This window comes from Vicia villosa, linkage group LG3 (assembly GCF_029867415.1).
Source record: "Vicia villosa cultivar HV-30 ecotype Madison, WI linkage group LG3, Vvil1.0, whole genome shotgun sequence".
Classification (NCBI taxonomy): Eukaryota; Viridiplantae; Streptophyta; class Magnoliopsida; order Fabales; family Fabaceae; genus Vicia; species Vicia villosa.
Genome location: NC_081182.1, coordinates 205,318,877 through 205,390,965, shown reverse-complemented (window position 1 = coordinate 205,390,965; position 72,089 = coordinate 205,318,877). Strand labels below are relative to the sequence as shown.

The following is a 72,089-nucleotide window of genomic DNA, read 5'->3' as shown; positions in this document are numbered from 1 at the left end:
TTTTAATATAATACAAACAAATGCAAAAATATATTTCTGCATCAACTGAAAGTTTAATCGTTGAAACCTATTATATCCATTATCATTTAAAAAAATCCAGTTAACTATATTATCTTAAAGTGTATAATAATTAAAAGTTTAAAATATTTAAAAGTGTAAAAGTAAGGCTAAAGGTTTAACTATATTATCCCAATTGAGGTGTGTTTGGCTGTTGACTATTTCACATACTTAGTTTCTTTACAACCATGTTGTTTGTTTGGATGTAAAGGCTTTATAACATTGTGTATCATAAGTTCCATGCTTCATGGCTACAGTAGAACCAATATTGTGCAGTGTACCGGGCAACATCCAATTTTGACAAAAGCATGATTATTATATTAAATAATACTATGTTTACACCATAATGAACATAGGAAAAGTACCTATACCGTGTAATAGGGCCTAACATATTCCTGCATTTAGAAGATATACCTAGTACAACATGACAAGAGATTACAAAAAGCACTTTTGCATTTAAGGATGATTTGACATTGAGTATGAGCAATTTTCTCCAATGCTGCGATTTCTCATGAAATAGATATCAGTTGGTGCATAAAAATACAAAGTTTACCTCAATATCCAGTTCCCAATGTTATAAAGTGACAGCATTGGTATTGGTAATTTAAAAACGTACTATGCAGAAAGAGGGAAGGAACTGTCTGCAAAAAATATCAAAATTCGGTTCCCAATGTTACAAAGTGACATTATAATTAAAACTTAAATATCTGGTTTCAACCCTTGAACATAGAAGATATATCAAGAAAAAATGCCCATTCTCAAAGTTTTCAACTCAATTATCTTGCATGAGTTAGCTAAAACAATTTGAGTTTCTTCATATATTATTAAGCACTAAAATACTTCAGCAGTAATAGGAAGAAACAATCCGGATATTGTCAACTGTAGCAGTAAAATTTGAGTTTCTTAATATATTATTAAGCACTAAAATACTGCAGCAGTAATACTAAAGTTATTAAAGTTTTTGTCAATAGCAGTCAATTGTTTTCAATAGCACTTAATTGTTTTCAAAAGCACAGTAGGAGTGAGATTTTAAAGCTGGTTGGATTAGCAAAAGCACTACTTTAGATTGTCTTTCATAATGCATGGACATACATAATGCTGTCACAAAATATAGTCATAAAAAAAAAAAGAAATGATTATACATAATGTTGTCAGTCTGTCACAGAATTAGTAAAGTTTTGAATTCAAACAGAAATGAGACTTTCATTACAACAAACATAGATGATAGACAAATTCAAGTTTGGAATTCAAATAATGCATAAAAAGGGTGCATAGACAATTGCAAGTTTAGTAGCCAAGTTTGGATCATAGTTCATAAAAGATGCATAGTTACACCCATAAAACAGTTAGCATTCAAAAAAGAATGGAATCAATCAGTACAAAAAGGATGTGAAGACAATTATTCATCAAAATAAATCTAATATCACTCCTTGATATGCTTGATCTTTCTTCCATCCCACAAAGCAACCTCAATGGCATTTCCTTCAATGTCACGTATCGTGATATTGGTACACGACTTCTTACCGCCACCTCCCATTTGTGTCTTTAATGACATCTTGTAAAACACCAATAACATCTATTTCAAAGAAAGATGGTATGAAGTCAAGATTTAAAAAAATAGGACATTAATGGTTGGATTAGCAATAACAAAGCGCCAGAATACAAAATGATTCATGGCATGGAATAACTAACCATACAACATATCAGGTTTGAAACGTCCATTGGAAAAGTTTTCAATGGCATGAAAGTTGAATTTATGAGGTGGAATTTCTGGTATGTCCACATTGGTGAGGTAGTCCCTCCATTAAAGAGAAGCTTGAGTTGGTTGGAACATACTTTGAAAGGGCCATCATTAACCACAGGCTCCCCATTATAAAGATAATAAGTTTCATGTTCCTTTACTTGGTCTATCCAATCTTTAAAGTCTCGACTCCTAGTGGTGACATGAATTTGATCACCCTGCGATTTAAAGGAAAAAAACAATTAGCAGCATACATTATTGAACAAATGCATTACTGTTAGTATCAAAACAAATCAAAAGGCATGAAAATGAGGTAAAGAACCTTACCATACAACACAGTTTGTAACCATAGATAATATTACAGTGAAATACTTCCAAAAGTGATATAATTTTGTAAAGAGGCAAAGTATCTTACCATACAACATACCTAGTTAAAAAGTATGAAAACTCAAAAAAGTTAAAAGTTAAAAATCGGTAAACCACAAAAAGTGTGAATTTTTATGAAGATAAAAGTCAAAAAAAGTATGAAGAGACATAGGGGTGCTCGCGGTGCGGTTTGGGCGGTTTTGACGAAAAAAATCATCCGAACCGCAAGAGAAAAAATAGTGCGGTTTGGTTTGGTTCGGTTGGCTTTTAAAAAAAATCCGAACCAAACCAAACCAAACTAATGCGGTTTGGTTCGGTTCGGTTGGTTCGGTTTTTTACAAATATTTTATTGAACCATACATACACATATAGATAATAACATAATTTTGTATTTAAACATTCATACACTATCAAATAACAACAAAACTCGTCATATTTTGACAACAATTTTCCATTTAATATGTAAAAATTAAATTAGACAAAAGTGGAATATTAAACATAAAATAATAGCATAAAACAATATAAAAATTATTATAACGAAACAAAAAAATAGAAGAGACGAAAGATTAGTGAAAGTGAAAAAGAAAAAAAGTGTTGAGAGATTAGAGAAGAAGATATGCGATAAAAATGAAACTGAAATACGGAACATTTACATAAAAGTGAGAAGGTGAAAAAGAAAGAATATAAGAGAGTAGAGATTATAGAAGAAGAGGGAAAATGTATGTGGCAAAGAAGGTGCGATAAAGTTATTAGAGATTTTAGAAGATCGGGACTGAAATTATATGTGTAAGGATGAGAAAATTGTTCGTAATCATAATGCTAATGTTTAATAAGTTTAAGTTTGGGTTGGATGTGAGTTAGTAAAATTTAGGTTGTAACATAGTGCGGTTTGATTCGGTTTGGTTCGGTTTACAAAATACAAACCGCAAACCGAACCGAACCGTGCGGTTTTGTAAAAACTGACCCAAACTAATCCGAACCAAATGCGGTTTTTTGCAGGTTTGGTTTGGTTTGGTTTGCGGTTTTCTATTGGGTTGGTTTGGTTTTGATCACCCCTAAAGAGACATAATTTTTCTTCTCACTATGCAACGACATAATATTACAGCTAATATGAAAACTCTATGAAGTAAAAAAGTATGACTTTTTATGAAGATAAAAGTATGAAAAGACATAAAAACATCCATGAACAGTTTTATGATCCTAAAGCCTAAAAATCCATGAACAATCGTTCTGAAAGGCATGAGAACTCTGCAAATAAGCTAAATATCAGACTTTTTTAAAAGAATCAGTTATATGAAGAAAGCCTAAAAACAGGAACATAAAAAAGTATGCATTTTTATAAACAAAAACTAAATATGAGGATGAAACTTAGATGAAACAGTTTTATGTAGAAAGCATAAAAAGCCATGAACAATCGTTCTGAAAGGCAAGAGAACTCTGCAAAGAAGCTAAATAGTAGACTTTTTTAAATGAATCAGTTATATGAAGAAAGCCTAAAAACAGGAACATAAAAAAGTTTGCATTTTTATGAACAAATACTAAATATGAGAATGAAACTTAGATGAAACAATGAGGATGAGTCTTACCCGGGTTTTCGATGAAGATGAACACCTTCTGCAGAGAAAACGTATGGACAGTGACGAGGATGAGTAGTTTCATATGAGTTATGAGAGAGAAGGGTTATGAGAGAGAAGTGATCATAATGTTAAGCATTAAGAGAACAAAAAAGGGACAAAGCAACAACATTACAGTTCATGGAAGCTACATATTTTGTTTGGAATGTTTATCGTAGGAAAATGTAAAACACAGAAAAACCATTTATAATGTACATGAACAATGTAATACAGAGAAAAAGTATTTTGGAAGATGGAAATCGGAGTAAATGGGAATCTGAAAATGTAAAGAAAAGAAGAAAAAAAGGATGGAAGATGATGACCTTTGGCGTTGAGATGGTTTTGACGTTTACCCGGCGGTTGAATGTTGGTGTCTTGCAAGCTCAGTGTCTGGTATCAAGAGAGAAATGGGTGAGTGTATGTCTTTGCAAACAAAATGAAGCTGGTTGGATGGAAAACAAAGGAGTAGTGGAAAGTGTGCCAACGAAAATCAGTAGGATAAGTACAAAAGTAAGGTTTCTATCCAATGAGAACTCACCAATTGGCAGTTTGTATTATTGAATTTGTTAATTACTTTGTAGTCCTTTTGATAGACTAAAGAAATTTGTTAAAAGAAAATCAACATGGACATGTCACGTAAGTAAAATTGAAGATTTCATGCCATTTGATCAACTGAGAGGCTAAACACCTAAAATCTTAACATTACAAGGAATAATTCATTTTTTTAAAGGGCGTAAACCGAATCTCGCTAATATTACATGAATTTTGTATATTTAACTCATAAAATAATAAAAAATATTTATATAATTATAAAATTTAAATAATTTAATTGAGAAAGTGGGTTCACTTTTTTTTTTTTTTGCTTTTAACTAACTTATATGCCATTATAATTAATTAAAGTGGCACTAAAAAAACTAAGACGATTATGAAATATCTTAACATTTTTGTTGTGCAAATGTTTGTAATATAATAATTATAAGATAAGCTATTGAAATTAACATGTTGAACTTCGACACAAGGAAGTCAGTTACACTATGTGAGTCTATTCAATGTTTTCAATCAAGGATAGATGGAATCCACATAATAGGAACTCGTTGTGTTGTTAAGGATGAGTTGATACATTAAATGATAAAAATTATCAAGACAGGTTTACACATTCATATTCTCCAATTTTAGAGTGTTGAGACTAAGAACAACATTAATTATAGAGACAGTGGATATTGTTGCATTATAATTTCGGGTCTTTTCCCACACATCATAGCAAGTGATGGATGATTGTTATTGCATTTGGAAATTAGTTGTGATGGAAAATATGGAGTTGTGCAACGATCGAGGGTGATATCCTTGGATTGTTTGGTCATGTGGTCTTGTTGTTATTGACCTTGAAACTAGAACTTGATAGCAGCAATTATGTTGTAGTTGGTTTTTCACACAAAGTGAGTATAACTTTTGTAAACTTGAGGAATTAAAAGTCAGAATTACGTCCCGTATCAGATGTAGCAGCATGTGAAAATGTGAAAATCCATGGAATGTGAAAATGTGGTTATAGCTGTATAGGTGTCGTGATATTGATTACAGTCGTTGCGGTGTGAATTAACTACAATTTATTCGTTAACATAAAAATAGTGAATAAAGACATCGGTATCAGCAACTGCCGATACAGTTATGTCGCGGCCGTAAACCATGGAGGCTTATACACTATTATATTCCACGTGCAAAATCTCTCATCACTTGGAGGCTTATACACAATGTCATTGACAAATGTGATAATCTAAGGAAGAGAAGAGTGACCTTGGTTTCTAGATTATCTCTCAGCATTCAAGACTTTGAAACGCCTCACTACCTCTTCTTGCAATGCAACCATACAATGAACTATTCAATGTTTGCAATCATGGATGGAATCCACGTAAGAAGAACTCATTGTGTTGTTAGATAATGGATATTCTGCCTTTGAATATGCAAGATCAACTTTCCAACTTCCTTCGGTACAAATTATACCGTTTCAATGCTTTTGATTATCATACCATCCAGCAATATTTTTCAAAGTGAATTATATTTCATGATTCCAATGAATTTTATTGAAACAATTTTATTTGAAAGATGCCGTTATAAATTCTATTACTCCGTAGGATTTTAGAATGTGTGATGAAATTTCCAAATCATTATTTTTTTGTTGCTTTAAAAAATTACGCCAACTTTTAGTAATTTTTTTTTGTTGCTAATTAACTGTTTAAAGAATGTTATTAAGGTGGAAAGGGTTCACCATTGAAGAAGAAGAGAAACAGTTAGGATTCAGTTAGAGGTAAGAGCAAGAAGAGTAAAGTAAGCACTGTTTCATTGATTAAACAATAAATGAGTTACAAAATGGTTATATACAAAAGTGGCTATGTATGATAAGCTAATATGAGCCTACATGTATAGGATAGTATGCTATCTCTAATATCTCCCCTCAAGCTGGACTTTGGATACTACAAAGACCAAGCTTGGATAAAAGAGACTGAAACAATGGGGAGTGCATAGGCTTTGTAAAAACATCCGCCAACTGTTCCTTAGTAGAAATAGGCAGCAAGTGAAGAAGTTTGGACACAATTTTCTCTCTAATAACATGGCAATCCAACTCTATATGTTTACTTCTCTCATGAAAAGTTGGATTGTGAGCAAGATAGATAGCTGACTTGCTATCACAGAAAACTGAGGCAGGATGAGGAAAATCGATGAGAAAGTCATGAAAGAGGTATTGCAGCCATTGAAGTTCACATGATAAAGAAGCCAAAGCCCTATACTCAGCCTCAGTAGAGGATCGAGAGACAGTGTTTTGCTTCTTTGATTTCCAGCAAATGAGTGAAGAACCAAGGATCACACAAAACCCTGTTATAGATTTTCGGGATTCTGAACATCTTGCCCAATCTGAATCTGCGAAACCATAGAGTTTAAGGGAACTTGAAGCTGAGAATAAGATGCCTTTGGCTGGAGCAGACTTGAGATACCTTAGGATCTTAGTGGCTGCTTGATAATGAGGGACTAAAGGCTTTGAAACATATTGACTTAAATGCTGGACAGCATAAGAGATGTCAGGTCTACTATTGGTAAGATAAATCAATCTACCTATGAGTCTTCTAAAAGAAGAAGGATCATCAAGAGGCTGACCATCCAAAGTAGACAGTTTGAGAGTGGGATCTATAGGAACAAAAGCAGGTTTGGCTGCCAAGAAACCAGTGTCCTCGAGTAACTGCAAAGTATACTTCCTTTGATTCATAAAAATGCCTGCAGAAGATCTAGCAATCTCAAAACCCAAAAAATACCTCAACTGGCCCAAGTCCTTAATGCTGAACTGCTTGTCCAAAAGGTGTTTTACATGCTGAATTTCAGTCAAGGAATTACCAGCTAGAACTATGTCATCTACATACACAAGTAATGATGTGAAGCTAGTAGAGGCAGATTTGACATATAAAGAACAATCAGCTTGAGACTGAGTATATCCAAGAGAAATCAAAAAAGTGGAGAGTTTAGCATACCACTGTCTACTTGCCTGCTTCAAGCCATACAAGGACTTATGAAGTTTGCAAACTTGGGAAGAATGTGGAGTAGCAAGACCAGGGGGTAGTGTCATATACACTTCTTCATTGAGATCTCCATGCAAAAAAGCATTATTTACATCCAATTGTTCTAAGTGCCATCCTTTAATTGAAGCAAGAGACAGAAGAACTCTAACTGTGGTAATCTTAGCCACAGGAGAGAAAGTGTCAAAATAGTCTACCCCTTCCATTTGTGTATAGCCTTTAGCCACAAGCCTGACTTTATACCTCTCTATGGATCCATCTGCTCTGTATTTCACCTTATAAACCCATCTGCACCCAATAGGCACCTTACCAGGGGGAAGATCCACTAATGACCAAGTATGATTATCAGCAAGAGCCTGCAATTCAATAGTCATAGCATGCTTCCAACAATCAAGTTTGTTAGCCTGTTGGAAACTAGAGGGTTCAGGATTAGAAGAGATAGAGTTGCAAAAATGCTGAAATGAGGGAGAGCAATTCTTGTAGGACAGAACTGAGGAGAGGGGATATAAGGCTTTGGAGGGCATAGAATTGGTAGAGGTAGTGAAGCAATGGTAGTCAACAAGATAAGAAGGAGGGTGGGAGACTCGAGAAGATTGCCTTAAAGGAGGCTGAATAGTCTGAGGAGATACAGCATCAGCCATGGGAGTATTAAGGCTGGTGGGTGAAGATAAGGATGAGCTAGACTCAGGAAGTACAGGAGAAGTGTTGGGGGAGCTGAAATTATTATCATTAAGATTGAGATTGGCATTAGTAGGAATAACATAAGCAGGAGACAAGCCATTATCTGGAGGATAAAGGGGATGTACATGAGGTAAAGGGTCATCATATACCATAGGTTCAGAATTTGTACTATCAACATGTGAATGATCAGTACTTTGAGCAGTTTTCAAAGGGAAAGTGGTTTCATAGAAAATCACATGTCTAGAAACAAAGACATTGTGATGAGTCAAGTCATATAGGATATAGCCTTTTGTGCCCTCTTTAAAACCTATAAAAATAGACTTGCGGGCCCTAGGGTCAAACTTTGTTCGATGAGACATGAGAGAGGTAGCATATGCCAGACAACCAAACACCTTAAGATGAATGAGAGCTGGAGGTTCTTTATACAAGACTTCATAAGGACACTTTAGTTTTAGTAAACGTGTAGGTAGCCTATTAATGAGGTGTATAGCATGCTGAACACAAAAATTCCACATGGTTAAAGGTGTGTTAGACTGGAAATGGAGGGCTCTAGCTACATTAAGAATGTGTTGATGTTTCCTCTCAACAATGGCATTTTGTTGAGGGGTTTCAACACAAGATGTTTGATGAATTATGCCTTTAGAAGCAAGAAAATTTTGCAATGTCAAGAATTTTGTACCATTATCAGATCTCAAGCACTTTACATGTTTATTAAACTGCTTTTCAACATATGCTACAAAGTTAATGAGACTAGATTTAGTTTGATCTTTGGTTTTTAAGAAAATCACCCATGTGAACCTAGAATGATCATCAACTATGGTGAGAAAGTATTTGTGTCCTAAAAGAGAAATTGTAGAAAAAGGGCCCCATAAATCTGCATGAATAAGCTGAAAAATATCAGTGGTACATGTAATACTATCAGAGAATGGCAATTTCCTCTGTTTTGCATAGTGACAAGAGTCACAAGCAGGAATAGGATCTTTACAAGAAATAAAAGGAAAAAACTTAGCAATAGTGTGTAAACCTTTGTGAGAGGGATGACCTAACCTCATATGCCATATCTCACTAGCAGATACAGAATTATTAGAAACAGAATTACAAGAATTTGAAATAGCATTGGAATGAAGAACATATAAGCCATTTTGCAATTCAGCTATACCAATCGTTGCCATGGAAGGGTTCTGCATAATGAAGCATGAGTTAGCAGTGAATTGAACAAAACAATTATTGTTTTGAGACAATTTTGCTATAGAGATGAGATTGACATTGAAGGAAGGAATATAAAGGACATTATGTAAGGTTAAAGATTGAGAAATTTTAACAGATCCAGACATAGAGGCAGACAATTGAGAACCATTAGGTAGAGTTACTGAGATGGGAACAATATTATGACAAGAGGTAAAAGCTGAGATATTAAAAGAAATATGATATGTGGCTCCTGTATCAAGGATCCACAAAGAAGATGACTTACCATTGACATTGGAGGACAAGGAATTCATGGCAAGAGGAGATGTAGACACTGAATTTGTGGAGGAAACAGGTTTTGATTGTTGAAGCAATGCTAGAAGGTTGTTGTATTGCTCTTGAGTCAAACCATAAGAGGCATTAGTAGATCCTGATCCTGATGCAGGTGTCTCTGAGGCATTGTTCACTGTTGCAGATTGCTGAGAACCACCTCCATTACCTGTGGTCCTTTGCTTGAAACCTGGTGGATAGCCATGTTTGAGGAAGCAAGTATCTATGGTGTGATTGGTTCTGCCACAGTGAGTACAAACTCGATTTGAACCTCTTGGACCAGAATTTCCTTGGTACTTCCCTCCTTGATACTTCCCTTTGGTTGGAATAGACTTGGCAGACTGAGCATCATGAGAAACATTGAGAGCAACACTCTCTTCAGTATTGCCAGCAATAGGAACAACAGCACTAATGGTGTGATTCAGTTCTCTCTCTTGCTGAATCACTAGGGAAAAAGCCTTGTCAATGTCAGGAAGAGGATTCATCATCATTATTTGACTCTTGGAATGAGTAAATTTGTCATTCAATCCCTTGAGGAATCGAATTACATAGTCTTGATCTTTGTATCGACGAATTGAAGCAGAAGCACCACAAGAACATTGAATCGCGCAAGAACAAGCTGGAATAGGACGATACGTTTCCAATTCATCCCATAATACTTTCAGATTCGTAAAATAATTGGAAACATCTAGAGATCCTTGGCGAAATTTATAGAGATCTTCTTGAATATCGGATATGCGGAAAATATCACTATGAGAAAACCTAACCTGCAAGTTCTTCCATACGCCAGCCGCAGTGTCAATCCAAAGAACCGATCGAGCAATCGAAACTGAAATGGAACGTTGAATCCAAGCCAGCACCATTGTGTTACAACGAATCCATGGCGCATAAAGAACATCTGATACGGAAGGCTTGGGAAGAGAACCGTCGATGAATTTGTCTTTGTTCTTGGAGATTAAGGCAATCTGCATAGAACGAGACCACGTGTGATAATTCTTGTCATCGAGCGGTGAAGGAACGAGAACGAGCGACGGATTCTCGTTAGGATGCAGGTAATACGAATTAGCATAGTTCGTAGCGAAATCGAGAAAGCTTTGCGCAGCCATTGACGAAAGAAAGGAGAAGATCTGGATAGTGAAACAGGATCCAGATGCAGAATCGAACGAAAAGAAACGAACGAGAAAGGAAGAGCAATGGCTACCAGAGCTTGATTTGCTCTGATACCATATTAAGGTGGAAAGGGTTCACCATTGAAGAAGAAGAGAAACAGTTAGGATTCAGTTAGAGGTAAGAGCAAGAAGAGTAAAGTAAGCACTGTTTCATTGATCAAACAATAAATGAGTTACAAAATGGTTATATACAAAAGTGGCTATGTATGATAAGCTAATATGAGCCTACATGTATAGGATAGTATGCTATCTCTAATAAATGTTCACATAAGCAAGCTTTGAAACTAATTCACCTATCAACAATGAGTCAATGACAAGTATGAATATCCATGAAACTTATTGTTGATTGCTTCTGAATTTCCATCACACAACTCTTGGGATGGGAGTTCTCATCATCGATAATATACCAGAATTGCTTGAATCACAGATTTAGAGAGAGAAACACGTCCAGCAAAGCTTAAATTTTATAGCATGACGAAAAAGCTCAACTAAAGCATAATAGGCAGCTATTTTGCTTTGCTTACATGCTGACTTATGGCATATCCACGAGAACATTTATTAAATTAGAGAAACAACATACATCAAGAGGAGATAATGAGAAATGACATACACAGAAGAGTCTGCAATGGACTTGCATGAGCATATTGAGAACTTATTTTTCAGCAAGACTGTGTTTAAATACCAAGTTGGTGAAAGACTTTCTTTAAACTGTAAACTGAAGCAAACCTTGTTGAATCAATGGAATGTGAAAATGTGGTTACAGAAGCATGTTGTTATAGTTTAAACTTGCTAAACACAAAGTGTTTCTGTAAAATCAAATATGATATTGTTACTATTTTCTATTGCCTATTACCTTTGCCCATAAATCTCTCAAAAACATTATTATTTTGACCTATGAACAATGACAAATGTTATCGCATGAAGATAACTTACCTCATTCACATGGTAATAGATAATCACTTATTTTAGTAAAGCACTAGGATATTTCATAACTCTAAAATCCTCAAAAACATCTTTGCCTTCTGAAGACAACTTTGTTCAGAAATATTTCTATAAATTCAGCTGCATTTTTTTTATAGTAAACTATATTTCATGAGTCAAATGAGCTAAATAGGTTTTCCATTACTAGAGATGATGATCAATAGCTAAATAAGAAAATTACTGTATCCATTCTCAATGTTTTGTAGATAGACACAATACTTTTGTAGAAAAGGGAAACTAGACAGTTAACATAGGGAAATACAATTTTTTATTAACCACACAATAATAGAAAACTGTTGAAATCCATATTTTTATTGATTAACACATACTTTTGAATTGATGAAAAGATTAGGAAAGTGTTTGTGCTTCATGTTGATGGAAATGGTAATTCTAGGTCGACAATATCTTTGAGGATCACATCACTGTTCAACATCAAATACTGTCAAACAAATGCTGGAGCTTACTGTCAATAAACTCATGAAGGATATGACAACACAAATCTAAAGAGGGACATTCTACAAAGTTCTTAAAATCCAACTTCAACACTTCTAGAATGGGATTGTTAATTAAATGTTCCATGGAGAACTCAAAGTACTGAATTTCACAAAGGACAGACCTTTTCAAGCTGGATGACAACTCATTTATCAAGATTCGATCACATTTCCAAATATCTAACTCTATGATATTGTCACAATTGGGAATTGATATGTCAACATTTTGCAGCCACTAATCACCAATTTCTGTAATGAAGGAAGGTGTTGAGGCAGTGCCCTTTTCAATTTGGAACTTCAAGGAACTCAAACGGTACATTTGTTGAGTTATTGCTGTCGATGCTCTCTATTCCTTTACAGTTCTGCAGTTTAAGAGATACTAAGTTAGGTAAATGAAAACCAGGCAAATTATAACACCCTTTCAATATCAGTGTCTCTAACTTGTAAAGTTTACAAATAGAATCAGGCAAACTTTTAATACTTGTCCAAGATACGTCTAGATAGCGCAAAAGCTTTAAGTTGCCTATCTCATTTGCTAGCTCAAGCTCTCTGGGTGGTTGATAAATATAACGAAAACAACCATAACCATTAAGTGACAACATCCGCAAATATTTTAGTTTTGAAAACATGTCACATTGCATATGGTTGCTTATGCCGAAGTATTTGCCACTGTCTTGTGCTGGCTCTACCAACAAGCTGTGTAATCCCTCCGTTTTATGAATGTGTTTTAATACTCTATCATCAGCTTTCAAATCAAGAAATCAAGTTTCATGTGATAGTCCTAGCATTGAGCACTGAGTAATGAGCTAAGAGTACAAAACTTTTATTATCACATAGCTCTACAAGAGTAGAAATGGGAAACTTGAGTTCACCAAGTAAGGGTTGCAGCCAAAGAGTTTCCGTAGTAACTTGACCCAAACAGCGGTACACGGCTTCAGCATTGGAGCGGGCAACAGTCAGCAACAGATTTGTTAAGCATGACAAATAAGAAAACAATGTGCAATTCTTGTAAATAATAATCATGGCATGTCCATAAGAATTACATGTTTTCTGTAACATCGACACCTCTGTTGAAAAATGTGCGAGTGTTCATATCAGTGTTGGACACCATCACGACACTGAAATTTATGATTACATTGAATTATTCATTTTTTAAAATTATTATCAGTGTCAACGTGTCAGTGTCGGTGTCTGTGCTTTTTAGATTACATGTACTAACTTATACTAAATTAGAGAACTAACAATAATTAAAATAACTAAATGTTAATTAAAATAGGTTGGAATTCTGTTTTAATATATATATATATATATATATATATATATATATATATATATATATATATATATATATATATATATATATATATATATATATATATATATATATATATATATATATATATATATATATATATATATATATATATATATATATATATATATATATATATATATATATATATAATATAATACATTTAGAGAACTAATGATAATTAAATTAACAAAATGGTCCACTAACTAAAAATAGCTTGAGCTAGAAGGTAACCAATCATACAGTAGAGTAATCTTCATGGAGTTTCTAAATAGACAACCAAACAACTCATCATATAGCTTGAGCAAATTTAATTGAATCAATGGAATATGAAAATGTGGTTATAGCAGCATGCTGTGAAGTTCCTATTCTATTTAAACACACATATCAGATGTAGCAGCATGTTGGTGGTGTTTAACCTTGCTCTTTTGTTTTGCACTTGTAGAAATCTCATCCAATAGTTTTTCTACTTCATATACTCATCCATCATGACTTGCTCCATAAAATCATCCAATACTCACCTTTTCTTCCTGGTACTGATTTGTCTCTGCATCATCCAATACTTTATTGACAGAATTCAATTTGATTTCAAGTTTTTTCACCAACCGATTATTCAAGAGGTCTTTGAAATCTTTTGAGGCAAAAATTTCAACAATAACTTGAATGACAGGTGTAAGAAATGCTCTTGCAACCATAAGCTCTGCCATGGCTACCTGTAAAATGCTCTTGCTAACCAAAATGGGACAGAGATTATATTTTACATATTGTTGAAATATCAATGTCAAGCAGTTATAACATATATACTAAAAAAATAATGGATTTTTTGATTAATGAAACATCTATCTATGAAGATTATATTCATTGCAAACAACAAAATCATTTGTGACTTTTATATTTCTTCATAACTATTCTTTTTTTTTTTTTTAATAGGCAATGATATTAGAAATCGCACTAGGGGTGCAACCCTTACATCGAAACAACTCTAAGAAGAGTTGAACTAGTTCAAAGGTAATTTATACCAATCATAAAAAATGGGCCTAGGATCGGAAACACTATTACACATCCATCTCCAAGAGTAAAACATTATGTTGGATATTACCGCTTCGAAGCTAAAAGTGGCATTATCAAAGATAATAGCATTCCTCATTAACCATATGCTCCAAATTAAAGCCAACCAAATTAAATTAAGTTTAGCTCTAGTCTTGGCTTCTTTCACCTTGTCTTGAATGCAACCGAAGTTCTTGAATTCTTCAAAAGAAATCTCCACTTCGTTTCCCAACCAAAGGAAGATTCTTTCCCAAACCCCTTTCGATACTAAACATTGGAAGAAGAGATGTTCCAAAGTTTCCGAATGATTAGTACAAAATAAGCAATCAAGAGAAGTAGTAATAGGCAAGCCTCTATTGGCCAAAAGGTCTTTTAGAGGAAGTCTATTGATAAAAAATCTCCAACCGAAAATCTTAATCTTTTTCGGTATGTTAAGCTTCCAAATGACTTCCAACAATTTGATAGAAGAAGTTGGCCAATTTAAATCCTTTGCATATGACACCAAATTGGATACACTAGCTACCGAAAAACAACCATTAGTAGTTAGTTTCCAATGGAAGTCGTCACTAGCCGAAGTGTCCGGAACAATGTCGCTCAAAGTCTCCTTTAACCTCCTCATATGAAATTCGAAAACCGAACCCCTCCCGTGAATGGTCAAGTCGCTTCCGAAGAGAACTTCAAAATTCCAAAAATGGGCGCCATTGTTCCAAGAGAGCACGTCACTAATCGCGCAAAGTTTATTGGTTGAGAGATCGAACAAATACGGAAAAGAGGCGCAAAGAGTTTGATCACCCAACCAACTACTATGCCAAAAAAGAATACTATTACCTTTCTTAAAGTCACAAACGACCCAATCGGAGAAACCTTCAACGGAGTTTTCCTCTTTAAAGTCGTTAAGAATAATGTCCCTCCACCAACTAGAATCCTCCCGATTTAAAACTTCTTTACAAGAGGCAAGCACCTTAATTTTTGGGTTTTGATATCTCAAAAGTAAAAAGTTACTCCAAATTGCTTTATCCTCCTTCAAGATCCTCCACTTCCATTTAAGAAGAAGAGATTTATTCATTTCGCCTACATCTCTTATGCCTAACCCACCTTTCTCTTTAGGCTTGCAAACATTTATCCACTTCACCCAATGAATGCATCTTTTGTTAACATTTCCACTCCATAAAAAATTACTAAGAAGACCTCTAATCTCTTTGATGATTTTGCTCGGAGCTTTAAAAAAGGAGAAAGTGAAAATGGGGATAGCATTAAGCACCGAACCAATTAGAGTCACTCTTCCACCTATTGAAATATTTCTTCCCTTCCAAGTTGATAATCTTGATTTGATATTGTCCACGACGTCCTTCCACACTCTCTTCTTTCTAGCGCCTTCTCCAATCCAAATGCCGAGGAATTTAAAAGGAAAGTTTCCTTTCTTACAAGAGAGAAAAGAGGTAGCCGAGTTTAATAACCACTCGCCAATGTGGACTCCAAAAATGTTGCTTTTGTGAAAGTTGATTTTTAAACCGGATACAAGCTCAAAGCCTCGCAAAAACACTTTCATGTTCCAAAGATTATCACAAGTGGGCTCTCCAATAATAACAGTGTTGTTATACCCCAAAATTTGCCCACATATTTTTCAAGAAAACTCCAATCTGAAAATTAAGAGTCTCATATAATTATGGATTATTTCAACAAATATCCTGACATATGAAATACTTAGTTTTTAGAATTTTTCTTATACAGTAATTTGGCTTGCAGTTGAATTTATTCTTACGCAAACGCCAAATACTGTTTATTACTTCACACATGCTATTTATTTATTTACAGATAAATAGTACTGACACAATTGGTACAGAGTTAAATCTTTTTGCAGGCGCAGAATCAGGAAACTCAGACTGTACTGGTAACAAGTAGATTATTATTATCTTTTGTTTCCCACTAATTTTTGTACTATATTCCATTATTTTCAAAAATCTTTTCAAATCTCTTTTTCAAAAATCAAATCCTAACTTTATTCTCTACATCTCTCTTTTTCCCAACACTATCTCCACTTTCTTTCAAATCTTACTTCCACTCAAATTTTCCTTTTGTACGGAATCACATCATTCCCCAACGTCTCTATCCTTCTTTCCATTCTATAAATACCTCTCATTTTCTTCCATAAAATCTCACATCAAATTCTAACTCATCTTTCAAATTCCTACCTCATATCTATTTCCTCTTCTTCCCTGACAAGAATGGCAAAGTGGATAGAGACACTGTTTCTTACAGTCATCACCATTGCTACGGTGATCATGACTTTCTTCTGCCTGCATAGTCCTGAGGAGTGTGGACCTGCAATGGTTGCACTCCCAATCATCTACATGTTATTGTTCATAGCATGGGTCATTAATCGTCATTCTTAAAATTTGCAGTATTTCTTATTTCTTAAATGTACCATTTATTCGTCGTACTGTTCAATATAGTATGTGATATTTGTACTGTCAGTATTAAATATTGTACTACTTGTCATAATATTGCTTAATTACTAAGATAATATTTTGTGTGTTTTCTGCCAGTCAAATATTCCTATTTCTGTGCATTAAATGATTTTCAGGGTTATTATCGGTAATTTTGCCCGCATACCATAAATATTAGTTATTTATTATGTCTATGTTTTTTTAACAAGTCATGTAAATAAACTTTCATTTTTCACATAAAACAAAAACAAAAACAACAAAAAAGAAAATTAACTTAGACTGTTGATTTTTCACTCTAACTGCTACGTCAATACCTGGACAGTCAGTTGACAGCCAAACTGCTGGCAGTACAATTCTCAGTGTTTTGTACCATCAATCAAATCAATCTTTCACAATTCAAAATTCCAAGATTTTTGTTCTAGAAGTCTTCTGAATATCACGCGATTAGCAGAGACTCAACACTGCACAAAAATCAGGTACGCTTAACTGTCTCCTACACAAACAGTCCCTAATCAGGGTTTTTCTTGTTTTTACAGGAGCAACAAGTTTTTGAGAGCTCAAATGGATTTCATACACATCCATATATCTCAAAGTACCATCATACAAATGTTCAAACTTCAATTCATTCAGACGCACCGTCAGCAGCTCAAACAGTCAACAGACGACCCGTTTGACCAAAAAAGTCAACAGACAGTCAAAAATGAAATTTTTTGTCAAAGTCCATATTTTGTCAAAGGATTCATCATTTGATCATTGGATGATCATAATTCATCAAGGAAAGATCAAAAATCAACAAAACTCTAAGATTCAAAATTAGGGTTTTTGCCTGGAAAGTCAACTCAACTTTGACTGATCATAACTCTCTCATCCTTCATCCAAAAAATTCAAACCAAAGCTTGTTTTGAAGGAAATTCAATTATCTTTCAAATGCCATTGATCCCATGGTCATTGGATTCACCATTTGAAAAATATGACCAAAGACATTACAGGTCATTTTCAAAGTCAACAAAAAGACACTTTTTTCAAAAGGACACACAAGGATCTTCAAAAATCATTTTGACATGAGACCAAAGGAATTGGTTAGAGGACTCTTTGAGGTTTCCAAAAAGTGCAAGATCTCCTTCATATGACAAAAATTGAAGTATTTACACCTTGTTGAAGTTGGCTAAATTTTGGGAAAATACATGAAATCAACATTGCTCAAAAATGTATTTTTTCCAAATGGGGCCAAGTTTTCAGCATTCAAACATCATTTCCATGATGTTATGGGCCTCCCACGACCAAGACTAAGCCCATACCTTTTTTATCCATTTTTGCATGATTTTATCTTATTTTAAGATTAAAATTAAAAGGAAAATGCATGGATAATGGTTAGCTTACAAATCAAGCATGACTCACCTCAAAGAATCTTCATCTTTCTGCAGAGAATTGAAGGGCAAGGCAGGTGCATTGAAGGCAAGATGACTTGGTCAAGAATTCAAGGTTTTTAATATTAAAAAACCAAAGTTTCAACAAAGGCAACTAAAGACACTTCTTAGCTTCTATTGTAAGCACTCAATGCTTATAAATAAGCTATCATAGTTCAGTAACAAAAAGGAGGCGAGTTCAGAAGCATTCATAAGCTCATAACACTTGTAATCACTTGAAAAAAATTCAAAGAAAACTCAAATTCGAATTTGTAATTTTAGTCCATTTCAATACAAACTAAGCATTCATACACCTTCCTTGAACATCACTGAAACTATCTCAATCAATTACAAGCCTTGAAGCTCACTGAATCGAGCTACACAGGTCCAAATTTGTTCAAATTAAAATCAATTCGTATCTGGTTATTCACACATGTTTAACAAGATGTAGACATACTATTAAGTTTGGTTTGAGGTGTAGATCATTTCTGGAAACTTAATTGAAGTTTGGACACGTATAAATGAAACTGCCATTTTAGGGTTCATAGCTTCAAAATTAGGGCTTTCCAAATTAGGCTAAATTAGAGGTTCTAAATAGCACCATTAGATTCGTATGGACAAAACGAGTTGAATGGTACCATCGCGCCAAATTTATGTGTACGTTTGACCCTATTCGCTATTTTGCAGGTTTAGTAAGTAACCAATTACAGCGCTTTTGGTAAGAAAGCGCTATTAAAAGTCTTGTCTGAAGGTTGAAGACGAAGACGTGTCACCCCCCTATTGGTTCTGACGCGCGCGCTTTTTTGAATATAACCCTTGGTTTCAGTGTTTTGCAGGCGTGTCATAAGTGATGTTCCCTCACCATCTGGACCATCTGATCTCATTTATGACTCATCCAACGCTCCAGATCACGTGTGCACATCATACTCCCTCATAAATTTCCACACAGGATCAGTATCCTTTTATTTTCTATTTTATGTTAATTTCTTTGTTAAATTAATTAAAAATAGTTTTAAAAATCCAAAAAATACACAAAAAATATTTTTAGACTTCTAAAATAATATATTATTTTCTGAAATAAAAATATTTTATTTTCTTCTAAATTTTAATATTTTGCATAATTAATTAGTATATATTTATATATTTGCTTTTTAATTATTCTAACCAATCAAAAAATCATAAAAAAAAATTGTTCTTTATATAAAATATTGTTTGTATATTATAAACTAATTTTGTACATATTTTGAATAATTTTCTTTTCAAGTTTTAATTATTTGTATAATTATTTACATAATTATGTTTTAATTAACTTAAATCAATTCCAAAAATTCCAAAAAAAATAGTTTTGTTTTAAAATTAATTGACCAATATTTTGTACATATTTTAAACTTAATTTCTAGGTTTAAATCCATTTTCATCTTTTTTCTTCATTTTAATTTAATTAATCATGCATTAATTATAATTAAAACCAATCAAAAAAAAAATCAAAAAACATGCCTTTTATTTTTTCTTGCAATTTAAAATTCCTAGATAAATGTATAGGATGTCAAATTCATGTAAATAGGCTAGTTTACATTTCCCGCACAATCGATGTAATAGCGTAGATTTACTTTCCGCACTTTACATTTCCGCACTTTAATTTCCAGCAAATATAAACTGCGTGTATGTCAAAGATAAAATTGAACCGTTAGATCACTAACTTCAAAGATAAAATATCTGAATACAAACACAATCACACTTGCACCTCTTAAGGTAATCCCTTCTCATTCTTTCCAAAATCAAAGTCAAAATTCTACTGTTTTGAGTACAAAATCGAACCTTGCGTTTATATCCGGTGAAAGGATAGATTTTTAAAGGAAACAGGATAAAGACCTTACAACTCAGGGTAGACCTCCTAGTTTGCTTGCTCAAATCAAAACAAACAAAATTCTCATACACTGTTGTTTTTCAAAACAAAACTTTCAAAAAAGACAATACTTTGTATACATCCAAACACGGATTATTACAAAGTTAACGTTCTTTTCAAAACATTTTTCGAAAGATAAACAAGCATTTTGTATACATCCACACACGGATCATTACAAAATTCAAATTACAAAGGTATTTGAAACCACATATGAGCAATTTCAGAGCAATTGAAAAGTGATCGAAAAACAAGTGAGCTAAGCAAACTTAAGAGCCCATGGATAACCATGGATACAAAGGGTGCTAACACCTTCCCTTTGTATAACCTACCCCCTTACCCAGAATTTCTTAAAGGTCTTTTTTCTGTTTCTTTTATAAACCTTTCCTTCATTGGATAAAATAAAAGGTCGGTGGCGACTCTGTGATATTTTCAAAAATGCGAAAGCATTAAGCGATAAAAAGAGTCAGTTCACGTATCTCTACAGATCAGAGGTATGGCCCGGGATTAAAAAATCGGAGGTCCACAGAACTGGCGACTCTGCTGGGGATTTACTTTCAAAAACAAAATGTTTTCAAAAGGGGTTACCTTAAGAGAATAGATCACTTCGATGTTTTCAATTGTTTGACTTGATTGCTCTACTTTTCAAAGGTTTGTTTGGGTATTTTGCTTGTGTGAAAGATTCTAACCCGAATCTCGAGATACCTTAAGTATATGACAATAGACCAAGGAAACTGTACGGCATGTACCGATACGGTTGATCTGGTAGTCATCGTTAGTGCGATACTTTGGTTTATACTGATGTCCCTTGAAAACGATCAAGGAGTATATTAGGCTTCCGAAGTGTCATTAAACACTAATTTGTCTTAGAACCTTTTTAGTTGAACTTGACTTGTGGCCTATTAAGTGGCTAGCTTTGAAATTGATCGAAGTTAGTTATCCTCGAGGAATATTTTGATCGGCCGATCGAGCACCGTATTGAGATGTTACTTCCAAGGATCATAGAACCCGAATCAAATTCTAGGACAGGTTTTAACCAACTCAACTTCAGTGGGGAGGGTATCACCTATCAGCTCCATGCAAGCCTTTAAACCTAAGGCTATTTGTTTGATTTGTTTTTGTGTGCCACATGTTTGCATCATAAGCATATCATTTTTTGCACCAAACACTTCAAGGATCAAAGAGTTTACCTTTGTTTTTGCAGGTAATGGCTCCCGCCACCAAAGATTACATCCGAATCAACATCTCAACGGTACCATCTGAACTAAAAGACTTAGTGTCAGAATTCCCCAGGAATGTTCAATTCACTGAAAGGCATGGTCACCTACTCCATTTGGTTACCTCAAAATTTGAAGAAGACATGATACGGGTCCTGTTCCAGTTCTTTGACCCCGAACATCATTGCTTTACCTTTCCTGATTACCAGTTGGTACCCACTTTGGAAGAATTCTCTGAACTAATGGGATTACCTGTTCGAAATCAATTACCTTTCACTGGTTTAGAAAGGATTCCAAAACCTGAAGACATTGCTGCTGCTTTACATCTGCGGAAATCAGAAATCGAGTCCAATTGGGAAACAAAGAGTGGAGTTAAGGGTTTACTTGCCAAGTTCTTATTGGAAAAGGCTCGACTACTGCTAGAAAACAAAAGTTATCCAGCTTTTGAGGAAGTTATGGCACTTTTGATCTATGGGTTGGTTTTATTCCCAAATCCCGACCAGTTCATAAGTGTACACATCATCAACCTTTTCCTAATCCGTAACCCGGTACCAACATTGCTGGGAGACATTCTACATTCTCTACACACTCGTACCATGAAGAAACGAGGAACTCTCATGTGCTGTATACCACTACTGGCTAGGTGGTTTACATTTCATCTTCCCCGATCAGTGTTGAGAAATGAACAAAGAATGCAATGGTCTCACAGGATTATGTCTTTGTCTCATTCAGATATCCGGTGGAACAATTTCTTTCAAAGAGACATTACTATCATTGATCATTGTGGAGAATACCCTAATGTGCCACTCCTTGGCATCAAAGGAGGCATCACTTACAATCCCTCTTTAGCTCTACGCCAATTCGGATATGCAAGGAGCAACGGTCCTCATGACATGATTATCCATGGCATTGTGTTTGATTACGAGAATGATTCTCATAGACACCGACGAAGGTTCATACATGCATGGGGCAGTGTCTATAGAATAGAAAGCAAAACTCTGGGGCAATGGAATTCTATTCCTATGGAACCTTACCTCAGATGGGTCCGCACTCATGCTCAGAAACTCCTTATGCCATATCCTGCTGTTCTACCTGTGACTATTGAACCAGAGGTCGAAGGATATGAACCTCAAGTTATTCTACACCCGGACATGCCAACTGACCTAGAAGAGTTGCAAAAATCTTGGGTTCAACTCAAAGAGGAAAGAGACACCTTCAAATCATACTGTCAAGACTATGAGAGAAGGATATTGGAGCTCACCGGACAGCTTCAAGAAGAACAACAGATCAACACATTCCTGGGGGCAAAGAGAAAGCGTCCACGGGAGACCTGAAGGATCATTTATTTTATTTCTGTCTTGTAAGCCCAAATGAGGCAAAGAAAAAAAAAAGCAAAAAAAAAAAAGAAATAAATTGATTAACTAACATTTGTTTCTTCTTTAACAAATCTAAACTCTAAGATCCTTGAAACATTGCACACACATTTCACTTCATGCATTGCATATACATACATTGCATTCATATACATTGCATATACATTTCATACATTGCATACACATGGCATCCAGTCATACACATTTCATAACAGGTTCTCATGACGGATTTCTCATCTCCTCGCTGTTTATTTCAGTCAGAAGAGATGGAATCCGAGACAAGCATCAAGAATCTCGAAGCACAGAATGCCCAAGTTCAAGTGGCAATTCTGGAACTGGCAAAGGGGCAGCAAGAATTGAAAGCCCTGATAATCAAGAAGAAAAAGAAGCCCAAAGGATCTGTAGGTGTGAGTCACCTGAGAAGAAAGATCAAAATCCCAGTCAAAAAGCTCACAAAGCCACCGATCCCTGAAACAGTCGGTGATGATGAACAAGAAGACAATCAAAGCAACCAGGGTTCTGCTAAACCCTCTCTCTCTTCAAATGAAGAAAATGATCATTCTGGGGACGAACCGGATGATGAAAAATACCAACAGCTGGAAGACCGTATGAAAGCTATGGAGATACAAAAAATACCTGGCTTAGATTTCAATGATCTAGGGCTCATCTCGGATGTTGTTATCCCTCCAAAATTCAAAGTTCCTGTCTTTGCAAAATATGATGGAGTTTCTTGCCCGAAACTACATCTGAGATCCTATGTGAGGAAGATACAACCTCATACGACGGATAACAAATTGTGGATTCACTTCTTCCAAGAAAGTCTGTCGGGTACACAACTCGAGTGGTACTATCAGCTGGAAAATACCAAGGTTCATACTTGGGAAGAATTAGCTGCTGCTTTTTACAAACAGTACCAATACAATGCTGATCTTGCACCAACCCGTACTCAACTAAGGGGCATGTCTATGGGACCAAAAGAAAGTTTCAAAGGATATGCACAAAAGTGGAGAGATATGGCTGGAAGGGTTCAACCACCCTTATCTGATCGTGAACTAGTTGACATGTTCATGGGCACTTTAACTGGCCCTTTCTATAGCCATTTGCTGGGAAGTTCATCATCAGGTTTCACTGACCTGATACTGACCGGAGAACGTGTCGAAAGTGACATTCAAAATGGAAAAATTCAAATAGGTTCCTCCTCTGGTACTACAAAAAGGCCCATCAGCGGGAGAAATGAGGTCAATGCAACACAAATTTAGAAAAGTCGCAAAAGTGAGCAGCATCAATCTGTAGGGGCAGTTCTGATCTCCGCATCTGCACCTCAAAAAGATCAACAGCCAAAATATACGCATCGACCAGATGCACCAAGAAGAAATTTCACTAGAATCAACATGCCAATCTCTCAGGCATTGCAGCACTTGCTAAAAGCAGATCTGATCACATTAAGAGGTCCTCCAAAGAATGTCAACACTTCCTCTCCGAATTATCGCCCTGATGCGACATGTGCCTATCACTCAAACTGTCCAGGACATGACGCAGATCACTGCTGGGCCCTGAAAAATAAGATACAAGATATGATAGATGCTGGGGAAATTGAGTTCGATCCTCCAGAAACTCCAAATGTCATCACTGCACCTATGCCAAAGCATGACAAAACTGTCAACGCTATCCTGGACACTGTTTACATTTATGATGTGAACGAATTATCAACTCCACTCTGCGAAGTCAAAGGAAAGCTAATCCGAGCTGGTTACTTCCCAGGATGTGACCCCGACTGCTTTTATTGCTCATGCCTGCCCAATGGTTGTGAAAATCTGAGGATGGGAATTCAGAAATGGATGGATCGCCGTATCATTATGTTTGAGAGGCTCCCTTCTATGGACGTACTGTGCGAAGTCTTTGCAAACGGGATAAGAATAGAGGATGCCTCAGTGATCTCCAGCTTACCATTCAAAATCTCTGCCAAAGCTCCATTCAAAATTTCTGCTACACTCAAAGTGGCATCAGTAGTCATTGCTAGCCCAACTCCATTTCCCTACTCCTCAGACAAAGCTGTCCCATGGGGATATGACACTAATGTTTATGTTCATGGAGTTAAGCAGAGTACCTCGACTGAAGAGACCGCAAAGTTAACTACTCCAACTGTGAGTAATATTGTGGGTACCAGCAAGATCACGAGAAGTGGAAGAATCTTTTCACCAGAAATTTCTCCAAATGTTGTTGCTGGTCCAGTCCGAGTCCCAGTTCCTAATCAAAATGTCAACGCTCGAGGCAAAGAGCCACAAGTTGAACAAGTTCAAACCCCGGTGGAGATCACTGCTGAGGATCCATCAAAGCAAGAAATGGAGGAAATATTGAAAATCATCTGCAAGAGTGATTACAATATTGTTGAGCAACTGGGGCACACCGCTTCAAAAATCTCAATGCTATCTCTGCTAAAATATTCAGAAGCTCATGCCAAAGCTCTGATGAAGTTCCTGAAAGCTGCGCATGTGCCTCAAGAGATCTCAGTCGACCAATTTGAGAATTGTGTTGCCAATCTAACCGTGAGCAATGGTCTCGGTTTCTCCGATGTGGATCTAACCCCTGCTGGAAAAAATCACAACAAAGCCTTACATATCTCCATTGAATGTAACGGCACCACTATATCTCATGTGCTAGTAGATAACGGTTCTTCTCTGAACGTGTTACCGAAAACAGTACTAGAAAAGCTTGACTTCGAAGGAATTGTGTTACAACCAAGCGATGTTGTGGTAAGAGCCTTTGACGGGTCAACCAGAACGGTATACGGAAAAGTGAATCTCCCAATCAGAGTGGGTTCTCAAATCTTTGATTCTATCTTTTACGTAATGAAAATTCACCCAGCATACTCCTGTTTACTTGGACGCCCTTGGATACATGGGGCAAACGCTGTAACTTCTACCCTGCATCAGAAGTTAAAATATCCAGTGAAAGGAAAGATTGTCACAGTCTATGGCGAAGAGGAATATGTGGTTAGTCACCTAAGCAATTCCAAATATGTCGAGTTGGAGGACGAATTCATCGAAACTCCATGCCAATCATTTGAGGTGGTCTCTCCAGATGTCTCTACCACCAAGCATATTCCTGCTACTCCAACTACAGCTATGGCTTCTCTCAAAGATGCCAAAGCCATGATTGAACAGGGTGATTGCACAGTATGGGGACAGCTTCCCGATATACCCTACAAGTCTGACAAGCTAGGTCTGGGCTATGATAGTGAAAATCAAAAGAATGATCAAGGTCCTCGTTCTGAAGGATTGATGTCACACTTCGTCAGCCAAGAAGTAAACGCTATTGAAGATGAAGGAGTGTTCATGAACCATGTCATTCAGCCATATCCAGATGAGATTCCACCCATTTCCATGGGAATGTGGGATGCTGTGAGAGAACCAAACGGCGGGTATAATTATCAGTATGCCGAACCTCAGAATTCTTATATTGCTATGGAAGACCTTACCCCGACTGGATGGGGTGATCAAATTGGAAATGATCAAATTTTCACAAGTCCTGTCACTGAGCAATATCAAAATCCACCCAAAGAAGTATGGGACACGCTAGGAGAACCCAGCGGCAAATATGACTACATGGTGAAATATTCCGCTCCTCCAAGCTCACAAATTGCTATGGAGGACATTGTCCCAACTGGATGGGATGAACACTACGATGACAATTTCGCTCTTGAAAAAGCCAGGGAAATACCAAATAACGAGGGTTGCTTTCTGTCAGCATACACTCCTCACCAAGATGCACAAGTCTCTATTCAAAGTATCATCCCGACTTCATGGGACGGCCTTATCGAGCATCTCGCTCAGCCAACAGAGATATCTCAGCCTGGGCTCTCGTATCCAGCAGAATATATCCCTTATCCCGAAGGATCACCGGCTCATTTTCCCACTAATGAAATCAATGCTGTGGAAGATGAAAAAGACAACTGCAACTGGAACAGCTGGGTACCCCCTGCTCACAACAGTGGACTGAACAACTGGAAAGCTGAGGATGTGATCTCCTTTGACCAGGAGTAAATGCCATTTCCTGTTCTCTTTGTGTATCTTGTGCAAAGATAAAAATGGTTCCTGAACAATCGAACCATGAGCTTGAAAAGCCGTGTGCCTTAGCACACTGGTCCTTCTATAAGGGCTTATCATATCATGATCATGTGCATTCAATAAAATCATGGGACGCTTGCATATTTAAATTTTGTGATCCTTTTTCCTTCTTTCTTCGCTTTCTAATAGCTATGTTTTTTCTTCACACATACTCACATAATTAACATGCAGATTCACATACACTCTGGATCCAGTCAACAACGATTCTGCTATTGCCCGTCATGACTTTGAAAATCCGATCTACCAAACTGAGGACGAAAGTGAGGAAGATTGTGAAGTGCCAAGAGAACTTGCAAGGCTGCTAGAACAAGAAGACAAGGCCATACAGCCTCACGAGGAGCCAATTGAGGTCATCAACTTGGGCAGCAACGAAGAAAAGAAAGAAGTCAAAATAGGGGCTGATTTAGAACACAGCGTCAAGCAAAGACTGATTCAAATGCTGCGAGACTACGTCGAGATATTCGCCTGGTCCTATGAGGATATGCCAGGCCTTGACACGGACATCGTAGTTCATCGCCTGCCAATCAAAGAAGGTAGCACTCCGTTCAAACAGAAACTACGAAGGAGTAGGCCTGATATGTCAAAAAAGATCAAAGACGAGGTTGAAAAACAGTTCAATGCCGGATTCCTAAAAGTTGTAAGTTATCCTCCTTGGATTGCTAACATCGTGCCTGTACCTAAAAAAGACGGGAAAGTCAGAATGTGCGTGGATTACAGAGATCTGAACCGGGCAAGCCCCAAAGATGATTTCCCTCTACCACACATCGATGTACTGGTTGACAATACCGCACAATGCAAGGTATTCTCCTTTATGGACGGATTCTCAGGGTACAATCAAATCAAGATGGCACCCGAAGACATGGAAAAAACAACCTTCACAACACCCTGGGGAACCTTTTGTTACAAAGTAATGCCCTTTGGTCTGAAAAACGCAGGAGCAACCTATCAACGTGCAATGGTAGCGCTATTTCATGATATGATTCATCAAGAAATAGAGGTGTATGTCGATGACATGATTGCAAAATCCAACACCGAGGAAGAACATTTGGGTCATTTACACAAGTTGTTTGACAGACTCAAGAAATACAAGTTGCGACTGAACCCAAATAAGTGTACCTTTGGAGTAAGATCCGGCAAACTCTTAGGTTTCATCGTCAGCAGCAAAGGTATTGAGGTTGATCCCGCCAAGGTTAAAGCCATTCAAGAAATGCCTATACCTCGTACCGAGAAACAAGTCAGAGGATTCTTGGGACATCTAAATTACATCGCCCGATTTATTGCCCACATGACTACTACTTGTGTGCCGATCTTCAAACTGTTGAAGAAAGATCAAGTGGAAAGGTGGAATGACAAATGCCAGTTAGCCTTTGACAAAATCAAAGAATATCTCCAAAAACCTCCAATCTTGTTGCCACCTGTGGAAGGCAGACCTCTGATAATGTACCTAACTGTGTTAGAAGACTCAATGGGGTGTGTACTAGGACAACATGACGAATCCGGCCGAAAGGATCACGCAATCTACTATCTTAGCAAAAAGTTTACCGATTGTGAAACAAGATACTCACTACTCGAAAAAACTTGTTGTGCCTTAGCTTGGGCAGCTCGCCGGCTAAGACAGTACATGCTAAATCGCACCACTTTCCTAATCTCCAAGATGGATCCCATCAAATACGTGTTCGAAAAACCTGCTCTCTCTGGAAGAATAGCGAGATGGCAAATGATCTTAACAGAATATGACATTCAATACACTTCACAAAAAGCAATCAAAGGAAGTGTGGTAGCTGATCATCTAGCTCATCAAGCAGTAGATGATTATCAAGCATTGAACTTTGACTTCCCAGACGAAGACATTATGCTAGTCAATGACTACAAACAACCAGGACCAGAAGAAGGACCCGAGCCAGGATCCCGGTGGACTATGGTTTTTGACGGAGCTTCTAATGCACTTGGCAACGGCATCGGGGCTGTGATCATTTCCCCCGCAGGAAGTTACACACCATTCACTGCCAGGTTATGCTTCAATTGCACTAACAATATAGCCGAATACGAAGCATGTATTCTGGGTCTCAAAGCTGCAATCGATCTAAAAATCAAATTCCTGGAAGTCTACGGAGACTCGGCCTTGGTAATCTACCAAGTCAAAGGGGAATGGGACACAAAGCACCCGAATCTAATTCCTTACAAAGAATATGTGCTGAGTTTGATTCTTTACTTCAAAGAAATCACTTTCGAACACATCCCACGCGAGGAAAATCAACTAGCTGATGCTTTAGCTACCATGTCATCCATGTTCAAAGTCAGGTGGGACAACGAGGCGCCTATGATCACCATTTACAGGCAAGATGAACCATCCTATTGCAATGAGATCAATACCGAAGGAACCGAGGAAAAACCATGGTTCCATGAAGTAAAAAGATATCTCGAAGCTCAGGAGTACCCTGAAGGGGCATCCATTAATGACAGAAAGTTTCTAAGGAGATTTGCTGCCAAATTCTTTCTAAGCAATGGAACCCTATACAAACGCAACCATGACTCGACTTTACTTCGTTGTGTAAACAAGAAGGAAGCAGAACAGATCATGGAAGAAATACACAATGGTGCCTTCGGTACTCATTCCAGTGGACATACAATGGCTAAAAAGATCCTTAGAGCAGGTTATTACTGGTCTACCATGGAAACAGACTGCCATCATCATTCCCGAACATGTCACAAATGCCAGATATACGCTGACAAAGTACATGTACCTCCAGTTCCATTAAGCGTCCTGACGGCTCCTTGGCCTTTTGCAATGTGGGGTATTGATATGATTGGAGAAATCAAACCTACTGCCTCCAACGGACATCGCTTTATCCTGGTCGCTATTGACTACTTCACAAAGTGGGTAGAAGCAGCTTCATTTGCTTCTGTCACCAAGAATGTGGTGGCCCGGTTCATCAAATACAATCTCATTTGTCGGTACGGCATCCCTGAACGGATTATCACGGACAATGGCACAAATCTAAACAACAGAATGATTACTGAACTTTGCACACAGTTCAAGATCAAACATCATAATTCTTCTCCATATCGACCAAAGATGAACGGCGCGGTGGAAGCTGCCAACAAGAACATCAAGAAAATCATACAAAAAATGACAGTAACCTACAAAGACTGGCATGAGATGTTGCCTTTTGCTCTTCATGGTTATCGCACATCTGCGCGTACTTCAACAGGGGCAACTCCATTCTCCTTAGTCTATGGTATGGAGGCAGTTCTTCCAATTGAAATTCAGATTCCTTCCCTAAGGATTATGAAAGAAGCCAATCTAGACGAAGACGATTAGATTCAAACACGGTTGGACCAGATAAACTTGATTGATGAGAAAAGGCTCGCAGCTATTTGTCATGGTCAGCTATACTAAAAGCGTATGATCAAAGCCTTCAACAAAAAAGTCAAAAGTCAAGCATACCAAACTGGTGGCTTGGTTGTCAAACGCACCATCTTACCACAAGGTGATCCCAGAGGCAAATGGACTCCCACCTACGAGGGACCATTCATAATCAAGAAAATATTCTCCGGCGGCGCCATGTTGCTTACCACCATGGATGGCGAGGATTTCCCACATCCTGTGAATGCTGACATAGTCAAAAAATACTTCTCTTAAAAAGAAAAAAAAACAGCTCGCTAAGTTGAAAACCTGAAAGGGCAACTTAGGAAAAAAAATGAGCGTCTCGGTGGATTGAAAACCCGAAAGGGCGGTCCAGGCAAAAATTAGAGACTACACAAATACTATCCCGGTAGGCTGAAAACCTGAAAGGGCAGCCTAGGCAAAAGTTAGGGAATGAAGCCTACAACTGTGTTCCGTTCAGCTGTCTACTCACCATCAAGATTCAACACCTCAAAGACGCCGATCAGTCCAATCACTTTCTTCCAACAAGTGAGGGATGAGATGCTCGAAGACAGATTGGCAATAGCAGAGTTGAAACTTGACTGGGATCATTTTCACATAGCTATTTATCTTCATAAATATTTTCCAAAACTTTCTGACAATTTCCTACTTCTAGGATTGTTGTCTCCCTGTGCTAACCAGCCTATCATGGCTCTTTTTCAAAAATCAATGCAGCTTAGGCTCAAAAATCACTATTTTCACTTTTTCTGTTTAAATACGTAAGCGTCCCAATGATGATTTTGAATGAACATGTGCATTTGAATATGATTGATGTTTACCAGGAAAAACAGGAATAGCATTCAGGAAATGTCCCAAATATCTGGACATCATTCCATCAGAAGAAAATCCCCAAGAGGAGCGCCTTTCTCAGCAAATTCCTCAAAAAGATTTTCTCTTCAAAAGAAGTCTTATCCCCCAGCAGGGTTGTTCCAGATTACTATCTTCAGAAGGTGTGATCCCCGCACCCGGACTTGGTCAGATAGTGCATCGGAGGATTATGTATCTTCCTCATTCCCATTTGAAAGGGCATAAGAACTTCCAGCTACCTTTCATTTTCAAGAGATATTCAAAGATCCTTCAACAGAATACCAGGATTCTCAAAAAATTTCCCCAGCCGAGGGTACTCAAACAAGACAAAAGATCATCAACGATCACAATACATTCATGTCCAGATGACTAGTGGGAATTTATTTTTCCAACTAGAAGCTTGACACGCATCATATTCATACATCACATATTCATATTCATACATCATACATCATACATCATGCATCATACGCATATTCATACACAACATAACATGCATATTTCTCCGGGAATATCTCACATTTACATGCATCATAAACATTGCATATCACTAACTTGATTTTTCAGGTAGACGAATATCTTCAACAAAGATGTTCTCAATCACATGCAGTGTTCACCTGAATTCCATGAACAGTTCTCTCAGATATAATCAAGCCGAAGATTCATTCTGATCACTTACCAACTCAAAAACAGACATCACAGATCTAAAGTTGATACCTCAGACGGTTCCAGAACGATCTAGCATCACAGATCTAAAGCGATACCTCAGACGGTTCCAGAACGATCTAGCATTGCAGATCTAAAGCGATACCTCAGACGGTTCCAGAACGATCTAACGTTGCAGATCTAAAGCGATACCTCAGACGGTTCCAAAACAATCTAACATTGCAGATCTAAAGCGATACCTCAGACGGTTCCAGAACGATCTAGCATCACAGATCTAAAGCGATACCTCAGACGGTTCCAGAACGATCTAGCATCACAGATCTAAAGCGATACCTCAGACGGTTCCAGAACGATCTAACGTTGCAGATCTAAAGCGATACCTCAGACGGTTCCAAAACGATCTAACATTGCAGATCTAAAGCGATACCTCAGACGGTTCCAAAACGATCTAACATTGCAGATCTAAAGCGATACCTCAGACGGTTCCAAAACGATTTAACATTGCAGATCTAAAGCGATACCTCAGACGGTTCCACAATGATCAACTTCCAAAATCTAAATCGGAAAAAAACTTTGGACAAGTTCCGTAGCAATCATCCTCCAAGACTTAAAGCGGTAACCTTGGACGGTTCCGAAACAGTCAACACAAAGACTTTCAAATCCTTCATCAAGATATAATCAATGGATTCATTCTGATGAACAAACCCTCAACCCATTTACCAGGTGGCATCTGAAAGCCCATCTCAGGTAATGTTCCAATCTGCCAACAACATTTCGCAGACGACATTCAAATACAACTTCCAACATCTCTTCTGATCAAGGTAAGTGCAAATTTTCAGGGCATCTAAATATTCAATCATCTTCTACCTTCAGATTTCAGACAATCTCTTCAGGTTTAAGAAGATTGAATAGGGGCAACTGTTATACCCCAAAATTTGCCCACATATTTTTCAAGAAAACTCCAATCTGAAAATTAAGAGTCTCATATAATTATGGATTATTTCAACAAATATCCTGACATATGAAATACTTAGTTTTTAGAATTTTTCTTATACAGTAATTTGGCTTGCAGTTGAATTTATTCTTACGCAAACGCCAAATACTGTTTATTACTTCACACATGCTATTTATTTATTTACAGATAAATAGTACTGACACAATTGGTACAGAGTTAAATCTTTTTGCAGGCGCAGAATCAGGAAACTCAGACTGTACTGGTAACAAGTAGATTATTATTATCTTTTGTTTCCCACTAATTTTTGTACTATATTCCATTATTTTCAAAAATCTTTTCAAATCTCTTTTTCAAAAATCAAATCCTAACTTTATTCTCTACATCTCTCTTTTTCCCAACACTATCTCCACTTTCTTTCAAATCTTACTTCCACTCAAATTTTCCTTTTGTACGGAATCACATCATTCCCCAACGTCTCTATCCTTCTTTCCATTCTATAAATACCTCTCATTTTCTTCCATAAAATCTCACATCAAATTCTAACTCATCTTTCAAATTCCTACCTCATATCTATTTCCTCTTCTTCCCTGACAAGAATGGCAAAGTGGATAGAGACACTGTTTCTTACAGTCATCACCATTGCTACGGTGATCATGACTTTCTTCTGCCTGCATAGTCCTGAGGAGTGTGGACCTGCAATGGTTGCACTCCCAATCATCTACATGTTATTGTTCATAGCATGGGTCATTAATCGTCATTCTTAAAATTTGCAGTATTTCTTATTTCTTAAATGTACCATTTATTCGTCGTACTGTTCAATATAGTATGTGATATTTGTACTGTCAGTATTAAATATTGTACTACTTGTCATAATATTGCTTAATTACTAAGATAATATTTTGTGTGTTTTCTGCCAGTCAAATATTCCTATTTCTGTGCATTAAATGATTTTCAGGGTTATTATCGGTAATTTTGCCCGCATACCATAAATATTAGTTATTTATTATGTCTATGTTTTTTTAACAAGTCATGTAAATAAACTTTCATTTTTCACATAAAACAAAAACAAAAACAACAAAAAAGAAAATTAACTTAGACTGTTGATTTTTCACTCTAACTGCTACGTCAATACCTGGACAGTCAGTTGACAGCCAAACTGCTGGCAGTACAATTCTCAGTGTTTTGTACCATCAATCAAATCAATCTTTCACAATTCAAAATTCCAAGATTTTTGTTCTAGAAGTCTTCTGAATATCACGCGATTAGCAGAGACTTAACACTGCACAAAAATCAGGTACGCTTAACTGTCTCCTACACAAACAGTCCCTAATCAGGGTTTTTCTTGTTTTTACAGGAGCAACAAGTTTTTGAGAGCTCAAATGGATTTCATACACATCCATATATCTCAAAGTACCATCATACAAATTTTCAAACTTCAATTCATTCAGACGCACCGTCAGCAGCTCAAACAGTCAACAGACGACCCGTTTGACCAAAAAAGTCAACAGACAGTCAAAAATGAAATTTTTTGTCAAAGTCCATATTTTGTCAAAGGATTCATCATTTGATCATTGGATGATCATAATTCATCAAGGAAAGATCAAAAATCAACAAAACTCTAAGATTCAAAATTAGGGTTTTTGCCTGGAAAGTCAACTCAACTTTGACTGATCATAACTCTCTCATCCTTCATCCAAAAAATTCAAACCAAAGCTTGTTTTGAAGGAAATTAAATTATCTTTCAAATTCCATTGATCCCATGGTCATTGGATTCACCATTTGAAAAATATGACCAAAGACATTACAGGTCATTTTCAAAGTCAACAAAAAGACACTTTTTTCAAAAGGACACACAAGGAGCTTCAAAAATCATTTTGACATGAGACCAAAGGCATTGGTTAGAGGACTCTTTGAGGTTTCCAAAAAGTGCAAGATCTCCTTCATATGACAAAAATTGAAGTATTTACACCTTGTTGAAGTTGGCTAAATTTTGGGAAAATACATGAAATCAACATTGCTCAAAAATGTATTTTTTCCAAATGGGGCCAAGTTTTCAGCATTCAAACATCATTTCCATGATGTTATGGGCCTCCCACGACCAAGACTAAGCCCATACCTTTTTTTATCCATTTTTGCATGATTTTATCTTATTTTAAGATTAAAATTAAAAGGAAAATGCATGGATAATGGTTAGCTTACAAATCAAGCATGACTCACCTCAAAGAATCTTCATCTTTCTGCAGAGAATTGAAGGGCAAGGCAGGTGCATTGAAGGCAAGATGACTTGGTCAAGAATTCAAGGTTTTTAATATTAAAAAACCAAAGTTTCAACAAAGGCAACTAAAGACACTTCTTAGCTTCTATTGTAAGCACTCAATGCTTATAAATAAGCTATCATAGTTCAGTAACAAAAAGGAGGCGAGTTCAGAAGCATTCATAAGCTCATAACACTTGTAATCACTTGAAAAAAATTCAAAGAAAACTCAAATTCGAATTTGTAATTTTAGTCCATTTCAATACAAACTAAGCATTCATACACCTTCCTTGAACATCACTGAAACTATCTCAATCAATTACAAGCCTTGAAGCTCACTGAATCGAGCTACACAGGTCCAAATTTGTTCAAATTAAAATCAATTCGTATCTGGTTATTCACACATGTTTAACAAGATGTAGACATACTATTAAGTTTGGTTTGAGGTGTAGATCATTTCTGGAAACTTAATTGAAGTTTGGACACGTATAAACGAAACTGCCATTTTAGGGTTCATAGCTTCAAAATTAGGGCTTTCCAAATTAGGCTAAATTAGAGGTTCTAAATAGCACCATTAGATTCGTATGGACAAAACGAGTTGAATGGTACCATCGCGCCAAATTTATGTGTACGTTTGACCCTATTCGCTATTTTGCAGGTTTAGTAAGTAACCAATTACAGCGCTTTTGGTAAGAAAGCGCTATTAAAAGTCTTGTCTGAAGGTTGAAGACGAAGACGTGTCACCCGCCTATTGGTTCTGACGCGCGCGTTTTTTTGAATATAACCCTTGGTTTCAGTGTTTTGCAGGCGTGTCATAAGTGATGTTCCCTCACCATCTGGACCATCTGATCTCATTTATGACTCATCCAACGCTCCAGATCACGTGTGCACATCATACTCCCTCATAAATTTCCACACAGGATCAGTATCCTTTTATTTTCTATTTTATTTTCTATTTTATTTTAATTTCTTTGTTAAATTAATTAAAAATAGTTTTAAAAATCCAAAAAATACACAAAAAATATTTTTAGACTTCTAAAATAATATATTATTTTCTGAAATAAAAATATTTTATTTTCTTCTAAATTTTAATATTTTGCATAATTAATTAGTATATATTTATATATTTGCTTTTTAATTATTCTAACCAATCAAAAAATCATAAAAAAAAATTGTTCTTTATATAAAATATTGTTTATATATTATAAACTAATTTTGTACATATTTTGAATAATTTTCTTTTCAAGTTTTAATTATTTGTATAATTATTTACATAATTATGTTTTAATTAACTTAAATCAATTCCAAAAATTCCAAAAAAATTAGTTTTGTTTTAAAATTAATTGACCAATATTTTGTACATATTTTAAACTTAATTTCTAGGTTTAAATCTATTTTCATCTTTTTTCTTCATTTTAATTTAATTAATCATGCATTAATTATAATTAAAACCAATAAAAAAAAATCAAAAAACATGCCTTTTATTTTTTCTTGCAATTTAAAATTCCTAGATAAATGTATAGGATGTCAAATTCATGTAAATAGGCTAGTTTACATTTCCCGCACAATCGATGTAATAGCGTAGATTTACTTTCCGCACTTTACATTTCCGCACTTTAATTTCCAGCAAATATAAACTGCGTGTATGTCAAAGATAAAATTGAACCGTTAGATCATTAACTTCAAAGATAAAATATCTGAATACAAACACAATCACACTTGCACCTCTTAAGGCAATCCCTTCTCATTCTTTCCAAAATCAAAGTCAAAATTCTACTGTTTTGAGTACAAAATCGAACCTTGCGTTTATATCCGGTGAAAGGATAGATTTTTAAAGGAAACAGGATAAAGACCTTACAACTCAGGGTAGACCTCCTAGTTTGCTTGCTCAAATCAAAACAAACAAAATTCTCATACACTGTTGTTTTTCAAAACAAAACTTTCAAAAAAGACAATACTTTGTATACATCCAAACACGGATTATTACAAAGTTAACGTTCTTTTCAAAACATTTTTCGAAAGATAAACAAGCATTTTGTATACATCCACACACGGATCATTACAAAATTCAAATTACAAAGGTATTTGAAACCACATATGAGCAATTTCAGAGCAATTGAAAAGTGATCGAAAAACAAGTGAGCTAAGCAAACTTAAGAGCCCATGGATAACCATGGATACAAAGGGTGCTAACACCTTCCCTTTGTATAACCTACCCCCTTACCCAGAATTTCTTAAAGGTCTTTTTTCTGTTTCTTTTATAAACCTTTCCTTCATTGGATAAAATAAAAGGTCGGTGGCGACTCTGTGATATTTTCAAAAATGCGAAAGCATTAAGCGATAAAAAGAGTCAGTTCACGTATCTCTACAGATCAGAGGTATGGCCCGGGATTAAAAAATCGGAGGTCCACAAGTGTCATCCGTAAATTGGAGAATATCCACATGATCTTCTACACCATATTTGAACGGCTTAAAATCACCCACCTCCACCGATTTTCTAGTGAGAGCGGTTAGACCTTCCATAGCAAGAACGAAAAGAAAAGGAGAAATTGGATCACCTTGACGTAATCCTCTTTGAACCTTAAAATCTTTGGTGGCACTACCGTTTACCAAAACGGACATATGGCTAGTGAAAATGCAAGAGTCCATCCATTTCAACCATTTCTTCCCAAACCCCATTCTCCCTAGTATCCATCAAAGATAATTCCAAGAAATAGAATCATACGCCTTTTCAAAGTCAACTTTAAGTAAAAGACACCCCCTCTTCTTTTTCTTAGCCCAATCTAGCAATTCGTTCACCAATAAAACTCCATCCATCATACTTCTACCCGGAACAAAAGCGGTTTGATTAGACGAAACCAACTTGTCCAAAACACCTCTCATTCTCTCGGCTAAGATCTTCGCTAAAATCTTATATATGCTTCCCACCAAACAAATAGGCCGATACTCAAACAAGTCTTGCGGATTCTTGTTTTTAGGAATAAGCGCAAGGAAAGAAGAAGTAATGGCTTTAACGAGCGTACCTTTGGAGTAGAAATCGTTGCATAACTTCATCAAGTCTTCTTTAATAAGGGACCAAAACCTTTTGAAAAAATCTAAGGAGAAACCATCCGGCCCCGGGCTTTTGCTCCCATCACACGACCAAATGGCTTTCTTGATTTCCTCTTCGGAGAAAGGAACTTCAAGCTCCAAAGATTCTTCAATCGATAATGAGTTCAACTTAATTCCATGAGGTTCCGGTCTATTATGAACATCTTCTTTAAAGAAATCTTCAAAGTGCTTAAAGATAAAATCTTTAACATCTTTAGCCTCTTCCACTCTTCCCGTCCTAGTGCCAATGGAGCATAAAGAGTTCCTTCTTCTTCTATCTCTTAAGGTATTGTGAAAGAATCGAGTGTTTTCGTCCCCTTCGGCTAGCCAAAGTTGCCTAGACTTAAGTCTAAGAAACCCTTCTCTCTTGTTAAGATTATCCCAAAAATCCTCCACCACTTTTAGTCTTTTCTTAACCACATCTTCCGGTGCGTTACCTGCAAAATGAACAAACAAGTTATCTAAATCATTCATTTCTTTCCCATCTTTGTCTATTTTGAGGTCTATCCAACCATAGACCGTTTTGTTCCACCAAGAGATCCGAGTTTTGAGAGTTTTCAATTTTTCAACCAAGCAATAGTCACCTCTCCCTTTGACTTCAATATTTTTCCACTCCTCTTCCACAAATCTAGGAAACTCCTCATGCTTGAACCACAAGTTGTTAAACTTGAAAGGTTTAGGACCCCAATCCTTTCTATTGTCCTTCAACCAAATAGGAGCATGATCGGACACATCCCTTTCTCCTATATGTTGACCATCCACCTTCCAATCATCAATGAAACTTTCCGATAGAAGAAACCTATATAGCCTACTCATTGCCTTTCCATTACTTTTGAACCATGTGAACTTTCCCCCAATAGTGGGTAAGTCCACCAAATCCATATCATCAATAAATTCATTGAAGTTCCTTATGTCGTTGCTATTTCCTCTATTAGCAACTCCAATTCTTTCGTCCGAAGAAGAAATAGAATTGAAGTCACCACCAATGCACCATGTTCCTCCAATGTTGTTGTTCTTGAAATCACAAATCTTTTTCCAAGTTCTCAATCGAGATGTTTTGTCACAAGAGGCGTAAACATTTACGAAGTAAATTAGCTTACCCTCCTTCACCACACAAAGACCAAGAAAGCCTTCTCCTCTAAAACTATAGTTGAGGGGAAAAAAATCTTTTCTCCACATTGTAAGAATGCCTCCCGACGCCCCATTAGCATCCAAGTAAGACCACTCAACATTGACATCTCCCCATAATTCTTTGGCCACATTCAACTCTAGACCGCTAAGTTTTGTTTCTTGTATGAAACAAATATCAACATCGCCTTTTTGATTATGGAAGCCGACTCTCTTTCTCTTAGCCCAACTCCCTCCACCTCGCAAATGTAAGGAGAGAATAATCATGGAGGAACACGATTATAGGTCCCCTTTTGCTCCAACGTCCCTTTGTGGTCTCGTAACTCCATGTGCTTCAATGTTAATATCGGATCGAAATTTTCAGAGGTATTAGTGATGCCCAATCTTGACATTGAATTCCATAGTCCCTCCGGAGCTTTGCTCATAATTCCGTCAACTACTTTGTTATTGCAATTCCTGAAATCATTGCTGGAAATTGAGTCACAAGTTAACGGGAGACCTCCAGATAGATAGTTCTCCTTGACAAAAAAATCTTTCTGGTTGTTAGTGATTGTGTCTTGGTATGAACCCTTCCCTTGTTGTAACCTTGTCTCAATTGGGTAGATGAATGTATCAACCTTCTCCCCTAAATTCAGCACCTCCCTTATCTTCTTCCTGGTTTTTTTTGAATTTTTCACCTTTTGACATTGATCATCAAAGCATAAGTTCTGTTTGATATCACTACTGACTACCTTTCTTTTTATTTTTCTTCTGGTATATACCCTCTTCAATGGGACAGATAAAAGTTTCTTGGAATTTTTTGAAGAGGTTTTTGAACTTGTCTTGAGCAAAGAATTATTATCATTTGAAACGGTAAAACCGTTAGCCTGCGGTTCCTGTGTCTCCATTTGGTGTTGTTCAATCAAATATTTACTATTGGGGCCCACTACTCTTTCCACGTATGTAGCTAAACTTTCCACCTCCTCTTTATTTTTTAAGTTATTAGAGAAACATTCTGATTTATTTCCTGTACTATCTATGGGGACCACATGGCTTGTTTCACACTCTCCTTCCTCCTTTTTATATTCTGAAGAATAGTTCAAAATCAGAAGACCAGCTGGCCCCACCTCTGCAACGTTTCCGTTTCCTTCTTTAAATTTGGGTGTTTCTTCATAAGCCTCCAAATCTAGGTTTCTGCTGCAGGTATTCATGGAAATAGTTTCAGAATTGATCAACTTTTCAGAATAGGTTTTGAGATTATCCGCAAAAGATGCGTCGCAATTAATGCAAGATCCCTTTCCTCTCTCCATTTTCGTCCTGTCCCCATCAAAAGCATTGGAATCTGAGTTCCCGTCAACGTCACCCTCAGTTCTTCATAACTATTCTACTTTAGGGAGACGAGACTGAGAACGACATTATAGTGATGATGGATGTTGTTGCATTAGACTTTCTTGGTCTTTTCCCCAACATCATAGCAAGTGATGGATGATTGGTTTTTTAGTTGAACATTGTTGTCTGGTGATGAGAAGGACTGTGATGATCGCGAAGACTGAAGAATTTGGTAAAGAAACCTCATGTGTGTGGGCCTCATGAGCCAGGGTGTTTCCTGCACGAGGAAGTGTGTGCGGCGATATATGAAGATGAGACTTTGTCAAACGGTTCAGGGAGAGTTACAAACATATATGAAGATGAGACTTCGTCAAAGGGTTCAGGGAGAGTGATAAACCAAGTGGTGGAGGCATATCAGTGAGAGAACATTGTCACTCAATGGCACCAGGTACTGTGAGAGGCAATGCTACTTAAGCTATATACATTATTAACGTATACTGCGACACAATCTAGAGGAAAAGAATATTAATGACAAAACATTTTATGGAGCAAATCATGATGGATGCCTAAGTGAGAGAGATAATAGAAATTGATTATTGTATTTGAGTAACTTGAAATTCTTAATTAAATTACAATGAACGATCACAACACTGTATATAGGCTGAGTCACAAACTAAATGTACAGTTATCAAGTTACAGGTGTAACCATATTAACCAAACTGGTGATGGAAGTGTCACTGTACCAACAAAGCAGTAACTGACTATTGCTAAGCAGTAAGCACCTTTCTCACACAAAGAAGAGATCAAGTTTTATGTGTTAGTCCTACTCCTAGCATGGAGCACTGGGTTATGACATAACTTTTATTATCACATAGCAGTAAAAGAGTAGAGATGGGAACCATGAGTTCACCAGGTAAGGTTTGCAGCCAAAGAAAGAACATCTAAAGAATAACATCTGCAACGTTAAATGGAAGGACCTTAGAACATTTCAATCTAAGCTCACTAAATAGAGAATGAACTTTGTATGATAATTAGATACAATATCAAAAAACTGAAATGCAACCTACACTATGCTAGCCAATAATCTAGAAAAAAGAATAGTAAAAGTTTATAAACTCCAAAGATGACGCATTATAAATAGATTAATCTTGCTTTTAAACATTTTACTCATGACAACAAGAGATAAAAATCTTGTTGAATCAATGGAATGTGAAAATGTGGTAGACGCAACACAGATATCAGATGTAGCAGCTAGCATGTTGTTATAGCTTAACTTGTTAAACACAGTATTCTATGATATTATCATCAGCCTTTGGAATTGAAGCCTTCAAATTTTTACAAAGATCTTGTAACCTAAAATTACCGATACCGTGTATGAATTGTATGGTAGTTCACAAAAACTCAGAAAATACATTCTGCACATGCCCTGCAGCAGCTTCCAGTACAGGTTGAAATCGACCCCATAATCTGCTCTCCAAATCATTATTTTCTTAAACAAGTCTATCACCCAAGCTCTATTGCCATGAACTATCAGGACTATATTATAATAAAATTAAAACTCTATTATATAATTGCTGTTAAAAAAATGACACTATTACTATTTTCTTGTAGCTTTTAAAAATTTATACAAATTTATAGTATTTTTGTTGCTAGTTTACTGTCCTACTTTGTACATGTAGCTCTAAATTCCTCAAAAAAATCAGTGTTTTCAGAAGACATCCTCATTCATAAATACTTATATTTGTGAATGTTCACATAAACCGCATGCTGTGAAGATCTTTTTCTATTTAATCACACATATCAGATGTATCAGCATGTTGTTATAGTTTAAACTTGCTAAACATAAAGAGTTCCTAAAACTACAGTACCGCGTATGAATTGTATGGTAATGTATTTATAAGACAATGTAATCAAATACAAAGAGTAGCATAGTATCCTTTACATACTCTATAACATAACCAAATAAAAGTCGCTGTATCAGTAATCAGTTCACAAAAACACAGAAAAGTTCATTCTACATATGCCCTGCAGCAGCTATCATAAATGGTTGAAGTCGATTCCATAATTGCATTCCAGCCAAACTGAAACACTGCTACTACATTTTAGAAGACTTGACCATATATCAGATAACTGAGTCTGGTGCGACAAAACATTTCTACCAGTGGTGCTAGCATTTGCAATAAATATATAGATTGAATCAAAATTGAAAATGAAGAATGCCATGAAATGGTTTTAAATAATTTGTGTCAATGCAACACTAAAATTAGAGATTGTAGAATTTGCATCGATGCAAAAATGATGATGATGACGAAGATATATATTTTTGAGGACATGATTTATCGTCACAAGAGAGAACTATGCATAATGTTATGAAGCATGAACCACAAGGAATTTTGATAAAATCATGGTAGACAGAGACTTTGTATATAAATAGGTTTTGCACAACTTGAGATTATGATCCATAGCAAAATAAGAATATTACAATATCCAGTCTTAATGTTTTGTAGATAGACACAATATACACTACAGAAAAGGGAAACTAGACAATTAACAAAGGGAAATGCAAATTCTTATTAACCACACAATTATCGAAAACAATTGAAATCCATATTTTTATTTATTTACACATACTTTTGAATTGATGAAAAGATTAGGAGAGTGGTTGCGCTTCATCTTGATGGCAATGGTATGTCTTGGTCTGCAACTGCAAGATCTTTGAGCTTCAGTAGAATTGTCACTGTTCAATATGAAATACAGGGTTTTATTATTATGCCAAATACAAAAGTTAAGAAAAAATGAACACGTGGATTGTACTTGCCTATCACAAACCCAAGTAATGCTGATCAGTCCCGTCAATCCACACTTCAGGGATGTGACTAATTGTATGCCAACGCCGTCCTCCCTCCTTTTTGTACTTCTCTTCAAGTAAAAGACAACATGCAATGAACAAACAAGAAAGGGAGCTGGGTAGACTTTCCTCTGGCAAGCTCTCAAGAATAGGGCAGTACATAATATCTATTCTACGTAGAGATTTGAGGTGGAGAAATCCCTTGCAGTTCATTCTTTTTAGCTTTAAACACCAACTCAAATAAAGATACTTAAGAGTTGGTGGCAGTAGATTCTGCTCGGGGAAGGACTCCACGTTTTCAAAATCATCCCTAACCTTAAACCTATATAGAGAATTGAGTTGGAACAAACCCCACTCCTCTCTAGAAGCAATTAATTTTGGGCAATTAAGTATTTCAAGAGACCTCAAGTTGGAAGGTAAACCTCCCATAGGAAAAGACTCCAGCCTTGGACAATCTAACAATATGAGAGAATCAAGATTGGTGAACAAGTGTAGTGAAAGAGGCAAGGAGGAGAACCGCCATCCTCTTATTGAAAGACGATTAAGAGAATTATAACAACACAAATCCAATGAGGGAGATTCTACAAAGTCCTTGAAATCCAACACCAACTCTTCCAGATTGGGATTGTTGATTAAATGATCCATGGAGAACTCAACATACTGATTTTCATGAAGGACAAACCTTTTCAAGCTGGATGGCAACTCATTTATCAAAATTTGATTACAATTCTGTAGATCTAAGTCTATGATATGATCACAATTGGGAATTGATACGTCTAGCTTTTCGCAACGATAAATCACCAATTTCTGTAAAGAAGGAAGGTGTTGAGGCAGTGCCCTTTTCAAAATGGGACAATCAGATATATAAAGCTCTTTAAGGGACTTGAACGGGACAGTCGTTGAGTTATTGTCGACAATCTTTATTACATGACAGCTCTCCACTTTAAGAGATATTAAATTGGGTAAATCACAGTCACTTAGCCAATTTGGAAAATGATTGCCATAGTAGTTCTGAATAGTGAGCCTCTTCAGATTGTTATTTGGTTGAAGGGCATCCAAGACAGACACATTGCTTTCCATTAATGAACCATCAAATATCATATGTATTTCTTCTAAATACTTTTTATCTTGCAAACGGCTCTTTACGGCATGTGTTGGATCAGTGACATTGTTCAATCCTGAAAGACAAAGTTTTCCTTGAAGAAGATTGAGACTTTCTAACTCCTCAATATCAGATCCATTCGACTCTCCCACAACAAAATTTGTCAGTGTTTGTAGATGGTTTAGTTTCCTTATCTTCTTTGGCATCTTCTTTATTGCAGCTCCTTCCAGATTAAGATGGCGTAAACGGTCAAGTTTGTAAAAATCTAAAGGAAATCCAGTCAAATTAGAACACCCTTCCAATATCAGTGTCTCTAAATTGTAAAGCTTACAAATAGAATCAGGCAACCTTTTAATACTTGTCCAAGACAGGTCTAGATAGCGCAAAAACTTTAAATTGCCTATCTCATCTGCTAGCTCTAGCACTCTGAATGAATACTTATGACCAGGAAATGACAACATCCGTAAATATTTTAGTTTTGAAAATATATCACATTGCACATTGATGCTTTTCTTGGTCCATTCGCCACTTTCTCGTTCTACCACCAAGCTGTGTAATCCCTTACTTCTATAAATTTTCTTTAATACTCTTTCCCCATCTTTCGAATGAAAAGACAACCAAACGTGGCGTGTCCATTTAGATATGTGATTTACCTTTTTACCATCCTCTACTTGTAAGCAAAACTCTCGAGACACTGATTTTGCCAAGTCATTGACTAGATCATGCATGATAAAACCACCATCAAAATCTTGTGATTTTTGGAAAAATGAAATTGACTCAAGAACATTGAATAGTTCACTACCCAATTTTTCTTTACTTTTGTCACGTTTGAAGGAATTCAGCAAACCATTTGCCATCCACATTTTGATTAATTTGTTCTTGTCAAACTCATAACCCTTGGGAAATATTGAACAGTATGCAAAACAAGGCTTCAAATTGGAAGGAAGATTATGGTAACCCAATCTCAGTACTGGATTTATGCCAGTGTCTTTCTCTGATAAACCCCACATATCATCCTTCAATAATCCAATCCATTCACTTTGAGAGAAATTTGCTCTCAAGAGTTTCCCCATAGTTATCACGGCTAATGGAAGCCCTCCACACTTGCTTACAATCCTCTTTCCAATTGGCTCAAGATCTGGATATTCACTCCCTTTTTTGTTGGGAAAAGCATGTCTCTCAAATAAACTCCAAGAATCACTCTCCTCCAATTGATCTAATTCAAACAACTCAGATTCCATGGCTAATGCATTCTCCTTATTTCGTGTTGTCACAATAATCTTACTTCCAAAACATCCTTTGTTAAAGGAAATTAGTAACTTCTCACAACTTTCCCAGTTTACTTTCCAGATATCATCTAGAACTAGCAAACATTTCTTTCCTGTTATCATCTGCTGCAGTTGACATTGGAGTGAATCTAGATTTTCAGTGTTTGGTGAAGAACCAAATGACTCGAGAATTGCTTTAGTGAGTCTAATAACATCAAATGATTCTGAAACATAGACCCAAGCTTTAAGATCAAAGTTCTCTTGCACCCTGCGGTCATTGTAGACAAGCTGAGCAAGGGTGGTCTTACCTATCCCACCAAGACCAACTATGCTGATTATTGGTGCTTGGTTGCTGGTGCAACTACTACAATTGTTTAAAAGTAAGAAACTGATAATTTCCTCTTTTTCACCCTGTCTACCATATTTGCTAGACTCATCCACCAAAGACATCGTTGGCACTCTTTCTGAAAGTTCATTACGAGCAAATATTCCTTCTTTCAAACCTAGCAAATCCTTTTCGTCTAAAAGAATTTTTAGGTTGTCTAGCAAATCGTTGATCCTAGATCTAAATCGACCAGCTAAAAGAAAGAAATAAACCTTGATCTTAGACTTAAATCGGCCAACTAAACGGAAGCGATGAATCTTGGAATTCCTTTGTGCATTTGTAGCAATCTCATCCAACAGTTGTTCTACTTCATATACCACATGCTTTAAATTATCAAGCCAAAACCTCACCCTGTCGTCATGGTACTGCTTTGTCTCTGCATCATCCAACACTTTCTGGATTGAATTCAATTTAATTATAAGTTTATTCACCAACCGTTTATTGAGGAGGCTTTTGTAATCTCTTGTGGCAACACTTTCAACAATGACTTGAATGACAGGGGTAAGAAATGCTCCTGCAACCATCAGTGCTGCCATGGCTACCTGTGAGTTGGTAATATGTTAGCTTCTGCTAAGCATAATGGAATAAAAACTATCTTCTACACATTGTTAAAATATCAATGTCAAACAATTAAAGCATACATATTACATTAATGGCACATTATGCTGCTATGATAACAGTTGGTCTAATGAAACCTGAGAAATTGCTCATACTCTATACTTTTTTTTTATTTCGAGTAAAAATATTGATTTCTAAAAATAGAATAATGATGAAGAAATATAAAAGTCACAAATGATTTTGTTGTTCGCAATGAAGACAGTCTTTATATATATAGTTGTTAACCAACCAATTCAACTTCATATAATATTAAACTAATATACACTAAAAAAACTTAAGTTAAATACGAACTGTTTCAGAGAATTCAAATTTAAATTATAACTAAAATATTTTTTTGACTTTTAGATTTTATAACTTAATTTTCTCTTAAAATATGGAGGGTCAAAAGAGTGTTTATGTAGTTATACAATAAGTAAAATATTTTGTTAAAAAAAACTAGAAAAAGCTTAATAAAAAAATTAGTAAAGTATTATATTTAATACTTAAAAAATGTAGAGGATTTGAATTTGCGTATATAGTTGAAAAGAAACAAGCAATATATTCAACACTTTAGATCATTCTTATAATGATTTGAATTTATATTACAAACATTTATAAAAAAACATGAAATTATCTAAAATGTGGTCATTATTAAACTAAAAATATAAAAAACAAAATAGATATTTGATTTTTTTTCTTTGGTCTTCTTTTTTAATTGGTTTGATTACACTTTCAGTCCCTTAAAAAATTAATCCCTTTTATTTAAATACAAATTTTGATCTATTCTTATATTGTTGTACTAAAAATTGAGGATGTTTTCATTTTTAAATACCGTGTTACTTGTGAAATGTAATAATTCATCGTATACGAACAATTTATGAAATTTTATTATAAAAAATGTAACTTTAATAATGCACAACTTATTGATTTTTAATGCAAAAAAATAGGGAAAAATTAAAATTATTTAAATTTAAAATAGGTTCTTGAATCAGGTAAAATAGGAGTTTTTAATTTCATTTCTCTTTTTACATATAAATGATAAAAAAAAAATATATTTGTTCTATTTCTATACTTTATTCATATACAAATTATAAAGAAGAATATTTTATCTATTTATTTATATTCCCCACTTATCATTTCGTCTCTTAAAAAAAGATCAAACAGATAGAATTTGTTATCCACAAAAAGAAAATAAGGACATAGGTGAACAAGAAAATAATTTAGTTTGGTACAAGAGCAATTCTTGACACGACCCTAAATCCACATTCTTAGGCACAACCAATAAAAAAGAGTCTTCTTTAATTTATTTTAATTTTAATTGGATTCATGGGGTGGTTGAGATTATGAAGGAGAGAGAAAAATCAGTATTTATTTTTTTAATTAATTAAAATTTTGTGATTGGTTGTGTGTAAAACAATTTCTTAGATACGTGTCCACCTAAGAATTTTCCTTTGTACAATTCATATTTCACTGGTCAAATCGTGCAAGTTTTTATACTTTTTACTTTAAATTTTAACTATTTCTTTAAACTAATTTTAAAATATAAATAACCGATTTACATTAATACATAACTATAACTTATACTTATATAAAATTTAAACTATTTATTAAATTAATTTATAAATATGAATAACTTATTTACATTAATACATAACTATAAATAAATATTATCATTGAAGATTGAATGATAAACTAACAACTTATATCCATTAACTCAACTAGGAATTATGGACACATATATTTCAACTTTAAAAAAAAAAATTATAATGTTATATGTTTTTGGTTTAAACAATTGAAAAGTTAAATAAATAATTGATTTAAATAGATTTTCATAAAATATTATTTTGTATATTGCATTATTTTTCTGTGATTTTTTTATTTAAGGTTTTAAAAAAAATTCAATTTAAAACTATTGTGAATAATTTTTCATGAAAATTACTCTTGTTAAATATCATATAGTAAAAAAAATACTTATTTGATTAATTGTGAAAACAAATTCAGATTAGTTAAATAAGAATAAACTGTTATTATATATCTTAATTTTTTTTTTTTTTCTAAATGTTATTCAAAATAATTAAACCAAAATTCCTATATTAAATGAAGTTAAAATCATAAACAAAATATTCAATATTTTGTGGTTGAAGATTAAATTTATCTTGTATCAAATAAAACATTTACACAAAAACTATATATTGACTTTGAAGATTACATTCGTAATATAGTTTTACAAAATTAATATATAAAATTGGAGAGACACAGTTGAAAGTTTCATTGACACCTATGAATATATATATAAACAAGTTGAAAGCAAAATAAAGCTTTTAAAAATGAGTTAAGGAAAATTTTCTACCAATGCTAAAACAAAGCTTTTAAAAATGAGTTAAGGAAAATTTTCTACCAATGCTAAAACAAAAGTACTTTTTGCTTTTGCACAAGTTCCGACTTACATAGTAGGTCAACTAATCTAGTTCGTGCTACGGAGGCACGTGCACTGGTCAAGCGTTGTTTTTGTCAGGAACTAACATAGTTGTTTTGATTATACTATACAAGACAAAAGTGATTCTCAATACGTAAAATCATCAAGATGTAAGTGTGAGGGTAAACAACTAACATAGTTCAGAGTTGTAAGATTTAAATTGTATTTTGAATTAGTTTTCCTCTGTTTACTAAAGTTGTGCTAACTCACAACTGTTTCAATAGAGCTTGAAGAAGTTGAAGTCTTGCTGATAGCGCATGAGATGTGCTTTTCAGAGTTTAACAAGAAAGTTCAACTTGATGTAGCCTATATAAATCTCATACAATCCAAATTACTTTCCCTCTCACTACTCTTTTGGTGGAAACTCCTCTTGTGGTAGAGGTGCTAGAGGAGGAAGAGGACGTGGCAGAGGCGGATTTGATAATGTTCAATGTTATGTTTGCATTAAATTAGGCCATATTGCCCCAGTCTATTATCATCGTTTTAATCAATATTTTCAAGCACCAATACCTACTGAATACCATAGCTATCCCCAAGGTTTCTCATAAAGATATCAAGGTCATTTCTCTAAATCAAGTACTCCATCTTACGGTTTCTAAGTACTATGAAATCGTCCTCAAACATTACCTTCATTTATACCCTTTCTCCCTACACAACCTAATGTAATGCTAACCAACACCACCAATGTCCTCCCTAATACCATTTCCACTTGGTTTCCGGACTCTAGAGCCAATTATCATGCCACAAACAACTCTCTGAATGTCCAACAACGTGTCCCTTATGAAGTTCCTAATCAAATCTTTATACTGTCTTGTCCCTTATGAATATCCAACAACGTGTCCCTTATGAATATCCAAAAACTCTCTGAATATCCAACAATGTGTCCCTTATGAATATCCAACAACTCTCTGCAAATCAGCTCCTCTAGTTCTTCATAATTTTCCAATCTTCAAAAATTGTCTTGTCTTACATAATTTACTCCAATCACTAAGAATCTCATAAGTGTCATTAAGTTTTCAAGAGACATCTATTTTCTTTGAGTTTCACTCTGCCTATTGTATCGTCAAATCTCAGGTTACTAACCAAGTGCTTTTACATGGAAGTGTTGGTAGTTATGGACTATATGACTTTAGTAGTCTCAAGTTCCAGTCACGAGATTCAAGTTCCAATCAACTCTTTCCTACCTCTTGTCTAGTTAGTAAATCTATATTTGTTGATTCTAATTTTAAGCTTGATGATGCTAGTTATCTCGATGTAATAAGTCTTAATCCTAACAATGCTCAGTTTTTCTGGCATCTTAGGTTAGGAAACCCTAATCCCCATACTATACAAATTCTAACCAAGTGCTTTTACATGGAATTTTTTATATTGATGGACTCTATGAGTTTCCTAGTCTCTAGTTCTAGTCACAATAATCAAGTTCCAAGCATCTATTCCCTGCCTCTTATCTAGTTAGTCAAGCTAGAGTTATTGATTCTAGTCTTAATCTTCATGATACTAGTTACCCCAATTTAATAAGTCTTAATCCTAACAATTCTAAGTTTTCTTGGCATCTTAGGTTAGGACACCCTTATCCCCCACACTATATGCAAATTCTATAAAATAATGCAATATACCTTTTACACATAAATACAATACAGCTTTTTGTACTGCTTATGGTAAGGGAAAATCCCACATATTACACTCCACAACCTCATGCACATCCTACACTACTCCTCTTGAACTGATATTTATTGACCTTTGAGAACCCTCACCTAATATGCCTACAAAACAATTCAAATATTGCATCTCTTTTGTTGTATGGGCAAATATCACATATTACACTCCACAACCTCATGCACATCCTACACTACTCCTCTTGAAATGATATTTAGTGACCTTTGGAGACCCTGACCTAATATATCTATAAAATGATTCAAATATTACATCTCTTTTGTTGATGATGACACCAGGTGTACCTATATTTATTTGTTGAAAAAGAAATCTGATGCCACAGCCATTTTTAAACAGTTCAAAACTATGATAGAACTGCAATTAGGTCTTTTCTCAATGAGTTTTGTATAGTTAAAAGATTAATGTGTCCTCAAACTCATCACCAAAATGGTGTGGTTGAATGAAAACATAGACATATAGTAGACTTTGACTTAACTCTCTTTAGTCTCTCCAATTTACCTATCAAATATTTGGACTATGCTTTTCTCACTGTTGTGTATCTCATTAACATATTACCTTCCATCTCTATAAATAATTATATCTCTTCTGTCACTTTTTCCATAAAACTCCTTATTACTAGTTTCTCAAAGTGTTTGGTTGTACATGATTTCCTCTATTAAGACCTTATAACACTAATAAATGTCATTTCACTCTCATAAGTGTCTTTTCTTGGTTTATTCCACCTCCCATAAAGGATAGAAATGTTTGTCCCTAACTGACAAACTTTATATTTCTAAAAATGTAATATTTAATGAATCTAGCTTTCTTTATATTGAATTGTTTGGTCACAATCTTTCCTCATCCCCAAATGTTCCTAAGTCTATCTCTATTGGATCTATACCTTTGGACAACCTACACTCTACAGTTTTCACTACCATTCCCAATCAAACCAACTCTTCACTCACACTACCAGTCCCATCTCATTTACCCCGTTCAGCCTTATCACCTCAACCAATTAACAAGAATCCTATTAATCATACTACATCCTCCAACATACCTACTACTAGTTCTAATGACCTCTCTATCATACTTTTTGTAATTCCGTTCTTCAGACAGAAAGATGTGAAACACAATGTCTGGCACAATGAGTATGACAATTTACTTACGTAGCAGACAAAATTAAAATAAAAAATAAATAACAGAGGAATTGGTAACCCAGTTTAGTGCAACATCACCTACATCTGAAGGGAGTTAACCCAATAAAAAGAAATTCACTCTTAATAGTAAGAAGTATAATTGGTCTTAGTTGAAACCTCCTGGTTCAATGTCGCTTTCCTAATACTACTCGTGAAATTGTATCCAGGACTCCCTATAGAAAGAACTGATCCACTCATAATAGTCAGAAGAACACATGGTCTTATCTGAACTCCCTTCATTCAATGTCGCTTTCCTAATACTACACGTGAAAATTCGATCAGGCTCCTTCTGAATCTGAGACACCTCTCAGTTTCACTCGAGCACTCTCCCAAGTGTTTATTGAGTTATAGAATGATTGAAAGATAGATTAATAACCTCACTCAACTCTTCCAATAACAATTTTTCCATAAGCACATCTTCCACTTAACCCTGTAATTCTAAATATTGTTGGTATCCCCTAAGAAACCAAATCATTCAACACTCATCTAATGAAATCCTAAATTAAAAGTCGTATTCCTCTTCATAAACTTCATCCTTCCATTTTTCTTACCCATTTTTATAACCTAAATCTGTGAAATAAGCTTTGAAAAATCTTATGTGTTGGCTGCCATGAAGGAAGAGTATTCTGCTCTTAAGAGAAATGAGACTTGGTCTGTTGTACCATTAAACTCTAACAAGAAAGATATTGGTTGCAAGTGGATATTTCCATGGGATTGAATTTCCTAAATCTTTCACCCCAATTATTAAACTAGTCACTATAAGACTCATACTCACCATTGCTCTTACACATAAGTGGCCAATCCAATAATTCGATATAAACAATGCCTTTCTAAATGGACTTCTAGATGAGAAAGTGTTCATGTAGCAGCCCTCTAGCTTCTCAAATAGTGATATCACTATGGTTTCTCATCTTCATTAGACTTTCTATGGCATAAAACAAGCTCATAAGCAATAGTTTAAACGACTAAAAGGAACTCTGATTGATTATGGCTTTGTGCTCAACAAGTGTGACTTCTCTCTATTCACCTACATTCTCAATGGTTGTGTGGTATATGTTTTTGTATATGTTGATGATATAATCATCACTGATAATTCCACATATCTACGTGCATATATCACCTCTATACTGCATAATGTTTTTGCTTTGAAACAATTGGTATGTTACTGCATAAATGTTTCTTTTCATTCACCAGTTATCTATTGTGATAACCAAAGCACAGTTGTAATGGCACATAATCCCGTCCTCCACGTGCACACTAAACATATGAAAATTGATCTCTTCTTTATCAGAGAAAAGGACATGAACAAGCAGCTTGAAGTTGCTCACATTCATGGTGATTGACAAAAATTTGATGTTTTCACCAAGACCCTACCCTATAACTAGATTTCTTGTATTTAGGGACAAAATCAATGTAGATTTACACTACATTGGTCTTGTGGGGGTTACAAGAGTTAATTTGTATTTTGAATAAATTTCCTCTATTTTCTAAAGTTGTGTTGATTCCATTCCAGAAGTCTAAAGAAGCTAAAAATAAAATAATAAAAAAAAGTAAATTTAATTATAGATTCAAATAAAAATTGAGAATTTTTCTTCAATAGATACATTTACAAAGGAAGACAAATATTACCTGGAAATGTGTGGGTAAGCAAACTGAAATTATGATCTTCTAATGATTATGATCTCCTAATGAAGAGAATCTAAGTTGAAAATAAAATTTAGAGTAAGATTTAAAATATTAGAGGCAACACAAAATATAAGGTACAATCTTTAAAATAGATATTGAGATTTTTCAATAAAAAGTATATTACTTGAAACAAAGAAATTGAAATAAAATCAGGGTCAGAGACATCATAATGTATTGCGAAAATAAAGTTTAAAATGGAAGAGAAAGAAATTTTTAAAATGGAGAAAAATAAATTTGGTCAATACTAATTAACAATAAAATGGATATGTGTATTTATCAATGAATTGTTGTATTATTTTATTTTAAAATAAATTTAAAATTTATCAAAACTTTAGATTTTAGAATATCAATATCTAACTAAGTCTTAAGACCATGTGTTAAAAAATTTAAAACAAAAAAAAATTGTGTTGAGATAATATTTTTGGACTTGATTTTTAAGCTATATTTTTTAACATTGTTAATATTTTCTTTAGTTATTATGTAAAAAAGGTAGCAAAATTATGTTTGTGGTCTTTTAAACCATAAAATTATTTATTTATTATAAAAAATTATTAATAGATTTTAATATAAATAAATTAGTTGATAGGTTTAATTCAATCGATCACATTATAGGTGGATAGAATCAATTTAATACATTTTAAAAGTTTAATTGTGAGAATTGGATCGAACGGTAGTGGGTCGAAGAGTAGCTTTCTATTTCGACAAAGAGTGTGTTGAAGACCTAGATACTATCGTCAAAGTATATTTTAATATGTGGGTGTCGAAATGCTAGGATTGATACTATTTTGAATTGGGCATGTTTATTATATCTAATCGTTTAAGTTACCTTGTACCCTAAGCTGGCTGGTAATGGGTATTTGTGAAAAAGCCCATTAATTTAGTATCTTAGAATTTATTATAAATAGCATACTAGTCTCTCATCATTGCATACAACAAATCCTAATTTAGGGTGGGAGAATTATTTATTATTCTGGTGAAGAGAAAATAAGGAATAACAATTATAACTAATTCCTTATTGTTCTTCTTGCTTTCCCATTGTGTTGTCTATTATACTCTGTTCTTGACATCGTTTTTCACAACACTAATGATTAATATAAATTTAATGAGTCACTTTTTTAATAACAAAATGTTTATCTAATTATAAAATTATTCTTTAAAAATTTATAATAAGAAAATCTTTTTAAAATCTCCCTTTTCTAGTGAGTGAATATAAAAATTAGAGTAAGATTTTGAAAATTAAAGAAAACACATAATGTGTCAAAAGAAGCAAAAAATAAAGCAATAAACTCACTTAGCTTAAAATCAAATTTGAATATAGATCTATAGTATAAATTTTATTGGTGATGAGCAGTCAGTACAGTGGCGGCGAACGACGACTCTTAATCGTTTTCGCATGCCTTTTAACGGCGTTAAGGAGGGGTTTCGAAATATTGATGGAAATGTCAAAACAGTAACTATTGGAGAATCACAAAAAATTAAGAATGGAGGTGGGTATGTTTCGTTTTACATTACAAGCTTTCCTCCATTGATGCCGCAACTTAGATTGAGAAAGGAATTAGAGGTGTATGGTATGCTCACGGACGTGTATGTGTCAGTTTAAAGAAATTCAAAGGAGGGTGCTTTAGGATTTGCTTGGTTTACGAACGTAAAGGATTCGTTAAAACTGAAGAAAGCTCTTAACAATATTTGTTTTGGAGAATGGCGGTTATTTGCGAGTGAAGAAAAATATGGCCGCTTTAGGGGTGTTGAAGGGGATGGAGTTTTTGAGGAAGGAGGTAACAAAAGTGGTGATGTAGAAAAAAATGTGAGGGAGTCAGGGAAGATAGTTATTGAGGGTATTGATGAGATTAATTAGGTGGTGGCAAAGGATGGTAATGAGAAGGATCGGGGAGTTAAGGGGAAGAAGAATGATGAGGGTGGTGTCGTATTTCTAAAGGGTAATGGGAAATCACCAATATCTTTTGTTGATGTTGTCGGGTGTTCTAGTAGGGTGGTTGAGGTGGTGGGGGATTCGGGGAATTTATGGCAGGCAGGGAGGATACGCAAAGGCATTGGTGTTACTATGCTACAAAAGATTATTATTGATGCTGGTTTGCATGATCCTAAGGTGGTTCGACGGGGGGATAAAGTGTTTCTTTATCATTTCGATAAGGAGGCGTCGGAGGAGGTGTATTCAGAAGTGTTTCTTTCTCTGAGTTTCTCTATGATTGTCGTGCTTAGTTAAAGGACGAAGATTTTATTTATGAAAGAGGAGCATGAGTCAGATGTTATGGTAACTTCATAAGTTAAGGTAGAAGAGGAGGAGGGATTTAAGGAGATGGTGGTTGAAAAACCAAAGGTGCAGGAGGAAGCGGTGGAGAGTGTGAAAGTAGATAAAGTTGTCTCTATATCAGGGATGAAGGTTGTGGAGGGTAGAGCAAGGCGACATAAACAGCCGGCTTCCCTACTTGATTTGAAAAGGGTGGCAATGTTGACAGGTGTAGACATGAAAGAGCTACTTAAGGCTTTAAAAATCGTAAGAAAAAGGAAGGGAAAAACAAATTCTAAGTCCTAGTCGAAGGTTTACTTTCAGGGTGAGCCCTTATCCTCTGAGTCTTATTCTTTGGTAAATAAGGATGAATGGAAATATTGGATGACTTTGCATGAGGGAGATAAGGAAGTGGAGGCTGATGTTGAAAAGGTTGGGAATGCGATTGGTGCTAGTTTTGTGGGTGATTGTTCTAATATGCTCAGTGCTTTATCCAGAGGTGGAGGGGGCAGAAGGAGAAGGTTAAGTCGGGTCAGGGAGTAGGTGGAGTGGGGAAATAGTTATCGTAGTAGGAAAAGGGTGGTGGTCGAGGGGGTCGGTGGTTGTGTTAAAGATTATGTCTTTTAATGTGCATGGTCTGGGTGGGTGGGAGAAGCGTAGAGAGGTGAGAATGGAGAAGCGTCAATGGATCTTTTGCATTCAGGAGACTAAATTGGAGGTGGTCGATGAGTTTATTTGTGGTTTTCTTTAGGGGATTAAAGAGGTGGAATTTTCGTTTAGGCCATCTGATGGGGCATCGGGTGGTATATTGACATTATGGGATGTGGGAGAGGTGGAGGTGTGGCTTACCCGGTCGAAAGAGCATGTCTTGATTATTAAGGGCGGGTTTATTAAGAGTGGGGAGGAATTTTTTCTGGACAATGTGTATGCGCCTTGTCGCGGTGCGGGCGGCAACTATTATGGGGGCAATTTAGGGAATATCAGAGATTATTCAGGTGGTGGTCTGTGGTGTGCAGTTGGGGATATTAATGCGATGAGACATCAGTTTGAAAGACGTAGTATTGTGACGGTGGATTCTTCACTTGTGGATGTCTCTTTTAATAGGTTTATTGATGATAATGCTCATGACACTTTACTTGGTATTGTGGTGATGGTCGTGTCATAAGCAGGTTGGATAAGTTTCTGGTGACAGAAGAATGGTTTGTCCTTTGGCCTAATTGTACTCAGTGGGTATTGCCTAGAGGTTTATCAAATCATTGTCTATTGATGTAGACTATTGATATTCAGGATTGGGGTCTGCAACCTCAACGTATGCTAAAGTGTTGGGCAAATTTACCAGGGTATCATGATTTTTTCGTTAGTCAGTGGAGTTCTTTCTAGGTGGGGGTGGGGTGGATATGTGTTGCAGGAAAAATTGAAGTTAATTAAAGGGAGTTTGAAATGGTGGCATCAACAACATTCTCAGTACATGGAAGGTAAAATTTTAAAGGTAAAAGAGTGCATTGAATCTATTGAAGTGAAAGGGGAATGTAACACGTTAGATGAACGTGAGGTGGCAGAAATGAATGAGCTTTCGGTTGAATTAGTACCTTTAGCTAAGTTGCAATCTAGTATTCAATGGCAACAACCTAGATTGAATTGGTCGAGGGAAGGTGATGCTAATCCTAAATTTTTTCATGGATTTATCACTTCTAGGAGAAGGGCTAATGTGATCACTACCTTATTTGTGAGTGCTGGTGTTGTGGAAGGGGTGGTTCCGATTAAGGAGGTTATTTTCCAACATTTTTAGTCTCATTTTTGGGTGGTGGCAGGTAATCGACCGGTGATTGATAACTTGGTGTTTAAAACACTTTCTGGGGAGGAACGGGTTGATCTCATCAAGCCTTTTTCTATAGGGGGAGTGAAAGCGGCGGTGTGGGATTGTGATAGTTATAAGAGTCCTGGTCCGGATGGTGTAAGCTTCGGGTTTATAATATAATTTTTGAAGATTCTGAAGGATGATTTGTTGAGATATATTGTGGAGTTTCATTGCAATGGAAAGCTCACTAAAGATATTAATAATATGTTTATTACTTTGATATCAAAGATAGCTAGTCCTCAACGGGTTGCGAGTTTTCGTCCTATATCTCTAGTGGGATGTTTATGTAAAGTGCTGGCAAAGGTGTTAGCTAATAGATTGCGAAAGGTTAGTGGAGGGCTGATTTTTTAGGCTCAATCTGCTTTTATAAGTGGCAGACAAATTTTATATTACATTCTTATAGCTAACAGGGTGGTCGATGAGGCTAGGAAAAACAAGAAGGAACTCTTGTTATTCAAAGTGGATTTTGAGAAAGCTTATCATTTGGTTTATTGGAATTATATGTCAAGGGTAATGGCTAGAATGCATTTCCTGCGGTGTGGGTGAATTGGATCCATGTATGTGTCTCGACAGCTACGACATTTGTTTTAGTTAATGGAAGCCTAACTGATGAGTTTAGGTTGGAGAGAGGTTTACGACAGGGTGACCCTTTATCACCCTTTCTTTTTCTGCTTGTGGTCGAAGGTTTAGATGTTCTTATGAAATCTTTGGTTCAGAAAGGGTTGTATTCTGGGTGTAAAGTGGACAATGGTGAAGGAGAACCTTTTTACGCATCTTCAATTTGCAGATGTAACTCTTTTGATGGGGTCCAAGAGTTGGTCGAATGTTATAGCTCTAAAAGCGGTTTTGTTGTTGTTTGAATTCATTTCGGAGTTAAAAGTGAACTTTCATAAGAGTATGTTGGTGGGAGTAAATTTTTCTAATTCTTGGTTAAAAGAGGCGTCTTTAGTGTTAAATTGTAAGATGGAAAGTCTTTTGTTTGTTTATATGGGGCTGCCCATTGGGAGAGATTCACGGAAATTTAGTTTTTGGAACCCGGTGGTGGAATCTATTAAAAAGAGGTTATCTGGGTGGAAAAGGCAAAAAAATTCGTTAGGTGGTCGTTTGATTTTGATAAAATCTGTTATGTTTCCATTCCTTCTTCAAGGCTCCCGTATGTATCATTTTTACTCTTGAATTATTGTTTAATCCTTTCTTTGGGGGATGTAGGGAGGATAGGAGGAAAATGGCGTGGATTGATTGGGATTCTATTTATTTGAGTAAGGAGAATGAAGGTCTGAGACTGAGAAGGTTGAGGGAGTTTAAAGTGGCTTTATTGGGAAAATGGTGTTGGACGATGTTCAAGGAGAGGGGAAGTCTTTAGTGTAGGGTGTTAGCTCAGCGATATGGAGAGGAAGGAGGTCAGTTGAGGTATGAGAATGGTGGAGGGTCTGTGTGGTGGCAGACAGTGAATAGGATTAGACAAGGAGTTTGCATGGCCGATAGAGGGTGGTTGCTCAATAATATTGAGCGTGTTGTGGGTAATGGGGTAGAGTCGTTGTTCTTGAAGGATCCTTGGTTGAAAGGAGGGAATCATTTTAGTAGGGTTTTCGAGTTAGCTGTGGATAAGGATGTGTCAGTTGCAGATATGTATTCCTTAGGGTGGGGTGGATGGAGTCACGTGGAGATGGCGTACGAGGTTATTTGTGTGGGAGGAAGAGATGGTGGGGGAGTGCATTTTGCTTTTGAGTTTTGTGGTCTTGCAAGTTAATGTGGCTGATTCGTGGGTGTGGAGACTTCATGATTCAAATTGTTATAATGTGAGCAGCGCATATCATTTATTGACAAAGAGCTTGGATGATCATTTGGTTTGTTACCATCAACTTTGGTAGAGGAAAGCGGTGCCTTTGAAGGTTAATCTCTTTGTTTGGCGGTTATTTCGTAATAGACTTCTGACGAAAGACAATTTGATGTGAAGACATATTATAAGCGCAATGGAGCAAAGTTGTCCATCTTTATGTGGCTTAAACGAGTCTCGGGATCATATGTTTTTCCGATGTGAATTTTATAGTAATATTTGGTTGTTTTTATCTAGGTGGTTAGGGATTGAGTCGGTTTTTTAAGGAAATTGTAAGGATCATTATGACCAATTTGTGTCGTTGGGTGGTTGGAGAAAAGAATGCATCCAGGTGTTACATATTATTTGGGTAGCAACTCTTTAGTTCATTTGGAAAACGAGGAACCAACGTGTTTTTCAGAATAAGAGCCTTACTTTGATGACTATGTGTGAGAAGATTAAAATCCATGCCATCTGGTGTCTAAAGGCTCACATGTCTTCTTTTAGAATTGAGTATCAGGTTTGAAGGATTAATCCGCTTCAGTACATCCTAGGCACTGGTGGCTAGGTTGGGTTTTCGATTGTCGTTATGCGAATTGTGTGGTTATTTTTTTTGGCAACTCTTCTAGTACATCTTGTGCTTGAATGGTTGTTTTGTGGTTAATAAATTTTTTGTGTTTTCAAAACAAAAAAGGTACAAATAAAATTGATAAAAGAAAACAAAATACATTTACAAAGAGAGAAATATATTACCTGACAGTGTGTGAGAAAACAAGATGTGACTAGAATCTTCCAATGAAAAAGAACCTATGAGATTGAATATATGAGTACAATTTAGAAAATCAGAGGTAATACAAGATATGAAGTACAATAATATAATGATAGTGAAAAACAAATATTTGTATCTAAGTTTTAACCGTTCAGAATTTTAAAACAAAGTCTGAACAGAGAGATATTTGTTTCGCACTGAAGTTGCAGATTTGAGTGATTTTTTTGTTTTTTATTTTTATTTGTAAGTTAGTTTGCTTTGTGATTTTTTGTTGTTAGCACTAGTTTGTGAATCACTTTAAGACTCTCTAGTGCCCTTATTTAATTATAGTGGAGCTATTTCTTTAGTCTGGACGACTCGTGGTTTTTACTTTAATATTGAGGAATTTTCCACATTAAAATATCGGTGTTCTTTTATGTCTTTATTTGTTCGATTTATTGTCATATATTAGTTGTTGATCATAACATGTTCTTATAATTTTGGGAAATTTTATATCTGGTGTGTATTGATATGTTATTGTCTATTAATTTCCCATTATTAAGACCACGTGTTAAAAACAAAAAAAACAAAAAAATTGTGTTGAGATAAAATTATTGGACTTGATTTTTAACCTATATTTTTTTATTAATAACAAAACATATAATGATTAAAAGCATATTTCCTCTCTTTTTTATACGATTCTTGGTGCTCCTCGCCGTTTCTGCTCACCATTGCTCGGCGGACCTCTTAACGGCGGTTATAGATGGTTGGAGGCAAAAAAGAGGGCTATTCGGAACATGGATCCGAAATGGGATTCGTATCCAGTGGGGAGGAATTCGTTCGAAGGTAAGTTTTCTGAGCTAACTTCGGTGTATTTTTTTGAGTTCCCAAGTAGGACAAAGGCTGTCGACATTTTCCAACTCTTTGGTTCTCATGGGGACATCGTAGAAGTCGTTATTTCACCCAGTATCAACAAGGTCGGGAACAAGTTTGGTTTCACCATATTCAGGGAGGTAGGGGAGATAGCTTATTAGCGGTCACATTGGATAACATTCTTATAGATGGTTTCAAGATTCACGCAAGGGGCAGGTTTCCAGTGAAGGGAAAGGAGGAGGATTTCAGAAGGAATGAGGGTTTAGCTGTGAGGAAAACGTTTTTCCGTGAGGATGAGGGTGTATCTGGTTTCAGGAGGAAAGGAAGATCTTTCGCTGATGTGGTTAGCAATGTTAAGAGATACGTGGTCGGTTTTAACGGAGGAGGTTCTTATCAAGGGGTGTCGTCTTCTCTGGAATACCAATCTAGTGAGGAAGATAAAAAGATGCTTCTTAAAGCTTATGTGGGTCCGGTTATAATTCTAGGGTCTGCTTACAATTTGCAAACTAGTTTCAACCTGGAGGGTTTCTTTGCGATTAAAATCACTCCTCTGGGGCGAATTTATGCTTGATGGAAGAAATTGAAGACAGAGTTATTGAGGATTTAATTGGGAAAGGGGAGACTTGGTAGAAACAATGGTTTGTGTCTAGTAGGAGGTGGAAGGAAGAGGACGTGGATAATAGTAGAGTGATGTGGATTAGGGTGTATGGTGTTCCTTGCCACGCGTGGAGCGGGGAGTTTTTCGTTGCTTTGCCAATTCTTTTGGGGAGTTCATTTGTTTGGATGAAAACACGTCGAATGGGTCTGTTATGGACATTGCTAGGTTTATGGTGAGGTTGCCGTCTTCATTCACCCTTTGTGACTCTTTATGTGCTGTTATAGATGGTAAGGATTACCATATTATTCTAAGGGAAGATTCTTTCGATCTCATTCGTATCGACTCTGGAGTTCAGAATAGAAAATCTTCTACTGTGGTGTCTTTTGAATCGGAAGAAGGGTGGTCAGTGAGTATTACTGCAGGGAATCCTGATCTTGAAGGCGATTTTGAAGGAGGTGATTTTGATGTTCCTTTTCCCCATAAGGAAGTTATTGTCATTAGTTCCAGTGGAAGAAAGGGGAAGAATATCGCTTCAGTTTATGTTCCCAGTTCGCTTAAGAATATAGAGGAAAGTGTGTAGTTTTCTTCTCAAGAATTGCGGAGTGGAGGGATCGGTTCTTTTGATGTGGCATTGGATTTGCTTAAGGGTCAGAAGCTCAACCCTTCTGCCAGTGAGGGTTCTTGTTCCAAGTTTAAAAAAACTCTTTCGAATCTGTAGGTACTTGTGTGAAGTGCTCAGTATAAGCCATTTCCAATCATTTTCCTCTATGCAGTGTTGATAAAAGGAAAGGACCTAAGAAAGTTAAATTCAAACAGATGATGAATCTAGGTGGACCGTGCAATAGCATATTACATAGGCCTCATTTGCATAATAAGAATAAGGGGAAAGCCCTCTATAAACGTGTCCTGATGTTACACAGTCTTCTCTCCCTATCTCTTCTGCAAAGATTTTTTCATCGACCGCTACTACGAGCAACAACATCTCAATGTATCATGGAGAACATTCATAATTTTCTGATATTTGCAGGAAAAACATTAGGCCATGGAATTTTATGGATAGAAATATCAGTGGTAAACTTTGGGTTGCTATAGGAGCCCTTGGAGTGGTGGCGGCGGAAGGGAAGAGCAACTATCTGAACAAAATTACTGAACTGGAAAAAGAAGTGCATGAGAATAGGGAGGGTTTGAAGGAGTCCAATAATATGTCTCAATGATTATAGGGTCCTTGAACATTAGAGGGGGTGGTAGTATTTTGAAGAGGAGGAGGATTATCTCTAAAACAGAAAAGTTAATGCCAACATTTTCGTTATTCAAGAAATGAAGATTTCTAAAAAGGAGGACTTTATCGCTAAAAGTTTGTGAAATATCGATGGTATTGGTTTCTCTTTCTCTAATTCGGTAGGCTTATCTGGAGGGACTATTATTCTTTGGAAGGAAGGATCTTTTTTCGTTCAGACTACTTTCAAAGGGGAGGGTTTTTTGGGGGATAAAGGTGGTATGGAAAAAAACATCTACTATATCACTAACATTTACTCGTAGTATGATTTTAACAAGAATAATTTGATATGGGGAGATTTATAGGATCTCAAAGAGAAATTTGTGGATGGGGAATGGATCTTTTGTGGTGACTTTAATGCTACCAAAAATAGTAGAGAAAGGAAAGGTTCATTCGTAGCAGTTTACATGGGGACAATAACGCTTTTGCGGATTAGATGGTGACGTTAAATTGATGAGTAGATTAGATGGTTTTCTCCTTTTGGACACGATTGTGGAGAGGTGGGGTGTGGTTGGCCAATTCGTTGGACAGCAGGATGTTTCGGACCATCGTCCTGTTTGGTTGGTTAAAGGCAAAGAGGATTGGGGGGCCTAAAACTTTTAGGGTCAATAATGAGTGGCTTTCTTTCAAGTCCTTTATTCCTTTTGTTGAAATTGAATGGAAGAACATTGAAGTAGAAGGAAAGTTTGATTTCGTTTTAAAGGAGAAGTTTAGGCTTCTCAAAGAGAGGTTTAAATGGTGGAACGTAGAGGTTTTTGGGAGGATAGACTTGGAGGTAGAGGATGAGGTGAGGCATGTGAATGAAGGGGACGAGTTTCTTAAGGACGATTTCATTGGAGAGAGGGACTCTATTATTTTTAATTGGAAGAAGGCTTCAAGTCGCTTTTGGTTGAAACTATGGATAAAGGAGAATATGATTATCCAAAAGTCTAGATTGAAATGGCTTAACGATGGAGATTCTAACACCGTCTTTTTTCATAAGGTCATGAAAGAGAGGAGAAGACATAATAATATCGGTCCTATCAATTCAAGGGGTGTTCTGGTTGATTCGGTTTCGTACATTAAAGAGGAAGTCCGGTCGCATTTCTCTCTAAAATTTTGTAACTCGGATAGGATTTGACCTTCTTTAGAAGGTATTTCTTTCAACAAGATTAAAGAGGAAGACAACCACTTTCTTGAATCTTCTTTTGGCGAAGACGAGATTAAGGAAGCTATTTGGGGTTGTGGGGGATCTAAAAGTTTGGGTCTGAATGGCTACTCGTTTTTCTTCATTAGAAAATGTTGGTTCTTTCTTAGAGAGGATTTTATTCAATTTTTCAATGGTTTCCATTCCAATGGTGTTATTTCTAAAGCGGTGATCTCATCATTCTTAACTTTAGTGCCTAAATCGCCTAATCTGTTAGGATTGGACGATTATAGACCGATTTGTCTAATCGGTTGCATTTATAAAGCTATCTCCAAGATTTTGGCGAGTAGATTGAAGTGTGTCTTAAATTCAATTATTTCTCCTTGTCAAAGTGTATTTGTTCTAGAAAGACAACTTCTTGATGGAGTCATGGTAGCTGACAAAGTGGTCGATTATGCGAAAAAGGACGGTAGGAGTTGTTTTCTTTTCAATGTTGACTTTGAAAAAACATATCACAAAGTGAATTGGGATTTCCTTAGTTCAATTGGAATTGGAATTTGTCTCCAAACGTTGAGGCTCTTCCAGTGTTTACAGTGTTTACATTGAGGCTCTTCCTCATTTGTCTCCAAACGAAAGATGAATTAGCAACGCGTAGAATTATATCAAGTTCACATAACACGGTATGCCCTCTTTGTTTTGCTGAAAATGAATCACATCTTCATCTCTTTCTGTTTTCTACAAAGACTATGTTGGTTTGGCAAAATATTCTGGATTGGATTATATTGGTATTGGTTCCCTTTCTCCTTGTACTAGCATCCTTGTCCATGTGATTGAGGGCCAGTTTGTTTCAGCTTTAAAAAAAATGGATTTTTTCTTTGTATTTTTAAAAATAGATTTTCTAAAACCGTTTTTCAAAATATTACAAGTTTTTTTATATTCGTTTTTTCTAAAATGAAACACTTAATTTGACATCCTATAACATAAACATACATAATTGAAGACCAAAACTTAGTCAAAATCATAATTTTTTCAAAAAGTTGAATTTCAAAAATGATTTTTATGAAAATCTATTTGAAATAGCTTCAAAATTAAGTGATTTTTTGAAATTTTGATATCCAAATTTTTTTGCCATAAATATATGAAATACCTAAAATCACATTTTAAGAATAACTATTCAAACAAAAATTTTATTTGAAGCTTTTATAAAAAAATTCTTTGTAAAAATTTTTTTCACAAAATTTAGTAACACTATAAAAATCATTTTTAAAAAAAACCAAAACAAACGGGCCCAGAATTTAACAGAAATTGAAGGGTAATATGATGAAAGACTTTTGGTTCTATATCGGATTGGCAATTGTAAGTGCTATATGGTTATTCAGGAACGATATCTTATTTAATGAGGGGCATAAAGACGTTTTAATTCTAGCAAAAACATTGTCTTAGGAATGAGTGGGGGCTAGATTTAAGAGCATTTGTAATTGTGATAAGAAGGATTGGTTCGTAAATCCATTTGTTTATTATATTATATCAATTAAACTTTTGTCGGGTTGTACTTCTTTTGTATCTTTTTGCTGTTTCGCTTCCTGTCTGGGGAGTTTGCCATTTTGTAATCTTTTGTATTTGGTTAAGTACCCTTTATGCTCCTTTAAAGTATCATTTCCTTAACCAATCGTTAGTTGGTCCAATGTAATTGGCGCTGGACTTGGTAGAGAGAACCACGGTTCGATAATTTGGAGGATTAATCCGACATAGCTGGCACCCACATATTGCGTGTTTTTACCGTTCATGAGTAAATATCGGAATTTTTAAAATTGCACCGGGAGTTTTAAAAAAATATAAAAAAACTAAAATTTTTGATAAAAAATTATAAATTTCAAGAGTTTTTATCAGAAATTTCAAAACTACACACAAAATTTTAAAAAAAATACTAAAAATTTTGAAATTTCTGATAAAAAATTATAACTTTCATGAGTTTTTACTATACATTACAAAAAATTTAGGAAAAACTCTTGTATTTTGTAATCAGAAATTTCGAAATGTATGAATTTTTACCAAAATTTCAAATTTTCTGGTAAAAACTCTTATATTTTTTACCAAAATTTTTTAAATGTATGAATTACCAAAAATTTTAATTAAATTTAATACAGCAATTTTTAAAATGAACTACTAAAAATTTGGTCTATCATCAAAAATTTCATTAGCACTTTTGAGTCAAATTTATTCATGAATATTTAAAAAAATAATAAAGTATCTAGGGTGTGAGGTATAAATGGGATGACATGTTAAATTCTCAATAATTTTGCTATATTCAATGTATTTTTGGGACTTTCATATCTTACTTTTTGAAAAATAAAGGTATCAAAGTAGTCTTCCTTATCTTTAGTTTTTTCGCTTTATTATTTGTTTTCCACTTTTCGTTTATAAGTATATACTATATACTACATTGTCTAAACAATAATAACAATATAATTAAAAAGAGATACATCAATTTAAACAAAAATCATATACAAATTTATTTTTTCGTCTGATTTTCGTAATAACCTATTTTATATTTTTATTTTCGTTTTTTATTAAATAAAGTAATTATTTAAATAATTTAAAAATAAATTCTTTTAAAATTTTGTGTTCTTAATTTAAATTTAAAATAATTTTTGGTTTACATAATTTTAAAATAAAAATAAAACTATTTCCCATATCCCCTCTTATTTTGAAATTAATAAGACTAAAATTTCGCAGAATTTAAACATTTTTTTCTTAAGGAAATCATTTAAAGCTATCTTTAAAAGCTTTACTATTAATGTTGTTGAGAAGATTCCTACCCAAAAAAAAAATGTTGTTGAGAAGATACAAAAGTAAATCGTTGGAAGATAAGAAATTTGTCTATGAAAAAAGTAGGGAAGAAAATGAAAGGTTGGAAAGAGGAGATATTAGTAATTACATTAAAAATAAGTGGATTTGTTGACTATTGATTATTTTTAAGTCCAAAAAATAAATATATTTGTTTGTTTACCAAGTCTATAATAATATTATTGAAGATTTAAAATACCATAAAAAAAATTAAAATGAATGTATTTAAAAAATTAGAGAACATAAATTATGGCAAACTTAACAAACCCAAAAAATAAAATAATAAAAATAAATTAATTTAAAATCAAATTAAATTATAGATCCAACTAAAAGTTGAGAATTTTTTCACTAAAAGGTAAAAGAAAGTGAAATATACATTTATAAAAGGGAGACAGATATTATTGAAAGATCTTAATATCAATTTTTAATATTATACTTTATATTTTGTGTTTCCTCTAATTTTTATATTCAACTTAGATTTTGTGCTGTCTCTTATATTTTAAATCTTTCTCCAATTTTTTTTAACTTAAAATTAGATTGATGAAAAAATTTAGATTAAATATAAAAATAGAGTAAAATTTAAGAATGGATGAAACACAAACACCACACAAGAGAAAGTTTGCCACCACTTGAAAGGAAATAGGAAGAGAGTAAAATAAATTTGGTATGTGTATGACATGAAGCAATAAAATCTAATAATTTATATTCAAATTTGATTATAGATCTAAATAAGTAATTAAAAAAATTGCTAAAAGAAAATAAACATATATTTAAAGAGAGAGAAATATATTACCAGTAACTCAGTAAGTGTGTGAGTAAACAAGCTGAGAGTAGAACCTGTGAGAGTAAAATTCAGAAAATCAGAGGCAACACAGAATAATTTTGCAATAAAAAAATAATACAATGATAGAATTTACAGACATACAGATGCGAGCAAGGAAAGTGAAAATGGGAGATGAGGTGACCGGAAAAAGCCTTCCGACGACGAGAGAAGAGGAGGACGGCGGAGGTAAAGTGTTCGGAAGAGAATGGAGAAGGATGTAGCGGTTAGGAATTTTGAAAGAGAGAGAGGATGTAGCTTGTGTTTGATATTAATTGAAATGGTAAGTGTGCTGTGAAGAAGGACTCTATTAATACTAGTACTCAATTTCTCAATCCATGAAATTATTAGTATCAATTTTTTTAATGACAGCAAATAAACTAAAATTATCTCTTTTAATTTAATGAAAGAAAATGTGACAGTAAGCTAATGTGAACATAGACTTTTCAGCCAAATATTTAAAGAGTGTATTTGGATTAACGGTAAGTAAAATTGATTTTAATAAAATTGAGTTTGGTAGAATTAATTTTAGCATAATTGATTTATGTTTGGATATATTTATATAAAAATTATCCAAGTATCTTCATAACTAACGTAGTCGAAGGACATATGTTTATCAGATATGTTACTGTTAAAACAACCTCTATCAAAAACACCTTATTTAACATGTATTTAACTCTCTAAAATAGTTCAATTAAACTTTTCTACCAAATCATTTTGTTGGGGAATACCTGTCGTAGTTATGTGCAGGGCCGACCCAACCCGTTTAGAGGCCTAAAGCAAATTTTAAAGTGACACGTATTTCAAAATATTAATTTTGTGGTTGTTAAGAGTTGAACTAAATACCAAAAGGAAAAGAGGCATATATTTTATCAATTCAACTACAATAATATATGTAATTCAAATATTATTATATATTTTTATATCTAAATTAAAAAAATTTGAGGCCTATTTTAGACCCAAATTTTTTAGGCCTAAAACCCTAGCTTTAGCAGCTTGGCCCTTGGGTCGGCCCGGGTTATGTGGCTTACTATTTTACTAATTTAAATTAGTAAATAACATCCTTTTGTTGGGTTTTACTATTTTATCTTACATACTACTAATATTTTGTTATATTTTATTTTATTATAATTTAAAATATTTGTTCATTGAAAAAATTTAATTTAAAATATTAGTATAAATATTTTTAATTAATATTAAAATGAAATAAAATTTAATTTAATTTAATTTAAATTTTTATAAAAAAAATAGAATTAACATTAATTATATGAAATTATAAGAAAAAATTAATAATTTAAAGATATATAGAAACAACACAGCTGATTCCTGTTATTAGAAAAAAAAAACAAATTTTTAGAATGGAAAAAAATTATATATAAATGCTACTCTCATGATAACGCTATCACAGACATTATTCCTTCGCTTGTCTCGGAGACTATGAATGCTACTCTCATGGGTATTCCTTCGGTGGACGAAATCAAAGCAGCGGTGTTTGGTCTTCGCAAAGACAGTGCTCCTGGCCCTGACGGATTTGGGGGTGTGTTTTTTCATACATACTGGAATATTACTAGTAATGATGTGTGTAATGCAGTTTGGTAGTTTTTCAGAGACCGTTGGATTCCTCAGAGCTACAATGCTAATCTGATTATCTTGATTCCCAAATCTAAAGATGCTAATTCTATGGAGAATTTCAGACCAATTGCCCTCGCCAACTTTAAGTTCAAGATAATTTCCAAGATCATTGCGGATAGGCTTTCTTGCATCATGCCTTTTCTGGTGTCAATGGATCAGAAGGTATTTATAAAAGGGAGAAATATCAAAGACTGCCTCTGTCTTGCTTCTGAAATTGCTAACCTCTTGGATAAAAAGTCTGCTGGTGGTAATGTTGTTCTAAAAGTAGATATCACAAAAGCTTTTGATACCATCAATTGGAGCTTCCTTCTCAAAGTTCTTAAGAGGTATGGTTTCAACAGTACATTCTGTCATTGGATTTCCACTATTCTGGACTCTGCCTACATGTCGGTGGCTTTCAATGGTTCCACTCATGGTTACTTTCCCTGCAAGAGGGGAGTCCGTCAGGTTGATCCTCTCTCCCATCTTCTTTTTTGTTTGGCGGAAGACGTGTTAAGTCGTCATATTTCTTCTTTGGTTTCTACGGGGAAGCTTCTGCCTATGAAAGCTACCAAAACCTTGTGCATTCCTTCCCATATTCTTTACGCGGATGACATCCTTATTTGCTGCAAAGGAAAGAGCTCCAACATCACTGCCCTCCAGCATTTATTTCATAATTATTCGGTAGCCTCAGGTCAGAATGTTAACACCGCCAAATCTTTTATTTATTGTGGAGCTATGGACAATAACAGAGCCACACACCTCTCTAGTCTCACTGGTTTCAAAAGAGGTTTCTTGCCTTTTCATTATCTCGGTGTCCCTATCTTTAAAGGGAGAGTCAAACGTGCCCATTTTCAAGAGTTAGTTGACAGTATGATACCCAAGATGGCTGCTTGGAAGGGATCCCTTCTCTCTTATGCAGGTAGAATTACTTTGGTTGGTTCAGTTATTCACAGCATGATTTATCATTCGATCTCCATTTATTCCTGGTCTATTTCTCTCCTTAAAGACATTGAACAAGCTTCCCGAAACTTTATTTGGAGTGGCTCTATCAATTCTAAAAAGCTGGTTACAGTGGCTTGGAATAAAGTTTGTCAACCTAAAACTCACGACGGGCTTGGCTTACGCTCCTTGATTACCCTCAACAACGCTTCCAATTTAAAACTTGGCTGGGATCTTATTAATAGTGAGGAACACTGGGCTAGTTTGCTTAGAGCTAGAGTGCTCAGGAAGTTCGGCTATATCCGTCATCATATTTTCTCTACTGTCTGGAGCAACATTAAGCCTGAAATCCAATGCCTTTATTCTAACACCGCTTGGTCGATTGGAAACGGTACTCGCATAAAATTCTGGACTGATGCTTGGTGCGGGCCGCCCCTTATAGAGAAGACTCATCTCCATGTTCTCGTCATGAATGGCATTGATCCTCACATCCGTATTTGCGATCTTCTGGACAACGGGAGCTGGAACATTCCAATTCTCTGGTACAATTTATTTCCTTTTATTCCTCAGCATATTTCCCAAGCTTTCCCCCATGTTTCTCTTCCAGATATTCTGGTTTGGCCCTCTTCTTGCGATGGTACGCTTTCATTGAAAGATGCTTACAGATTTAAAGCGTCACCTTCGATTAAACTTCCCTGGACTACTGCTATTTGGCATAATGATATTGCTCCCTCGAAGTCCTTTCTAGTCTGGCGCCTCATTCACAACAAGATGCCTACGGATGAGGCCATTCAATCTCGCGGCTTCAGCCTCTGTTTGCGGTGCAGCCTCTATAAACTTCAGAGCGAAACAGCTTCTCATATCTTCTTTCACTATTGCTTTTCGGTTAAAATTTGGAAGTGGCTCTGCTGTCTGATTAACAGTCCTATCAACATTTATTCCATGGATTTTGTTTGGTCCCTTTGCCGCAGTAGTAACTCTCCTCAAGGTCTGTTTGTTATTTTTGCTGCCATAGTTTATGTTTTCTTTTACATTTGGCTGGCCCGTAATGGAGCTAGACATCGGAATATCGCCCCTTCTTTTCATTCGGCAGTCTCGAGTATTGTGGCTCAAATTAGATTGGCAGGGAGTTGTTCGGTCTTGCGTGCCTCTTCATCTATGTCTAACTTCTGCTTGCTTAAATCTTTCAAGATCTCCGCGAATCTCCCTCGGGCCCCTCGGGTTATTGAGGTTCTCTGGCATCCTTCGATCCAGTCTTGGATTAAGTGTAATTGTGATGGCTCTCTTGCCAACTCTGCCAGTGGCTGTGGTGGTATCTTTCGCGATTCTCTTGGTAATTTTGCTCTTGCCTTTGTTGAGCCGATAGCGGAGCTGAATTCCTTACATGCGGAATTCTCTGCTGTTTTCAGAGCTATTGAAATAGCTAGAGACAGAGCATGGTTGAAGTTTTGGATTGAATGTGACTCCTTAATTG

The 72,089-nt window shown here is 35.4% G+C and overlaps 1 protein-coding gene and 1 long non-coding RNA gene across 3 annotated transcripts; both read right to left on the bottom strand.

Moving 5' to 3' along the window:
• Positions 1–1,331: 1,331 nt before the first annotated feature.
• LOC131657189 (uncharacterized) lies at positions 1,332–4,226 on the bottom strand. Its single transcript, XR_009300523.1, has 4 exons — positions 4,101–4,226; positions 3,751–3,778; positions 1,750–2,016; positions 1,332–1,633 (listed from the first exon to the last, which is right to left on the bottom strand). It is a non-coding gene; the product is annotated as an uncharacterized LOC131657189 (long non-coding RNA).
• A 38,962-nt stretch (positions 4,227–43,188) lies between these two features.
• On the bottom strand, positions 43,189–68,395 carry LOC131593369 (putative disease resistance RPP13-like protein 1). 2 transcript variants are annotated; one of them, XM_058865847.1, is made up of 6 exons: positions 68,168–68,394; positions 68,036–68,079; positions 60,528–60,581; positions 53,796–53,865; positions 43,460–46,786; positions 43,189–43,378 (listed from the first exon to the last, which is right to left on the bottom strand). In XM_058865847.1, exon 5 carries the CDS (start codon positions 46,778–46,780, stop codon positions 43,463–43,465), a length of 3,318 nt encoding a protein of 1,105 aa, XP_058721830.1. In that variant the 5' UTR covers positions 46,781–46,786; positions 53,796–53,865; positions 60,528–60,581; positions 68,036–68,079; positions 68,168–68,394; the 3' UTR covers positions 43,189–43,378; positions 43,460–43,462. The 2 variants fall into 2 exon arrangements, with proteins under 2 accessions (XP_058721830.1, XP_058721831.1); XM_058865848.1 differs by lacking the exon at positions 60,528–60,581 and having other exon boundaries at positions 68,168–68,395.
• Positions 68,396–72,089: the final 3,694 nt, after the last annotated feature.

Excerpts from the sequence above, each read along its gene's own strand:
- LOC131593369 (XM_058865848.1), bottom strand. The coding sequence starts at position 46,780 with ATGGCAGCACTGATGGTTGCAGGAGCATTTCTTACCCCTGTCATTCAA.